Source organism: Phasianus colchicus, chromosome 1 (assembly GCF_987193195.1).
Source record: "Phasianus colchicus chromosome 1, bPhaCol1.hap1.1, whole genome shotgun sequence".
NCBI classification, from domain to species: Eukaryota; Metazoa; Chordata; class Aves; order Galliformes; family Phasianidae; genus Phasianus; species Phasianus colchicus.
Window position 1 is genome coordinate 153,451,812 of NC_143436.1, and position 72,089 is coordinate 153,523,900.

The 72,089-nt window shown below is 37.1% G+C and overlaps 1 long non-coding RNA gene across 1 annotated transcript; it reads right to left on the reverse strand.

Moving 5' to 3' along the window:
• Window positions 1–17,380: 17,380 nt before the first annotated feature.
• LOC149920158 (uncharacterized) lies at window positions 17,381–48,255 on the reverse strand. The gene is made up of 3 exons (XR_016468058.1): window positions 48,141–48,255; window positions 37,304–37,417; window positions 17,381–17,449 (listed from the first exon to the last, which is right to left on the reverse strand). It is a non-coding gene; the product is annotated as an uncharacterized LOC149920158 (long non-coding RNA).
• Between the last annotated feature and the right edge of the window lie 23,834 nt (window positions 48,256–72,089).

Consider the following 72,089-nt stretch of genomic DNA (forward strand, 5'->3'; position numbering starts at 1 on the left):
TATTTGTCAGTTAGAAAAATCAGCACAAGCTTTCCAAAAGCTCTAGTATATGCTCAGCATGCAGAAAACACTTCAATAACTTTTGCTTGCTTAATGTAAAGAAAAATAACAACCTCATGGGCTTGAGGGTTTTATCTGCATTGACTGACTTTCATTATCTACTTCTCTTTTTAGCTACAAATTTTGTGCTTGTTTTTTTTTTTTTTTTTTTTTTAAGGGAAAAGCAGAGGTTTTCAGCCCCTCCTTTAGCCATGGAGCTGTGTGTTTGACTGTGTACACCGTTATAATAACTGAAGCCTACAATTAATTTTTGGACAGTCTTACAAGACAAGGCTGATTTAATATTCAAAACAGATAAACAAACAAAAACAACCTGTTTTCTTTGTTGTTCCATTGAAAGTTTTTTACACTTTTCACATTTGTCTTTCAGAACTTCTGAACATGGAAAAATAAGAATGCATTTTTATTCTCCTCCTTACAATCTCTATTTCAGGGTAATATACAACACATGTTAATGACATAGGTATCACTTGATGTTCATACTGAATTATTGTTTCTATTACTGTACTGATGTCTGAAATGGTGGCCTACAAACACTTTAATATTCTGTGATATTCCAGTGTACACTTCACTAATGATTAAGCAGCAGCATCACACAACAATATATAATTAAAATAATGCTAATTTAGATGTCATATATAGTTACTGCTACTCACACTTTATCACAAACCTGAAATGCAAAGTCATTATTTCTGCATTTTTGTATCACTCAAAGCCACATAACTATTAGAGTCATTTTGTTACAGACAATAAAATGGTAAATAAAACCAGATGTAACAGAGTGATTGAATATAAATTTAAGAGAGGGTGATCGTTACATTGAAGGACTAGTGTTTTTCTATTTCCATTCTACACCAGCTAATTTGTACTCATTTTGTGAATAAATTTATTACATAGTTTTTATCCTGATAAGCTCGCTCCTAGCAAGTGAGGAGCTTTTAATGGGAGACATAATCCCATACTGACAAGATATATTGTTGAATGTAGAAGTTAAAGACAAGTTTTGGCTTATTTGCTTGTTCAGTACCCATGGTGGGTGTGGACAATTAAAGTAGAGAAATTCCTCATGTGAATTGCTGTGTAATTACTTTCACATGGGGATAATTCAAGTGTTACTGAAATATAGCACCATAAGGACATTATGATATTAGAAAAAAATAGTTGTGAAATGCATTTAAATTAGTTTAAAATTAACTCTCATAATATTGAGGTGAGTGAATGCCGTAACATATCTTTTTGTCATCTGGACTGAGACATCAGGATACACTGCAGTACCCTCTAGTCCAAATATAAAGATTTTCTTCCAAATGACTCCTACTACACTGTGTTATCAATACAGTTTCATATATTGCCTATTAGCTGTTGTGACACAGCTAATAGATTCACTGAAATCTGGGAGCAAGAATGCATCTTTCTGTTCCATGCCTGGGTGCACCAGACAGTTTCTACTTAGCATCCTAGTAGTCCTCCTGATAGGGTTTTTGTTTTGTTTTGTTTTGTGGTGGTGATAGCTGACAGATTGGTTGTTTGGTTGTTTTGTTGGTTAGATGGTTGGTGTTGCTAGCTTTTTTTTTCCCCAAGCTTTTTGTTTTATAGATTTATTCAACAGTTTTCAAATCTGAAAGAACCATTACAAACCTGACATTTAAGCTATTCGGTAAATCCACTATCATAGAAGGAAAACTGTCATCCAGTAATTTTTGTATGAAGCCATAAATTCTGCATAAGTGAATGCACATTATTATGATGGTGCACAGCACTGCACATAATAATAAACTGTTCCCTACAGATTACGTGGATAGTCTAAGTCTTGTTTTGAAGAGGTTACACCAGATTAAGATAATGAGTTCTCCTAGGCTGGGAATATATGGAACTGTGAAATGGCCATCTCAAATATTCAGGGGAAGCAGACAAATACTTTAAGAGTACCAAAGAAGATTAGAGATAGCATGTTTATATATATATAATTAATATTTTCTACTGTTTTGCATTCCACTTACCATTTTTACTATCTTAGGAAACATGGAAGAAATATTAAACATTGTCTTAGTAGAAAACTTTACAGGAAACTATGGTTAGGAGAAGTACATTTCTTTCTCTGCTGCTCCAGTACATCCCTATAGCAGCCAAAAATGTGAGGTAAGGTATTTAATTTTTTGTTGAATTAATGTATGTGTACAACAAAGGAATCTCACTGCAGCTTCTGATTCTGAAAGGAAAGGTAGATTTCCTTTGCAAGCTCATCTCCTTTTTACACATGTTCAAGAAACAAAACTTCTGTCCCTTTTATTTGTACTCAACAATCCAATGTTTGTGGGTTTTTTTTTTGTTTGTTTGTTTGTTTGTTTTTTTGTACCCACTGGGAAAAATATTGAATGAAATAATGAGATGAAATTAGAGGGAAAAAATATGAAGAAGCTACATAGCTTGCAATGACATTTTTACTAAACATTCATGATGGTGAGGAACTTTACCATCTGTGTCCTATAATTACAATGAAAAAACAACAACACATAACTCACAATTGCATAGTAAAAATAGAGTAATAAGTAATAAGTAATTAGAATGCATGCATATTTTTTGTTATTCATTGCCGCATTCATCTGTTACATTTTGGACAAAAAAGGAAGCCATCAAGAAGATGTTTTGGTTTCTTTCTTTTTCCTTTTTTTTTTTTTTTTTTCACACTACCATCAGACCAAGTCTTCAGTTGGGTCAGTACAATGAAGTCAATGGCGTTAAAACAGTTAACATCAAATAACAACCTGATCTATTTATTTTTTAACTAAAATAGTATAAATTTTTTTTGGGGAAAAAAAAAAAAAGTGTAATAGCTTGATGGCTCCTCACTAAGAGTTTATTCTGAAGCAATCTAGGATTTTAAAACATTTATTAGCACTTTAGCACTTGAAAAGTTGTTTCTCTCATCTTTCATTTTAAAAAACACAGCATCAAGCAATGCTTTATTTCAGTGAAATAACTGTGAGAGTACTGTAAGTTCTTACTCTGTCAGTCAACCAAGAGATGGACACAGTACCTCAGACAGATGCTGGGTTTCCGAAGTTAATCTGCTATTTCTGAATGCTGCTTGTTAGATGATATCTTTTCTTTTTCTTTAACCCTAAACTTCTTTGCATATAGGTATTTAAAATTTATTTGTTTTCCTTTAATGAGGAAATTATATACTTCAAGTGCTCGAAGAACCTGTGATATTTAGAAACGTTTCTGCAACAGGCCCTAAAGAAATCCTAATTCTGATAATTCAAACAGCCTTCTGTCTCCAAGCGCTAGTAATATAAACATAAATGCTCTTCACAGCATGAGTTCCCAAACTCATGCGATTCTGTTCTCATTTTTGCAATGTTATTGTTCCAAAACTAGGAATGGGGTTGGGGGGGGAGGGGAGGACTCTATGATGTGATTTGCATCTGAGCTACAGTTCATCCTTTATGATGTCTGATAAGGCACATCCTGCAAAACATGCTATGGCTTTCACTTGTTCTGACTACTGTTAGTTTTTCTTCTGTTGTGTGTTGGTCTATAATACAAAATACATAAACCTTATTCCTAACGAGTTTGTATACTGTTGATTCTCAAAGGCCTTTCCCAGGACTTGGGAATTTTGTCATAAAATTAGAACAAAGCAGAGAAGCATCCTAGTATGTAGGCATTTCATAAAAAAAAAAAATCTAGCAATGGACCCAAGCAGTGGATGCCAAGAAAATAGTGTGCCTTACACAGACAAAATATAAGACAACATAAATCTAAAGAAAGAGTGAGTTTCAGAAGAATGAATCAATCACAGAACCATCTAAAATGTTCAAGTATATGTTTTGTCTTACAAAAAGGCACTCCGGTAAACAAAAAAAAAAAAAAAAAAAAAAAAAAAAAAAGGAACAACCACCCAAAAAGAAAGTTTTAATTTTTAGCATGATCATATCTTGGAAATAGCTGGGGAGAAAATAATGACTTGAAAATGTTTCTGGAAAACTCTGATCTGAAAAGAATTCAGAGGGATGTCTTGAGGAAGATTTCAGGGAGGGCTGAAGAACTGTGCAGGACTGAAGAAATCAGTGCACTCATACCCACATGGCATTTTGAGAACAATTCCTGAACAAGACAGCATCCAAATTTACAAGCAGGTTTTATTTCAAAGGAAATTGATTCCCAAAGAGAGGGTAGAAAAAATTATGGGGTTTTTTTGGTTGGTTTATTTGTCCTTTCAAAATGAAGGTGACAGAAAGTTACAACCCAGAAACAAGCTGGACAGCTAATTAATTGATATCAGAGAAATACTCTTGGGTATGTACGTACATTGCTTTTTACATGTAAGTACATCTGTACACAGATTAATGCTTCCAAATGCTCTGAGGATAATAAATAATAATATATTGAAAGATGATTTTCACTTAAATGGCAAACATTGAAAAATAGAAAGCAGATGAATTTCTTTACAGAATGTTACTCATTTCAAACTTTATATTTAGAAAATTTTAAATAAGCTTACTTTTGGTATATTTTTTACTATTTCTTTTATGTTACTTCCTTTTTCCCTTAGAGTACTATTTCATTCCGCTTCCTATATTTCCTATATTTTCTTCATTTTTCCCTAGTTTAGCTTGTTTTCCACTGTCTTCAAAGCTTCAGACTGAACTGTTCTTACTGTAGACTAACAAAGTTGGTGCATACGTTCCACCTGTGAAAAGCCAGGAAGGGTGCATTAGCACGCTGCAGACTAGACACCAGAAAGAGGCTGTTCTGCCACTAAACTTATCTATGTTTGTCAAAGTACTACACCTTCTCATGTACAAAAAAAAAAAAAAAAAAAAAAAGTTTCTTTCTTTCTCTTCCAGGAAATGACTCTGTGACATCGTTCTAAGTTTGGTAAAATGTCCATGAAGAAATAATAGTTTTTCTATGATGAGAAATAAAGAAAAAAATTATAATAATAAAAATCAATGTTTAAAATGTAGATACAATAATACGCATATGCAGAAAACATTATGAGAGATTTTCTTTCTTTAAATTTTATTGGAAGTTTTTTTTTTTAAAATTATTTTTAATGGCTTGGTGTATCAGAAGTTTTATGTATATAATACTGAAATATGTACTCACTGGTACATAAGGATAATCTATATCAATTTCAAGATGAAAAACATTTTCATTTGTATGAAGTTTTTCTCATTTCCTCTTGAAAATAAAAGAAATCTTTCCTTTTTTAGATTTTTATTCTGAGGATATTTCCTATGTTCCTTATGAAAGTAAGGGCTCTGCAGAATATTTATCAAAACAACAACAAAATTGTTGTTTTAATAAATGAATGGTTAATAACCTTGGACTTCCAGAATGTTTAAAATTCTCTCCTTATGATTTTCTATGAAGTGTTTTATATATGAGTATAGTAGATAAGACATATGAAATATCTCCTATGAAGAAAGGTTGAGGGAACTGGGCTTGTTTAGCTTGGAGAAGAGAAGGCTCTGGGGCAACCTCATTGTATCCTTCCAATACTTGAAGGGAGCATATAAACAGGAGGGAGAATGGCTGTTTACAAAGGTGAATATTGATAGGACAAGGGGGAATGATTTTAAACTAAGACAGGGGAGGTTTAGGTTAGATATTAGGAGGAAGTTTTTCACTCAGAGGGTGGTGACACAGTGGAACAGGTTGCCCAGAGAGGTTGAGGATGCCCCATCCCTGGAGGCATTCAAGGCCAGGCTGGATGTGGCTCTAGGCAGCCTGGTCTAGTCATTGGCAACCCTGCACATAGGAGGGGAGTTGAATCTAGATGATCATTGTGGTCCTTTTCAACTATTATATGATTCTATGATTCTGTGTAGAAACAACATGTTTTCCGCCTTTTTTTCTGATGATATATATGCCTAGTTCAACTAAATGTTCTTTGATCTTTTTTTTTTTTTTTTATATATATATCATTATCTTCATTTTAAATAATCATTTTGAAAAACAAGGAGTACTGAAAATGACTGAAATAATTAATCTTAAAATACAACAGCATTATTTGGTGTATATATATGCATACACGTATACATTTCTACTTTAGAAATTAAGGCAGTTTTAATTCCTTCTTCTTCTTCTTGTGCCTTATTTCAGTTTTTATCTTGAAGTCCAGATATGTGTAATATTTCCTCTTCCATGAAGTGCTGTAGCTCTATCTGCATTTGTCTAAACATTTGCAATACATCACTCTAATAGCTTATATTGCTAGAGGTGGAAGTGGGGAGGAGTAGTCTAATGATGCAGTGAGATCTTTTTTCCCCTGAATTGATATGTCTGCATGTTTACAGAAACATAAGAAACAAAAAATACAATAATACATAAAATATGTTAAAATGCAGGGGAAAAAATGAAAAACTACTCCACATTTCATAAATAAAATTCCCAAGGGCAATTTACCCTTTCAGTTTTCTTCCTTCAGTTTTGTTTCTGTAATGCTTCCATGGTCTGCTGCCATTTCTCATTATGTTTGCTGTCTAATTTAGATGTAAGATTCTTTGAGTAGGGACATTACTTCTAGTTCTATTTTTAAAGCACTCCATATTCCTACTGTGTTACATAAAAAGGGAGCCATATTTTCAATAACACCAATACAATGCATTTGAAGAAAGATGTAATACAAACTTAATTAGTGTATGTTGTTTGAAACATGGAAATTTTATACTTTAAATAGCAAATTTGAGCAGGAAGTCTCTCTCAAATAAATAGGGGAAAATCTGAAAACCTTCCGTAATGCACAGCAACAGAAATTTTAATTTAAGTCAAAAAGAGTGATTTTTGAAAATCCTTCTTTACTATATAAAGACAGGTATATACAAACATAATTGAAGTCATTACTGATTATGTTGTCAAACTACAATTGTCATGGTTTTATGGTTATTGGTTATCGGTATTTCACATCATAACGTCATGTAGTGCACTGGGAGTTTAACTGTTAATGGTCAAGTTCTGGGTACCTGCCTGGAAGAGAAGAACTACATTCCCCAGGGGGCTTTGTGGGCAGAGAGGAGATATAACTCCTGGCAAGGTCACCTGATACGCTCTTCTTTGTCGACTCTTCTTTATCCTCTCTTCTTCGTCTCCCTGCTGCTCAACCAGACTGCACATCTCACCTCAGTGTTGTGGTGAGGCCTATCCACCTTTCGGACACTCTCTCTCATTATATTTGATTTATTAACTTCAATTTTAATTATATTGTATTATAGTGTGTTATCTTGCATTCTGATACTATATTTAGTAAATTTGTTTCTCCTCAGATCGTTGCTGCTGTTTTTAATTATTTTGGGGTCCCCTGTTCCCTTTTTCCGGAGGCGCAGATTTTGCAAAATCCCTCCGCCCCACTAGTCACAGAACTGGGCCAAACCAGCCCATAAACCATTGACAACAATTTACAGGCAACTAGGCAGCTCTGAACAATTAGGTAAATTTATGTTTTTCATTTCTAATCCCTTCCAAATTGGTGATAATGAAGTTATTGAATCTTGTCAGCCTTTACTGTTTTGGTTGCTCCAATTACTAATGAACTTTCCCACCTAGGCAGAAGAGTGTCTCTTGCTGACATTGTTTCATCAATCTGTTTTTAAACATGACCTTGACTATGTTCTACTATACCAGTGAAACTAATTGTCCAGAGCTTCAAGAATTTGGGACTGTTTGTTATTTGAGGACAATCATTTTCTAGTTTACATTGCGGAGCTAAAGATGTACATTTATGCAAGTGAAAAACTACAGTAATCCAACTCAACACTATATATCATAAGGTATGCCAACACATCATCATGATTCTGCATTTTAGTATATGAAACAACATTTCCAGGAGAGAACCTATGAATATTAATATATTCCAGTTAGCTTTAGGTGAGAAACCACACTTAAAAAAATGGCCCAGGTGTGCTCCTGTTCAGATGCTAGGACCCAACCCAGTGCTCCAGTAGCTGACACTCTGGACCCAAAGTCTACTGGACACATTCAGATCCAAAGAGGTAATAGCCCTTTGCTGCAGTATTTGGCACCACAGTGGTTGGCACATATTCCACGGGCCTATAACCTTGGCCTGACCAACATACACAGGCCTCACCAGAAGGCGGTATGCCATTCTTGCAGCACACATGCACACTGGAGAGGGTGTGAATACTCAGAATGTTAAGAAAAAAGTTAATGAGGAAGCATAAGACACTGCAGTGATTAGGAATTAGCCACACAAACATACTGACCAATTCAATTTTACATGTGATGGGTCCTTTTACATCCTTTCATACCCAAGTCTTTGTTCCTCCTGCTCCCCATTCCCCTGCACACCCTCTATGGGTTTGTACAGCCCTGAAGTTTCCTGCATCCTCCCAGCCGGGTCCACTGTTCACAATATTACCAGTTGCAAGGTTAATCCTTCCTGGAAGTGGCACACATAGTTTGATAGCCCACCAATTAATGAGACTAAGAGGTTTGTAGCTGGTCATTGTCTTCAATCAGATAACCTTTCTGGAATCAACATTCCCACAGGGTAATGAAGTGTTGATACAGGCTGCCCAGGTGGCTAGTGAAGTCACCATCCATGGAGGTTCTTAAGAAAAGGCTAGATACCACACTGGATGATTTACTGGCATGGTAGTGATAGGTTGATGGTTGGACTAGATGATCTTAGCGGTCTTTCCAACCTTTGTGAGGCTATGACTCTATGATTACATTCTAATATGTGCTCATAAATAAAATAAATGACTGACCAGACTTAGCTCCTATCACTGCTTCCCGTTCTTATTATCCCTTGTTTCTTTGCAAAAGGTCCTTGAACAAATATCTTCAAAGTAGGAAGTACATTCCTTTCATAACTCTTACATTTTTAATTATAGAAATCATATTTCCTTAATTCCTAAGTACATTAGTATAACTAGATGTCAATATAAACAGATAAGACAAGAATGAGAGAAAATACCATATTATTTGGTATAAAACAGACGAACTTGAAGGAATTTAAATCTCAAAATCAGTTTGACTCTATAGTAGTCTATGCTGATAAATACTATGGGTGCTTTAAATATCTTAGTAAAATATTCAGAAAAATCAGAAAGTACATTCTTGAAAATATTTCAACTAAATCTTGTAATATTCCATTGCAGAGAATATTACAATGTAATCTCCTGAAAGAAGTATATTTTCAGTCTATTGGCAATGTTCAATCAATTGATTGATTGGGGGTTGTTTCTTTGGTACCATTTTTTTATTATTATTATTATTTTTTTTTCTCCACAAACTCTTCTAAATTTGTCAGTTTTTGTTCCAGCTTTCCTTGCTCACTGTCCTGGAAAGTTCTAAGAGAGTTAAAGGAAATTTATGGGTTGGTAATTGATAAAAATGTGAATATGTTCAGAGTTAAAGATAAGACTTTTTAAAGCATGTGGCAGTGATCCTCTGAGATAAAATGTGATCACCTACTACTGTAAGTAGTTCTTATTTTGACAGTTTTCAACAGCCTTGACAAATTACTTAGTCTCTGAGTCAAAAGTTTTGGTGAGGACCAGGCATATTCACCATGATGAAATAAAATAATTTCAAAGAAGATAAAAAATCATAGAATCATAGAATGGCCTGGGTTGAAAAGGACATTAATGATCACCTAGTTTCAGCCTCCCTGCTATTTGCATGGTTGCCAGCCACTAGACCAGGCTGCCCAGAGCCACATCCAGACTGGCCTTGAATGTATCCAGGGATGGGGCATCCACAATCTAAGCACAGGAGCTTAACAGTTAAATGATCAGAGGAAACTATTGTGTCTTGTTCCTAGAGATCAGATATATGTTCTTAGAGTGCTGTTGTATCACTGACAAAAAAAAAAAAATAGCAATTTTATTGTGATTTATAACACACCCTCAGCAAAATGTTTCAAGCACACTTGAATTCTTTTTTTCTGTTAATAATCTTACTGTTAATAAGCTCCATAAAATAAGAAACTAATGCTACAGTTAAATATTCGTTGAAGCGCATAATGAATCTGCACTCTACCAAATAAAGTTGTTGAACTTAGAATTCGATAAGCATCACCATAATAATGGTCTTAATTATTGAAAAGTAATTTAATAGCAAGATATTGCATTGTTATAAGTGGATTATGTGGAATGTGATTTTTACAATATATCATTATTCCTATTTTCTTTTTTATAATTTATAATCCTTTTTATCTACAGCAAATTTTCACCAATAATTTGTTTTCATACTCTCTAGTCTTAGGTCTTAATTCTGTGAGAAATGGTTAATACAAATTGCTTAAACCACAGAGAATATGCAAATAAACTTTAGTGTACAGAACAGCAGAGTGTCTACTTCTTAGAACAGAATTACAATTGCATATTTAACTAAAGAATACAGATTCAGCTCTTCTTTGATTCTTATTAGAAAAATGTTACATTACATTTAGTTTGATATTGACAAGACCTTTTAGGTCAATTTAAGACAGTGTTTGCATGCAAGTTTAGCATGCACCGATGTATTTACTATACATCCAGTGCAGTGTCCACTATGGAGAAGCATGCCATCATTACTCCTAAATTTCGCTAAAAATCTTTTCAATGCTGCAGTCATTTTTCTGAAGCTTTTGCATTTTTTTCTTCAAAATAGATAGAGCTTAGAAAAATAAATAAAACTTCTAAAAATCCAATCTGCTTATAGACATATTGTGTATTCATGTTAACATAAACCAAGTTCACTATTTTCAATAAGCAACTGTTCAGAAAACCATTGTCTGCAGCAGAATTATACTTTAACTTTGCTTTACTAACCTCTGTAAAACAGTCTCTGTGGTTTATCAGAGGTTCCAAAACTGTGTATCAATAAGCTTGATATTCTTGAATGATAGCTTGAAATGCATCTGAGTTTTAGTAGCATTTAGAAGTTCATATAATCCAAACTGAGCACCAACTATTAGATGGCAAAAGCAGAATATTAGTTGAATGAGTATATTTGTGTAGAAAGCAAGCTGGATAATGTACTATCAGAGTTGCAAGCAGTTGCCTAACTGTGATAGCATTGTAAACTGGAATATATTGAAAATCATTGCATTGCAGCTTTGTTCACAGCTACTCATTTCAGTGACATATTAAATCGTCCAGTAAGCAAGTACTGCCTGTACTCAAGGAACTCTGATCTACATGCTGACACTGACAAACATGCCATTAGAAAATGTCATTTCTTACTATATAAATATACTATATAGTAAGAATATAGGTATACTATACTATGATAGATTGATAAATGTGTTTTTGTTTTGGTTTGGTTTGGTTTGGTTTTGTTTTTGTTTAGTTTAAAGGAAGTTTAACAAAATCTTCTGTTATATTAAAGATGTTTTGGAATAGTATGAAGACTCATATCTCCTTCTTATTTCCTTCCACTAGATTTCATTTTGAGGGTGCTTTTTTCTCCCTATTCACTCCAAATGGAACTGCTTATTTACATGGTTTTAGTTATCTCCTCCAACCTGGAAAATAATTCCTTACTAGTTTAATTCTTTTCTCACATATCACTTATGCCAGCTCCTCTACAGAGGCAAAGGAGAGCTGCTGACTTAAAATTTTATAGGAGGGCAGATCCTGATCTCCATAGTCATGTTGTCCTGCTGTGTGAATTTCAGAAGAGTTAGGTGACAACAAGCTTTCAAGAAGATAGATAATTTCTGAATGTGAAACACAATCCTTATATAATTACCATCTTACTTAACAAAATATATATATGTACAATTCTTTAATTAAGTTGACAGATATTGACTGTGACAATTCAGTAGAATTATGACATCTTATATTGATTATATTTTTAAATGACTGTCCTTACATATGGCAATACTTCTTTCTTGACATAACAAGTCTTTTTTCATCCCAGGTACATCAAAGAACCCAGAAGCTATCTTTAGAGACAAAATACAGACTGCTTAGAAATGTCTCTGTATCCCTTCAGTGGCAGGGAGGGATACTGAGAGGATCAGGAAAACAAATTTGATAAATACGTGGCTAAGAGGCTGGTGTCACCTCAGAAATTTATGCTTTTTTCAACTACAGGGTAGTTAACACGTGGTTTGATGGCTTTGGATGGGGTCCACCTAGGTTATTGGGGGAAAAGAATTCTGGCCCAGGAGCTGTCTAGGCTAACTGACAGGGCTTTAATCTAGCTTTGAGGGGAGAAGGGGATCATGGTGAGCCTGCCCACAACAAGGTGCAGGATAGTATATCTAAGTTAGAGACACAAAATGTTAGTGGGGACCTCAACCTGCTTCATCGTATGATGATGACAGCAACATGGAGAGTAAAGGTAGTTTGGATCAGCTATCCTGGTTCTCTCCTATCACAGCTCCTTGAACCCTCCCAGCTCCTTGCTGGCAGTGTTGCACAAGAAGCTGAGAAGTCCTGAGTTGGTGTAAGCACTGCTCAGCAGTAACTAAGACTCACTTCTCCTTTCAGTTAGTTTCAGTTCCTGTGTCCCTAACATTATTTTCATCCTAAATCCATTCCATCTACCTAAATCCAATCCAACCATTTAAAATGAAGGAAGATATTTTTATTCAGAATCAACTAATCCACTGATTATAGCCATATTTTGTAATATGCTAAGAGTCAGCATTTGGAACCATTCTGCTGACAACAAACTCTCTTCCTTTTTTCTAAGGAGAAAGCTGAATTTGGTTGGTTTGCATTCTGATTTGTATTCTGATTTCCTGCTTAAGCTTCTAAAGGGCTAGCAGCTAAAATGGGTGGGGGAAAAAAGTGGAAAAAGAAAAGGAGCTGCTGGATATTATCTTCAAAGTGCCTTCCTATAATTTTGTCATAATTTTACTGTAAATGCAATTTTTCATGATTTACTACATCAGCTATTTTTGAAACAGACTTGGCCTGAAATTGTCAGTCCTGAAATAACTGCTGAAAGCTAATTAAAGACAAAACAGAAGAACTACAACAAATAGTTTGTATGATGCATAACTATATTATCAAAACATTTGAAACAGGAAAAAAAAAAAAAAAAAAAAAAAGTGCAACAATCATCATGAATTTGCCAAGAAAGCTTATAGAGAAGTGATCATCTAGATATTTAAGTGATCTTCTCTTCTCTTCTCTTCTCTTCTCTTCTCTTCTCTTCTCTTCTCTTCTCTTCTCTTCTCTTCTCTTCTCTTCTCTTCTCTTCTCTTCTCTTCTCTTCTCTTCTCTTCTCTATTCGTTTCTTTTTTTCTTTTCTTTTCTTTTCTTTTCTTTTCTTTTCTTTTCTTTTCTTTTCTTTTCTTTTCTTTTCTTTTCTTTTCTTTTCTTTTCTTTTCTTTTCTTTTCTTTTCTTTTCTTTTCTTTTCTTTTCTTTTCTTTTCTTTTCTTTTCTTTTCTTTTCTTTTCTTTTCTTTTCTTTTCTTTTCTTTTTTTTCACATTTTTATAGGGTTTATGTGCCTAGATTTTTGTAGCAGGTGGAGTTGCAGGCATGGACTCAGTAAGCAGAGCCCAGTGCTGCCACATGTCACGTCGGAGCCAGCTTTAGCTGCCCCAAAGGGACCCAGTGGTGCCAGAGGTGACCCAGTGAGCAATGCTGGATGTGCCTCTGGGAGAGCAGATTTGAAAAAAGGAAAATCTGATGTGCAAGAGCAGCTGGGAGTGGAGTGAGAAATGTGAGACAAATAGCCCCATAGACACACAAGTCAGTGCAGAAGGAGGGAAGGAGGTGCTCCGGATGCAGAGCAGCATATCCCTGCGACCCAGGAGAGGCCCATGGAGAAGCAGGCTGTCCCCCTGCAGCCCATGGGCACCACATGGAGCAGATCTCCCCATGTAGCCATGGAGGAGCCCACGGGGCAGCAGATGTGGTCTGAAGGAGGTACAGGCCGTGGAGAGACCCCGCAGGAGCACTCCAGGCCAGACCTGCAGCCCATGCAAAGCAGCCTGTGGTAGAGCAGTGCAGTCATTCACAAAGGTTTGACCCCATGGTACAAAGCTATGCTTGCAGTAGCAGTAGCAGTGCTTGAGAAGCACAGTGGGAAACCCAGGAGGGATCAGTTTGGGAAGGACTCCATACTGTGGAAGGAAACCTATGCTGGAGCAGAAGAGTGAGACAATGAAGGGGTAACAGAGATGAAGCATTTTGGACTACTACAGCATCCACTCTCTATTCCCCTGTGCTGCTTGGGAGAAGATAAAAGGTGACTTTGAGGGAGGCATTTTTCATTTGATTTTAGTTTCACACTGTTCAGGTCTACTAGAAATAGGGAATACACTATATTAATCTCCCCACATTTAGTCTGTTTTGCCTGTGACAGTAATTGACGATTGATCTCCCTGTCCTTATCTCAACTCTTGAGCCCTTTTTCATTGTATTTTCTCCCCCAGATCCTTTGAGGGGGAGTGAGAGCAGCAGTGGTGGAGTTTAGCTGCCCACCGATATGAAAACACCACATCCTTTATTACTGGCCTTGATATTATCTGAGTGAATATTTTATGGAAGTTTATATTTCTTTATTTTAAATCATATTTTCACAACTCCCACTACAAATATGCAGCAGTGCCAACAGCAGAGGAAAATAAACCTGGACTCAGCTCCACAGCAAGACATAATAATGTTAACTTCCTTCACAATCAAGAGAGTGATTGTAAAACCTATATTAGAAAGAATATTGGGGTTACACTCTCACTTCCTCGTTGGCTTATCACTTGGTGCAAATAACGTCCTGAGAAGATAATGTCAGAGAAGGAGGCATTGCTGTCCTGCTGTAATCTGCAAAGTGAGATGAGAACACGAGAAATAGCTGCGTGTGTTTCATTTCAGGATGTCTGCATCTGATGAATAGCTAGTTCAAACACAGCTTGTGGTTACAAATGAAGCAGAATAGACAGTTTCAGCAAAGCACATAAAATATATTCTCAAATGCAAATAACAACTTTATTGACATAATCATTGATTCACAGACATACATTAGTAGATTAATTACAATATATTTCACGCTCTCTGTCTGCAAGCACTTTACCTAGTAGGATTTGATAGTAACTTTTTAGAGTTACACATTAGCATGCAAATCATTGCTCAGTACTGGTAAATGTGGAGCCAAAACTGAACCCAACCCAATCTGAAATGTTGGATGTACAGCCGTTAGGCTTGCCTGGACTGTACTGAGTGAAAAGGAACTGTCTTGGATGCATATAAAATATATAAAATCTTTAACATATATACATTACAAAGCTTAATATATTAGTGGGTTGGACATGAGCACTCTACCTGCTTTCTATGAGGGTGGAAACAAAAAATAACTTTTTTTTTTTTTCTTAACAGAAAATTTATAATCCAACTCCACAAATTAATTTACATGTGCAAGGACATGTAAATCTAGCTATGGGATCAAGAATGAGAGCAGACCATATGCGTATGAATACTGAAAATGTTGAAATTACATGAGTTTTGTATTTCTATTTATGTACAGTTTTGATATGAAATCAGAACTAATTTAAGATATAATTAAGAGAAAATAGTTGTCTATAATTTTTACTGGAAAAAAAAAAAAAAAAAAAAAGATAATTCCAGGGTTTATAATATACCTGTTAAGTCTTTTAAAGATACTGCAGAAAAAGAAAATTGAAAAAGTCTTAAGCATATATCCAAAATATCTAACTAAGGAATGGTGTCACTCTATACTTTTTTTTTTTTTTTTTTTTCCAGAAAGTTATTCAAATTTCAAATTTTAATTCTTCTCTGGAGATGCCTCTCTTTTTTGAGTATAGGAAAGCACAAATGAGCTAGGTAGTAAATTAAGACCATCAATTGACGCTCCATTAAGGCAGGATGGATGAAATGCCTAGCTTATTTTTCCCTTCTTGCTGATCAGTGTGTCTAGGTTTCACAAAGGACATGTCCTCTTTGATTCAGTGAGGATTGTCCTGGACTTAATTCACTGTGCTCTTTCCAGCTCAGACAGTTTTAACATTATGTTAGCTGTTCAATGTTCTACACGAGTGTGAGTTGAAAGATAAGGGAAACTGTAAAAGAATTTCAGGTAATAGCTCTTCACTTTTTAAGAACTGATCCCAAATTCTAGTATTTTATGTTGTTTTCTATTCCACGTTATTATGTAGATTTCCGCTGACTTTGCAGATTATTTTCTTTTTCTATTTCTAGTGATTTCCCTAAACATGCTCTCCCGACAAGTGTTTAAACCAAATATTAAAATATTTCTGATTAAATCATAACTTATGAAAAAGTCATGACTATGAAGAGCAACCAACATTTAATTTTATATTTAAAACTGCTTATAAATAAACTCTGGAATGAATTTCTTCAGAGCTTACTACATAATTCTTGTTCTTATAACAAGAATTATAACAAGAATTCACCGAGAGCATAGTACTTTCAATTTGTGCAACATCCAGACAAGCAGCCATGTAAATAAATGTATAAATAAATATCATCAAAATTTCCTATTTGTTATTAGTAATAATAAAAATCCTTGGGAAAACATTTGGTAGACCAAGTCCCTTCTTACTATAAGGGTGTACATGAACTGACATTGGCTGCCAGACCCCCATCCAGCAACTCTCACTCTCTCTACTCATCAAGACAAAGAGTTTCTCTTAAAAGAGCAGATAAAAGTGATTGTATATCCAAATAAAGACAAGGAGATCACATATTATTTAGCATAAGGAACAAAACAGACTTGAGCTGGAGAGCACTCATTTATTGTCAAGTAAAACAGATTTGGAAAGTGAGAAACAAACATGCACACACACTCCAAAATCATCTACCCACCTCACATTTATTTATTTATTTGTTAGTTAGTTAGTTTATAGTTTATTTATATATAAGCTCAGCTTTACTCCTTCATTCTCCACCTGCTCTCCATGACACCTAAGCATCAAAGGAGAGACAGGGGTTGGGGCTTTGCGGCGAGTGCCTCTCAGTTCCTCTCTGCTTCTCCTCTCTCCTCATGTTTTTACCCTACTGCAGTGTAAGTGTTCTCCACAGGCTGCAGTCCTTCAGGACAAACTGGCTCCAGCATGGGCTCTCTTCAGGACGCAGTTCTTCTGGAGTGGTCCCTCTCCTCTTTTGTTAGATTGCAGCAGCTATTATTTCTAGTTACTCTTTGAAATAATTTATAAATTCTGTTAAAAAATGATGAAACTCATAATAAAACTGCTTTTACATTCTGTTACGTGCAGTATGGTGATATTACTTTTCTAGAAAGCAGAGAAATTAGATCTTCTGAGATAGTTGATTTTTGAATACACATAGGGCAATCACAAAGTGTTACTTGGAGATTTGGAAACACCAGCCATGTTCTCAGTATGTAGGTGCCAGAATGATTACAGACCCTGATGCTGCTTGAGAGCAAGGAGGTATTTTTCCCAAATGTCTTGACTTATTGTTATCCAGGGCCCCCTGGAGTAGAGGAAGAGAAGGAGAAACAATTTTTAATCCATGAGTTCCATTTATTCCTCAGTAGTAAGACAACAGAACACAACAGAACTAGAAGTAATGGTTTTAAGTTGTGTCAAGAGATGTTCAGGTTGGATATTAGGAAAAATTTCTTCTCAGAAGGTGTGGTAATGCACTGAAAGACTGCCCAGGGAGGTGGGGGAGGCACTGTCTCTGGAGGTGTACAAGAATTCTGTATATCTGGCACTGAGGGATGAGATTAGAGTGCATGGAGGGGATAGGCTGGTGGTCTGACTAGATGATGTTAGTGTTCTTTTCCAACCTTAATGATTCTGTGATTCTCTGATAACAATTTGGGCACAGACAGATGTAAGAGTAAGTTCATTAATGGTGAGATTCAGTAGCTTATTAAATAAATAAATAAATAGAAAGATAAATAAATCTCAGTTTATAATAATTACATTATTACGTCTGTGTCTGGGTTTACCAATCCAGATTTCCTTCATACTCAGGGAAAAGGGAAAATGTGGAAGGGGGGAAGAGAAATGAAAGAGAAAGGGAGAAAGACTGGAATTACTGTTGGAAATGTCCTGATCGCACTGTCTCTGTAATTATCCTGTTAAGAATTTTCACAATTTCTCAGATTTATCAAATCAGTTTTAAGCAGTAGTTGTCACATTTATTTTCTTCAGTCTAGGCTAGCATAGGATGAGCAAGAGACTGTGTTTTATACCACACAACAAGCCTCAGTTTTCAGAGGAAAACCTCACTTTCGCACATACTGTGGAAAGGTGGACAAGAATGTGAATGCAACAAGGTCCAGTGAGCTTTGGGTGAAGTATAAAGGTGTTTAGACAAGCTTATCTTCATAGAGTGGTGCTCAGGTGTCTGAGCAAACCAAGCTAATAAGGAAATTTTGTAACTATTGTAGGCACTTCATGTGTGGATAAGAAGAATCACTCAGATTTAACATTGTCAAGCATAGAAGGTTATGAGATTAAAATGAATTAATCTTGACTCTCATTCTTGCTTCTCTTTTTCTGTTTTTATGTTGTTCCAGTTTTTTGTGTTGGCTAAAATGTTGAATATGTTTAAAGGTAGTAGATGGACAATAAACAACTCGTAATACATCTCTATTACCTCTACTTTAAAAAGCAAATTAAAATTTATGTAGTAAAGAAACAATGTCAGAAATAGCTAAACTCATGTTTTCAGGTAAGGCTTGCACATTTACTTTTTGAGAAAAGCTCCTCAATGACGACATAGCAATTAGGTTAGTATTTGATCAATGATAACACAGTGTGAGCATTATTGCTCTGCAGAAGATGCCTCCTTCTCTGTATAATGGTTTCTGCAGAACTTTTGCATCATTCTACTTCTATATGACTTCTTTCTCTATGATTACATCAGTTTAATTTACACAAATGACTTGGTATGAACATCCATCCCTTCCTCCACCTCCCACTCACAGAAAACAACACAGAATCCCACATTTCAAAGACTTTCTGTGAATGTCAGGGTATCCTCAGTCTTGCAATGTCACCTATCCTATAATGCTGTATCTTTACTAACTGGTAACAATTCAGGGTTTTCAGGTTGTATTTTACTTAAATGTAAGAATTTAATGTCCAAAAATAATATTTAAATCTACCTTGCAATATAGATCCTTGTATATATCAAAGAGGTAAAGTCAGAGCATAGTATTCTTTTTATTATTATTATTATTATTATTATTAATTATTTATTTATTTATTTATTTATTTTAACAGATATTCTTAAATGTTTCTGTTCATAAAAAAGGTTCACTTGGAATTTGAAGTAATATGCCAAACAATTTATAATTTCTCTTGAATCTGTTCTGTATAAATGCTGAACCCAGTTTTGAACTTTTGGTGTCTCTCTGAAGAAAAGTGAATTGTAAAGCATCACTGCTTTGCAACCGAATTTTGGTTGAAAGCAGCTAAGATGTAAGGGAACATATACTTCAAAACAGAGTAATACTGGCCAAGAACTAGATGCCAGGCTTGTCTAGGAAAATACCATGAATTCAGTACAGTCTAGATTTGCTGTCTATCAAAATAACCACATTGGAATGTCATGTAATCACTGTATAGTTCTATGGCAAAGAAACCTCCCTTCCCAAACTCCCTTTGCTACCCTAAGTGTAATTTAAGATTTCTGGAAATTTAATTGGATTTTAACATTAGATGTAAGATTTAACTGCTTACTGTGTCCATGTTGATTATCAGAATTATCAGAATCCAGGCCACTAGAGACCTAAGAGGTATACACTACAAGTTTATAAAATCAGTATGAACTGGGTTGGATCAATCCCAGCCACAGATACAGGTAGGATGGAGAATGGCTTCAGAGCATTCCTGAGGAGAAGGATTTGGGAGTGTCAGTTGATGAAAGACTCAACATGAGCCAGCAGTGTTCGCTTGCAGCCCAGAAGGCCAACCATATCCTGAATTGCATCAAGAGAAGTGTGATAAGCAGGTCAAGGGAGGTGATTCTGCCCCAATACTCTGCTCTCATGAGACCCCACCTGGAGTACTGCATCCAGTTGTGGGACCCCCAGCACAAGAAGGACACTGAGCTGTTGGAGCAGGTCCAGAGGAGGGCCACAAAGATGATCAGAGGGCTGGAGTACCTTACGTATGAGAACAGGCTGAGAGATCTAGGGCTGCTCAGCCGGGAGAAGGGGTGATCTTATAGCAGCCTTTCAGTACCTGAAGGGAGCCTACAAGAAAGCTGAGGAGGGACTTTTTACAAGAGCATGTAGCAACAGGACAAGGGGAAATGATTTTAAACTGGAAGAGGGTAGATTTAGACTAGATATTAGGAAGAAGTTCTTTTCTGTGAGAGTGATGAGGCCCTGGAACATGTCCAGCAAGGCTGTGAATGCTCCCTCTTGGAAGCACTCAGAGCCAGGCTGGATGGAGCGTTAAGCAACTGGGTCTAGAAGGAGGAGTCCCTGCCTATAAGAGGGGGTTGAATCTAGGTGATCTTAAATGTATCTATCAAACCAAACCATTCTATATGAGTCTACAATTCTATGGAAAGATATTAAATCAGGGTATACCACTGATTTTGGAGCATTTGTACTCATTTTTCCTCATTACATCCCACATTTCACTAATCATCCAGACTGCAATTCCATCCATACAACAAATTTTCTACTATTACAAGGGCTTACTTTGCTATGTCTGTCACTGGATCATTAACACTAAACTAGGCCAAGCAGAAGTATATATTTCAGCAGAATGACTAGGCAGTGCAAGCACCATAGTTGCTGTGAAGTCAGGATGTATCAAGGGAGTACATATTTGTACATGACTATACATGTATATGTATTGTGAATATATACATGCCACTTTTGAATAAAACTACGTGTTTTAAAAAAATATTTTAAAACTAGTATCAGGACACTCAATTAGAATAATAATGATTTTATACTATCAATAAAGTGAAAGAGGCAAATAAATGCCTATGAGGCTGAAATCAAACCCACAACAATGGGAAAGTGCAAAATTTCTGAAAGTACTGAATGAACTTTCAAATTGTTTTACTGCCAGCAGTAAAGCTCAGTGTATTCAAACTTGTCTTTGAGGTAGTTTCATAGCTCATTATACTTCAGGCTAATTTATGGAATGTAAAATGCAAACTAAGTTTCATACCTTTTTGTTCTCTTATTCTTAACAAGGATCACAATTATTATTGTGGGCAGACTAAATAGATTTCGTATGTGCAGGCTTATTAAATGTTTCTTCAAAAAAGAGGATTAATCTCAAGTATGGCTTTGTTATTTGCTTAATGTTATTCAAAACTGATTCCCTGGGGCATTTTAATGAGAACAAAATGGGCAGGGAGCCACAGACAAAAGCTGATGCACAAATATTTTAAAATTAGATGCAATTACTGTTAGACAGTTTTACTTGGCTTAGTCTTTTCATATCATTCAAAAGAAGAAAAGTCAGAAAGCAGTGTTTATCAGTATTTTTTTTTCCCCCTCTGGAAAATCTTCCTGAGATGACCTTAAAAACTTACAGTCTAAGTAACTGACAACAATTTTTAAATCTTGAAAATAGCATTCTTGCAAAGGACCAAAAATAAATAATTTTAACATTTCTGATTCGTATTTATCTTCCTTCCATTTTGTTTTTATTTTTACCACGTAGATTAGATCCAAGTGAACTCTATTCCCATAAGCCAAGAGCAGTTTCTAGCAACTGCACAGTTGTCCCTAAGTGTTACCAGGGTTAAATGATTCTAGCTAGGAGTTCACAAGTGATTTAACAATACAAAAATGGACAAAGAGATGGACTGAATGTTACTCAAACCACTAGGCTTAGAGGATAATTATCAGTAGCATCAAGTCTACTGGACACCAGTCACTAGTGAAGGGTCCAAGGCACCAGTACTGGATTCAGCATTATTTAGCATCTTCATTAGTGACTTCAGTTACAGGATTAACTGTAATCTTAGCAAGTTCACAGACAATACAAACTCAGAGTAGGGATTGATATAGCTGATGGGTTTGTTGCCATTCAGAGGAAAATCAGCAGGCTGCAGAAATGTGACAACAGCCATCTTATGAAGTTCAACAAAGAGAAATGCCAAGTCCTGCCCGGGGATAAGAATAAAATGAGAGTGTGTCCAAAAACCAAAGGTCTTGCTCTAATACTGAAAGCAAAATGTCTAGCTGGGACAAGCAGAGAGGAAAAAAAAAAAAAAAAAAAAAAAAAAGAGACATCTCTTGATTTGCAAACAGCTTTATCTTTCCCTCTGAAAGGAGAATAGAAACAGAATAACGTGAGAACCTATGGTGTATATAGTATGTAGTTCTTCTTCTCTTCTGAGAATCAGGTACCTGGAACTATCCACGATCTACCAAACTGGAGCATTAACTCTTTAACTCCCAGTGCACTACATGATGTTGTGATATGGAATATTGATAACCAAAAATCATAAAACCATGACATTTAGGAGATGAACTTGATTTGAAGCAGTTTTCATTTACTGAAAAGTGAAAACCCTGAGGTCCTGCATCCACCATGATACCTATGACCTATCAGTGGATCTTCATGGAAAAGAGTTCCAACAGCCTACTGGGTTTTGTTAGGTAGACTGTTGCTAGTAAGCTGAGGAAGGTGATCCTTTTTCTTTATTCAGCACTGGTGTCTTAAGTGCTGAATGCATTTCTGGAATACACAGTAACGTAGAGACACAGCCATACTGGGGATGAGGTTAGTGCTGGGTGTGACAATGTGCTTCCCTCTTACGCTTCTCTTTCCATCCTGACCATTTCACCATCAATCTTTCTTGTGTTGGACATAACCACAAAAATGGTTACTTTCCAGCCCAGGCTAGCTGATGGAGAAACCAGCATCTTGCTCTGCAGCAATACTAGCTGTGAGAAATGGGGGGGGGGGGGGGGGGGGGGGGAAGATTTATCTGAATGCTCTTTTCTCTCTGATTTTATTTATTTATTTATTTATTTATTTATTTGCAATATATAGAAGATAAAATGCAGTAACTGAATGTGATATAACTTAAGAAAGGTTATATGTATTCAAATAGCACACAAGCTACCTTCATAACTATTTTATCATTATTTTCAACAATAGTTTGAAAAGAATAATCTGGCTTGAAGACTGTGAAGGAAATAATGGAAATATGTTAGCCAGTTTATTATCTACGGACACTGGAAAAAGTGATTTTAAGAATTATATTATAACTCTAAAAGAAAATGAATATCATATTGAAATATGTGGGGTTGGACTGGAAAAACATGTTTGTTTGTATTGTGTAACATTGAGTTGTTAACATTGCACTGTTGCTGGAAGTATTTGCTATTTGTTGACAAGTCTATGCTATTAGAATAGATTACCTTGATTCTAATATTCATTAACTTCAATAGTCTTTGCATCAGAGCTTTTGATGACAACAATTTTGTCATTCTAAAAAGCCACACTTCCCACAATTGGATAAGAATCTTTGTTTGCTACTTAATACCACAATTTAATTTCCTCAAAAGGAAAATGCCAACAGAAAGGTAAAAACACATTACAATAATCTTTAGTAAATGACAAATAGGGTATGGATGGGAAAAGTTTTCTGTTGCTAATACACACTGTTAAAAAAAGAATAACTAGATAGATAATCACCTGCAGGAATACAGATCACATATTATTTGCACTTGATCTCTTAAAAGAGAGGAGACAGATCAAAGAACTGCAAAGTGCCAAACAATCAAAGTGAATTCTCTGTCCTTCAGAAATATAGTCTCTTCAAATCTTTATAAATGCATGTGAAATACATAAGTTCAGGAAACAAATGTTTATGAGCTCTAGAGCTTGACAAGTTCAATCAGCAAAGCCCTAAAACACAAAACATGATGAATGTCTGGAATAAAGAACTTGATATGTATATCCTTAATTAAAAACTAGACCTATATTTGATGAGTACTATGTTTTTTGAAAACATGTTCATTTTCCGTCATTTTTGAATACTGAAAGGAAACCCACGTTTGTCTGTTAAAAAAAAAAAAAGAAAAAGTCATAAGAAGCCTGGCATAAGAATACCTGGCAGTGTTCAAGAGGAGTCTGGATGAGGAGCTACAATATATGGTTTAGTAGCTTGTGGTATCAATGGTAGTGAGAGAACGGTTGGACTAGATGATCTTGTAGGTCCTTTCCAATCTTGTAATTGGGCTTTTGCCTTCCTAGCTTCCATCCTGAGTACCTTAGCAACTGCCTTGTAATCTCCCCAAATAGCCTGTCCCTTCTGGATGAAACCCCTCCCAGAAATCAAACCAAAAATAACCCTGGTAACTGGTTGATCAGACAAGAAAGGGGGAAGAAGAAAAAAAAAAGTTACTACAAAGTAACTGTAAAGCATTTTACATTTGATTTTGTTTGTTTGTTTTACTTCAAATTACTATTTGCTTAAAAGAAATCTGAAGAAAATGTACAAGTGCCAAAACTTTTCAAGGTAACCAAATTACAACTAGAAGTTACCTAATTCCAGATTAAGTGAACAATTCTAAAATATTTAAAATATATTTGTCATTCTAAAATAGAAAAATAGCCAATAACCAATTTTGACTTTTAGCTTTTCATCATTTATATGTGATGTACACAACATACATGTATTGCATTTTGTGTGTATGGACATAAAACAGAATCTATGAATCTAGTAAGATGAAAATGTGGCAGTGTTGTGGTCCTCACAAAAGTAGCAGCATAACAATGAAGAAAGGCATTTATCGCTGAAGGTGTACTAAACTTAGCAGGACTACATTTGATTTTTTTAATTATTATTATTTTTTTATTTTTTTTTTTAATTTATAAGAATATTTTTTAGAATGCAAGTACAATAGCTCTCCTTTTCCACTCCTCCAATATATTTTTATTTTATTTTCTGTGATTCTACTGGTAACTGTAAATAAGTGCATTGCTTTTTAAATAGTATATCTAGTGAAGGATTCTGGTTACTCTTGAATGGAAATTAAATATGAACATACTATGTTGTAAAACTGTTGCTTAAATTTTAGTAAATTATATCCATCAGAAGAAACTTCATTTTAAAAGCCTTAAAGAAACTACACAAGATTAGAGAGTAAATCTGGTAAGTGACTTAGTGATATGCATAAGTGAAGATAAAATTCCCTAAGGATCTAATAAAGGCATCTTGTAGCATCTTTTCACAGTTATGCTGTGGGGGGAGGGGGGAAAAGATAACTTATGAATCATTTATATTATAAATGTGCTCTTCAGAAAAACTCTTCTACTTCCACTCCAAACATCAGTTAGGCCATATTGGGTTCTTGCATTCCTATACATGGCATTCAGGAATAAAACTTTCAATTCCATGCTACCAATGTCTATAAAAAATGTTTGAGGAGAGGAGAGGAAAAATGTAAAGGAAATGAAAAGAGAAGAAAAAGGAAAAAGGGGAAAGGGGGAGGAGAAAGGGAAAGGGGAAGAGACAGAAATCTTGACGTGTTTGAAGTGTCCTTTTTGGCTTCACCTTGACAATTTTGCACATACAAAATCTAATTCAGCTTCAACTCTACAATTAGATCTATATATTTTCTAGATAATTACAACTTTTTTGAAAAGTAGAAGCAGAAAAGTAGAGCAGAATATCATCTGAAACTTCTTCCACAGTTAGCCTTATTGACTCCAACTTCTATGATCCTCTGTAAATCATATCAGTCTTTGATTCTATCTCATTAATAAATCAAACTGTGTTAACTGGAGCCGGTAGTTATTGAAGTAAGATGCCTCATAAATCTCAAAACTCACTCCAAATACATGACTGTCACAGAGTTATCTAGATCAATCTGTGCCCTTGACAGGGGGCAGCAGGCCTGTAGGCCTCCTGGCCCGAAAATGGAAAGGGAAAAGGGTAAGAGTAGAGAGATGGGAGTTGGGCCCAAAAACAGAACAGCGGCAATGATCTAAGGAGGAAAACTTAATTTTATAAATACAATATCAGAACACAGGATAACACAATATAATACAATATAATTGAAATTGAGGCTAATAAATCAAATAAAATAAGAGAGAGTGTCCAAAACCAACAAGCCTACTTTGAACTGAAGGTGCACTGCTGGGGAGCACACCCAAACACTGCCAGGCAGCAAGTGAGAGAGAGACAGAGAGTGAGATCCTGTGCCTTCCTCCCATGGCTTATCTTCCTCTCTGAATGTGAAGTCCCCCGGGAAATGTAGTTCTTATTCTTTTGTGAGAATCAGGTATCCAAAAAGTTGTCAGTCCATGGAAGTATTAACTCTTTAATTGCCCATACTTTACATTATGATGTGGAATACCGATAGCAAAATTATAAAACCATGAAACGTCACTATTTTATCCCTTAATCACTTGAAATGAGCAGAGAGAGACAATTAAATAATCCCTTCGTGTATGCCTGGGCTAATTGATGTGTTTATATGTTAGTACTAGATAGAAACCTGTGTAAGGGGATCTGTTTCAAACATCACAATGTGGCATTGTCTTCATCCCAGCAGTACAAAAAGTTCATCTTTATCAACCCCTGATAAAGCTAAATTAAAATTTGCTGTTGTTTTCACTTATTTAGGTACTTAACTTACCTTCTTGCTTAGTGCTGCAGATTTAGGAGAGAAGTAAGCTTGTAAGCTTCAACTGCTTTCGTTGGGCTTTTTTGGGGGCTGGCTTTTTTTGTTGTTGTTCTTTTTCTCCCTTACGTGGGATTGTTTGTACAGAGTTTGATTTGCAAAACTGTGTGATTTCAGTTTCACAATTATTTTTACGCAGTAGACTAAGTTTATATTCTGCTACTGAGATGTAACTGAAAAACTGAGAAATGTATCACTATTTTATATTGAACTATGTGAGATGCAAACAATGTTATATGCAATGATATGCTAAGAGAGATGTTTTTACAGATGTTCATGTTGTTACTATCAGAGCTGATCTTGTTAGCCATTCAGCAGATTTTTATCCTTCCTTGAAAGACACACAGCTTTAGTCTCATTTTTTGAGGACGCATATCCAAGCAGAAGTACAAAACTAGCGAGCAACATTTCTCCTACACATTGTTGAATTATTTTTACTGTCCTCCCATTTTCAAGGCTGGTCCTTTCATTTTTGAAGCTTATCAGTATGGTCAAGAATGACTTCCCTTAGGTGAATTCATAGTGACTGCTCCTAATGGTTTTCTTCTCCTTTACGAGCCCAGAAACAGTTTCATCACACTTCCAGGGATGGAAGTAAGGCTTGCAGGCCTGTAGTTCTCCAGGTTCTCCTTCTTATCTTACTGAAGATAGGAATGACATTTAATTCCCTCCAGTCTTTGGACTCCTGCAGTGATCGAGCAAAGATTACAGAGAGCGAACTTGCAATTACATCTCTTTACTCCTTCAGCTCTTGTGGATGCATCTTTTCACAGTTCATGGTCTTATCTGTGTTTACTTTGCTCAAGTGTTCCCTGACCTAGTCACCTTCCACCAGAAGTACATCATCCCTGTTTCAGCCTTTCAGCATAGTCTCTAGCACCTGGGATTCCTGGGGGCCCGTCTTCCTGATGAAGATTGGGTCAAAGGAGGTACTCAGAATGTCAACCTTTTCATTATACTATAACCTGTTCTCTGACTTTCCTCTTTCAGCCTTATCCTCAGGCTCTAGCATTTTTTATTTTGATATATTCTGTTTCTGGTGCCTTCCCCTTCCTATCTTTCCTCTTCTCTTCACAGCACACATCCCTGGGGAACATGCTAAGATAGTGCGTAAAAGATGGGAGTTTGTGGGGCTTCACCCTGATGGACAACTAAACCTCACCACACTGCTCTTCACTCTACCTCCTCAAAGGTACTGGGGGAGAAAATGCAATGTGAAGGGCATCAAGAATTGGGATAAGGACAAGGAGATCACTCACCAAGTACCCTCACAGGCAAAACAGCCACAACATAGGGAGACTACTACTGATGTAATGTATGGCCTATTACTAACAGACTGGAGCAGTAGGAACTAAAGGAAAATAAAAAACACCTAGGAGAACAGGAGAGTCCCAGAATGATCCTCCATGGGTTTCAGAGGCTTTGTATCATGGGTCCACCCTTCAGGAACCATTCCACACAGGTCCCTCACAGATGGCATTTCCCCTAGCCCTCCTGCCACATTTCAGACTCTTCTCTGTGGTCTGCAGCTCTGTCCTAGGGCTACTCCTGCAGAGCATCTCCATGGGCTGTACCTCCTTTGGGCCACATGAACTACAGTACCATGGGCTCTTCCATGGCTGGCTGTGGAGATCTGGTCTGTGTTGTACCCATGAGCTGCAGGGGGTCAGCTTGGTCTTCTTCAGGCCTTTCCTGAGCTGCAGGGAGTTCTGCTCCATGTCTGGAGCACCTCCTGCCCTCCTTCTGCACTGACCTTGATGTCTGCAGAGCTGTTTGTCTCATGTTTTCTCACTCCTCTCATCTGCTGCTCTACAGCAGATCTTTCTTTCTTACATCTGGTCTCCCAGATTCACAACTAACACTGATCATCGCTCAGCTCTGGACAGCTGTCCCTTTTGGACCTTGCTGGAACTGTAAAAAGGAATCAAGCAAAATATTTTGAAGGCTGTGGATGTTGTTTACTTAGATTTTAGTAAATCTTTTGACATCCTCTCCCACAGTATTCTCCTGGAGAAACTGACTTCTCATGGCTTGATCAGGTCTACGTTTTCCTGGGAGAAGAACTGACTGGATGACTAAGATCAAAAGGTCATCGCAAATGGAATTCAGTATAGCTGGTTTTCATTCAGCAGTAGAAATTCCCAGGTTTCACTGCTGAAGCCAAATTTGTTTAAAATTTTCATCACTAAGCTTGATGAGGGGATTGAATGTCCCCTCTGCAAGTTTACAAGTAATACCAAGTTAGGCAGGACTGCTGATCTACTTGAAGGTGAGAAGGCTTTGCAGATGAATCTAGGTAGCCTCAGTGGACCAAGTCCAAACACATTACATTCAAAAAATTACATACTTGTTTTTGCATTTAGGTCATAACAACATTATGGTTGAAGTCAATTTTTCAAGGTCTCTTCCAACCTAGAAAATTCTATAACTCTGTTCTGCATTGGAATAAACTTGTCAGCTACACGTGTCACCATATATTATGCTGTTTGCTGATCTATAATGTTAAGTTACAATTCATTGCACTCAGAAGACTAAAGACAAGTCTTGGAGTTTTGGGTAGATGTACGTTACAAGCTGAAGAGCTTTTTACATTAATGCTTCCTATAGTTATTGTGGAATACATTGTCTTACACAGGGAAACAGCTCTTAAAGCAGAGGCCAAAATTCAGAAATCAGCCATTCTGAACAGGTGATGTGATAACTAGAGTCAAGAAACATTAAGATTCTTTCTTCATATAGAGATAACTTCCACAACAGGAGATAAATGCTCTCTCATAAAAAAAACAGCATTCAATTAGAGGTTGTGCCTGCACACACCAGAAGATGTGATTAAACCTGGCAGTCAAAAGAGAAAGCAAAATTTCTTACTACTTTATCCTAATTCTTATATAATTCTGTGAGAGAAAGAAAGTAAAAGAAGGGGCATATAACATGTTTTCAGAGAAAGGATCTCACATATAGATCATAAATGACTAGATATTCTTCACTAAAACTCATGACATATCAAGAGACAGTATTTAATATTACAAAGAGAGCTGTTGTTATTTCAATATGTCCAGTGCACTGTTTGATTTGGATGTCACTCAAAGATGTTAGGTTTTAGCATTCAGAAATAATAGGACTCCATAACCTGACGGTGGACTTATTAGTATTCCATTCTGTATTGTCCAACATTAAGTTAAATATATCTATCCAATTAAGGAATGGTTTTCCCATAAGTTAGGTAGACCAAATTCTTTCTATAAAGCAAGTGTCATGGTTTTGTGATTTTTGGTTTTCGGTATTCCACATCATAACATCATGTGGGGCAGTGGGAATTTAACTGTTAATGCTCAAGCTCAGGGTACCTGCCTGGAAGAGAAGAAGAACTACATTCCCCAGGGGACTTTGCGGTCACAGAGAGTCTCGAGATACAACTCCTGGCAAGGTCACCTGATGCGTTCTTCTTAGCCTGCTCTTCGTCAGCTCTCCTCCCTTTTTTCTCCCTGCTGCTCAACTGGACTGCGCATCTCACCTCAGCTCTCTGCGTTGTGGTGAGGCCTACCCACCTTTCGGACATTCTCTCTCTCATTATATTTGATTTATTAGCTTCAAATTTAATTATACTGTATTATAGTGTGTTATCTTGCATTCTGATAGTATATTTAGTAAATTAGTTTGTTTCTCCTCAGATCATTGCCACTGTTTTTAATTATTTTGAGGTCCCCTGTTCCCTTTTTCCGGAGGCGCGGATTTGCGGATCCCTCCGCCCCGCTAGTCACGGAACTGGGCCGAACCAGCCCATAAACCATTGACAGCAAGTTATCCCTAAAGTGGAATCCCAATCACCATGTGGTTTCTTTTAACAGTGTAGAATAGGATTGATTCTTTAGAGTAACAAAGGAAAAAAAAGAAAAGAAAAAAAAAAAAAAAGAAAAAAAAAAAACAGCTGAAGTGCTTGGAAAGAAATCAACCTAAAGTTACTTAAAAAAAAAAAAAAATCCTAAACACAAAGACTTGTAAAAATACGTACTCAGTGCTGTAAGCAGAGGCTTAAGTTCATCTTGGATGCTGAGAGAAAATACTGTTAAGCATAGTCCATAGTTTGGGTGGACCACTCGGTGGATAAGAAACTGGTTGAAAGGCCGCAGACAGAGGGTGGTCATCAATGGCTCTATGTCCAGGTGGAGGCTGGTAACGAGCGGCGTCCCCCAGGGGTCTGTCTTGGGACCAGTGCTCTTTAACATCTTTATCAATGACATCGATGACGGAATCGAGTGCACCCTCAGCAAGTTTGCTGACGACACCAAGCTGAGTGGTGTGGTTGACACGGTTGAAGGACGGGATGCCATTCAGAGGGACCTTGAGAGGCTAGAAAGGTGGGCCCGGGTGAACCTGATGAGGTTCAACACAGCAAAGTGCAGAGTTTTGCACTTGGGCCGGAGGAATCCCAAGCATCCCTACAGATTGGAAGGAGAGGTCCTTGAGAGCAGCCCTGTGGAGAAGGACCTGGGGGTCTTGATAGACGAAAAACTTAATATGAGCCAGCAGTGTGCCCTTGCGGCTCGGAAGGCAAATGGGATCCTGGGCTCCATCAGAAGAGGGGTGGCAAGCAGGGACAGAGAGGTGATTGTTCCCCTCTACTCTGCTCTTGTGAGGCCCCATCTGGAGTACTGCGTCCAGGTCTGGAGCCCCCAGTACAACAAAGACAGGGAGCTGTTGGAGAGGGTCCAGAGGAGGGCCACGAAGATGATCAGGGGACTGGAGCACCTCCCCTATGAGGACAGGCTGAAAGAGCTGGGCTTGTTCAGCCTGGAGAAAAGAAGGCTGTGGGGTGACTTCATTGCAGCCTTTCAGTACCTAAAGGGAGCCTACAAAGAGGAGGGGAATCAACTCTTTGAAAGGGTGAGTGACAGCAGGACAAGGGGAAATGGTTTTAAGCTGAGGGAAGGGAGATTTAGGTTGGACGTCAGGGGGAAATTCTTTACGGAGAGAGTGGTGAGGTACTGGAACAGGCTGCCCAGGGAGGTTGTGGATGCCCCGTCCCTGGAGGTGTTCAAAGCCAGATTGGATGGGGCCCTGGGCAGTCTGGTCTAGCATTAGGTGGAATGGTTGGTGGCCCTGCATGTGGCAGGGGGGTTGGAGATTCATGATCCTTGATGTCCCTTCCAACCCTGGCAATTCTGTGATTCTGTGTCCAAGGATAGCCACATCTCAAAAGTATGTGGAAAAATGACTAAACTGCTTGAAATTATATAAACTGCCTGCAGTATGCTCAGATATGATTTCTTGCTGTTCTTTGGTGCCCTAAATTGGCCCTAAAGGCCAATTTTATCTTGGGCTACATCAAAATAAGGGTCCCAGCAAGGCAATGGAGGTGATTCTGCTCTCATGAGGTCCCACCTGGAGTACTGCATCCAGGTCTGGAGACAGACACACAAGACAGAACAAGAAAAGGCAGGTGTGCTGGAGCTGCCCAGTGGCAGTACACTTGTACTTTAACCAGACAGGCTGATTAACACTACATAGCTCTTCGCTCACTCTCCAGTCCCCATGGGTTGAGATATAGGCAGTTTAATAGGAAAGAAAAGGAAGGAAAAACAATAAGAAAATATAATGAAAACAAATGATGCACAATAACACTGATCATCACTCGCTGACCAATGCTCAGCTAATCCCAGAGCAGTGGCATCCCTCCCACCAACTCCCCCCAGTTTTATTGATCAGCATAACACTATATGGTGTGGAATATCCTTTTGGCCAGTTTGGGTCAACTGTCCTCATTCTGCTTCCTCCAACACAAGAAGCTGAAAAGTCCTTGACTCTGTGTAAGCACTGCTCAGCAAGAACTGTAACATTGGTGTATTATTAACATTATTGTCATCCTAAATCCACAGCACCATACTAGCTACCAGGAAGAAAATTAACTTTATCCCAACTGAAATCAGCTACTAAAATGATCAGAGGGCTGGTACCACTCTCCTATAAAGAGAACTTGGATGTTATTTAGATAGTTTTGAGTTATACTAGAGACAAGAAGGCTCTGGGGAGACTTTATAGCAATTACCAGTACTTAAAGGGGGCCTCGAGGAAAAATGGGGAGGAAAAGTCTATTAGAAAGGGATATGACAAGGTCTAACAGCTGTAAACTTAAGGTAGGTTTAGATTAGATATTAGAAAGAAATAATTTCTTATGAGAGTGGTGAGGCACCGGAACAGCATGCCTAGAGAATCTGTGGATGCCCCATCATTGGAAGCATTCAAAGCAGTTGGATGGAACCCTGGTGCAGGAATGCCACATTGGCAGAAGAAGGATAAAAAAGGGACCAAAAACTATGAGGATAGGTTTTTGACATCAGATTCTTCATGACAAGATGCCTGCCTGCTGTTGGATTTTCCTGGGCCTGCGACCTGAGACCTGCTGCTTCCTCTTGGACTTGCCCTGTCGCTGTACCTGCTTGCTACCTAAGGCCGGCCACACTGCTGCTGCTCTCCCCTGTGTTTTTGCCTCAGACCATCGGAATGGTGTGCAACTGGACACTGCTGGATCTTAGTGGCAACTATCCCCATTTTACACAATTCTTTCTTCTTTCCTATTTTTTTCTATTGCCCGCTTTCCCTCCCCCATCACCCTAATTCGTAATAGTCGCTGGCCTCCCCTTCCCCATCTCTCCGATTAAGATTTAAAATAAACTGGTTGAACCAACATTTGAACCACTGTTTCTTAATCTCGTGTTGGGTATACATATATCAAAGAACCTCCTCTCCCTCTGATAAATTTGAGTGAGACACCATGGTATGGGGATTAGAACTAAATGATCTTTAAAGATCCTTTCCAACCCAAACCAGTTCATAATTCTATGATTCTAAAACATGGTAAAAGGTACAGATACAGTTTCAAAGCCTGTCTTCCTTATCATGAAATCATAGTATCCTTAGAGTTAGAAGGCGTCTCTGTAGGCCATCTAGTCCAACTCCCCTGCAATGAACAGGGATATCCAGAGCTAAATCAGGTTGCCCAGGGCCTTATCCAGCCTCATCTTGAACGTCTCCAGGGACAAGGCATCAATCACATCTCTGGGAAACCTGTTCCAGTGCCTTACTGCCATCACTGTAGAAGATCTTTTCCTTATATCCAACCTAAATCTACCCCCTTTGAGCTTGAAACCATTTCCCCTTGTTCTATCACCACAGACCTTGCTAAAGAGTCTTTCTCCTTCTTTCCTGTCACCTCCCTTTAGATACTGAAAGGCCAATATCAGGTCACCTTGGAGCCTCCTCTTCTTCAGGCTGAACGACCTCAGTTCTCTCAGCTTGTCCTCATAGATCATAATCACATTAAGTCATCTCCCAGCATGTTGTCATCTACTCAGGATCGTAGTCTGCATACTGGCTATACACTGATTTTATGCTGACCAGGAAGCATCTCTGGATATTGACAGTGACAGAATTGTAACAGCCCAGTGAATATTTGGGTTCAACAGAAATTTAATGTACTATGCATCTCCTGAGCAAAATCTTTCATTTTTCTTCCCTGTAACATATAAATTTGTGACTTCTGAATAGCAACTCCACCTAAAATTTGCACGAAGTGCACTAACATTATTGTACTGCTATTTTTGTTCCTTTTATCTTTTTACTTTCCTGACAATGAAAAAGACTGACTCAAGTCTTCTTAGATAATCAAGTGAAGGTATCCAGATACTTTTGATCAAACTATTGGGAAAGTGTAATAATAAGTGTAAAACTTATGATGTAGAAAATTAATTTGCAGCAGTATTCTTTCAGAAACTGCATACTTCATATTTCTTGTGAAATGGCTGTTTCATTGTTAATGGCTGTTGGACCTCCAAAACAATTAATATTAAAGAATTACAGCTTCCACAGACTTGTAACAAATGACTAGATTCCTTTGCAAGTGTGGAGAAAGAAAGAGAAAAAAAAAAGAAAAAAGAAAGAAAAAAAAAAAAAAAAAGAAGAAGAAGAAGTCACTTCATTTTATGCTTTATTATTTAGATAGCATCTGCTCCTGATTTTCAGCAAACCTTCACTAGTTTTATATGTGTGCTCAGAGCTATTCCCGATTTGCATCATTTATCAGTGAGAACAGAATCAGGTCAACTGAGTTCATTTACTACATGCTGTATCAGTTTCATCACTCTTTCTATAACCCAAAACAACTATTCATGCCATAGTGTATCTATTAACTACACAAAGAAGCACTTCCTCCATATTCCCCTTCAGGTCTGCAATATCTAGACAAATTACCATAATATAACCCAATAGCAAGTGAGCAGATAAAGCAGAGGAAGAGAGAGAAAGAAACAAAGAAAGAAAGAAAGGGTAGATAGTTTTGCTTCCATGTTAGATTAATCAGATTCTCTAAACAGATCTTAAAAGCCAGTGATACATTTTTCATTTTCAGGGTAATGAAGTTCTATCATACAGCTTGCAGAAAACATCACTCACGTCTGGCAAAAATGCAGCTAGCATAAAACAGCTAATGTGAGATACTTAAAGTTAACTCTTATGCTCTTTATATAATCTAGTCCAATGAGTAAGAAATTTGAACTTCAACAGGATAAATGCAGATTCCACTGTAAAAACTATATAGGAAAAAACAATGGAATGACCATAATTTAGCATATAAAGCGGGTATCTATAAATGAAAATTGTCTTCAAATATAGGGGAGAAAGAAAGAAACAAACAAAACTAACTACATTGAAGTCATCTGTCTGATGACTCTTTTTACAACCTAGTGATTCAACTTAATGAACACATTTATTGCAAACTCATTCTAATTGCAGCACGCCCAGGGAGCAGACATCCCGTTATTTAAAATGTTATAGTTGTGATGATAAATTGCCCCCATATTATTCTAGTAAATTTGCTTTATGCTGTTTTATTGCAGTTAAATTTCTTTTTACTGCTGTTGTTATGGGGATTTTGCAGGCTTTCCATTTAGAAAAACTATTTTCAGCCATTTGTACAGGAGATATTAAAAGGTAAAATGTACAAACTACAACTGTCACTTCAGTTCCTTCACTGCTAAATGAGATTCTTGACAGTATGTGATAGAAACCAGTATCTACTGACAAATTAATTTGTGGTAAGAAGTACTTCATATTTGCAGATCAATTTAATTTTGTGGGTTGTTTGCCTTCTTAAATTTCTCCTCACTGGTTTATGGTGAGTTTGAACCACAAAATTTGGAGCTAGGCTCTCAACTGCTATAAATTGACTTAGTTCTATGGAAGTCAATGAAAAAGTATTGATTTACATGAGTTGAATTTCTTGTCATTCTTTAAACTGTATGTTTAAAAGACATTTCTATAGTGTTTTTAGTTAAGAAGCTAAATTACAGTCACTACAACTTTCCTACAGTTCTTGCTAAAAAGGCCTATATATCAGGTAAACTACTATATCCCACTCTGACTAGGTCTGCTGACCATTTATTTCTGTGAAATGTGTATCAGTAAAGGTCTTTTAAAATATGTAAGACAAAACCATTAACAAGGCTATATCTTGTATTTTGTATATTATTGGAATTCAGCAAGTTCATTAAAATTCTTCCATACTTATCTTTCTGTGATTCTTTGTGCATAGAAATACTCAAAGTCATAATCTCTCAAACCTGATTACACTAATCACATCCTCCACTTTTACTTACAAGTTTTCCTGATTTCTAAAATGACATGCTTACCACTTCTCACTCACAGCTGCCCCCTCCATACATTGTTAAAACTGGTTTGAAAACTGTTATCATATGTCAAGACATTCCATAATTTCTTACTGCATACAGAAAACAGTCCCCACCTCCTTAGGAGATAAAATAAAATTAAACCAATCAACCAAAACAACTAACCAAACAAAAACAGAAAAAAAAACCTCTTTTTTTTTTTTTTTTTTCTCTTTCCGTCTTTTTTTCCCCCTCATTCTCTTTACCTTACCATTTAGCAGGAAGAATCAAGCAATATTCCAACCTTAAGATATGCAAAGAAACTAAGGAAAGTGTGATTTATGAACAATCTTCTAGTCAGTACTGATTCAGTATTTAGACAACATATTCTCAAAATAATAAGGGAGGACCAAGCAACAGCTGGAGTCAATTTACTGCTGGGATCACACTTCATTTTTTCCTTTCCTTCCCTTCCCCCTCCCCCTCCTCCTCCCCTTTTCTCTTCTTTAATTTAATTTAATTTAATATTGATTAGAAATCAACAGCTGCTGACAAAGCTAAAAGTTAAGAAAGAGGATCCAGGATCACTCCTACTTGACTCGCAGTGAAGGAAATAATCCTGAGAAAGTTTCCAAGCATATCAAGAACAAGACAGTAATTGGGAGTAATCAGCATTGACAAAGAGGAAATCATGCATAATCAAACTGGTCTCTTTCTGCAACAAAATGACTTGCTCAGTGGATGAGTGACTATGATGAGTTAAGCCCAGCAGGCACTATGGAGCACTGTGGAGAATTTTCTCACTTCTTCCCATCCTCTTCAGTTGTATGGGATTTGGAAAAGAGAATCGTAAGGGCCATAATGAGAAAACTTGTGGTGGAAAGAAGAATAAATAAATAAATAAATAAAAGAAACAACCACCAAACCAAACAACAACCAAACCAACAAGTTATAAAAAAGCCATTGAATACTATCAGCAAACCAATACTCATACAGTTCTTGAGCAGCAGTTACTGCAGAAATGCTCTCCACCTCTCTCAAAGTTGTATCATTGAGCATGATGTTCTAGAACATTTCTTTGGTCATTTTGGGTCATCTGTCCCAACTGTGTCCTCTCCCGAGCCTCTTGAGCACTCCTAGCCCGTCCTGTAAGAGACATTAAGAAAAAGAAAGCTGTGACACTCTGCAAACACTGCTCAACAGTACTTCAAGCACTGATGTGTTATCAACACTGTCATTCACTGTGTGCTTCTCTGAAGAAAATTAGCTTCATCTCATCCAGAATCGCTACACTACATTGGATGTTGTTATTCTTGGCTTGAGCAAGGCTTTTGATAATTGGCCCCATTAAATCCTCATAGACAAATAGGGAAAATGTGCGTTAGATGAATGGGCACTGAAATTATAGACTGAACACTGTCCAAACTGCTAGACTCAGAGGACTATGATCAGCAGGTTGAACTCCACATGGACACTAGTCACTGGTGATGCACCCCAGGTGTCAGCACTGTATAAAACACTATTTATCATCTTTATTAATGACCTGGATGACAAGATAGAGTACACTCTTAGCAAGATCACAGACAATACAAAATTTTATGTAGTGGCTGATAGCCCAAAAATGGAAGCAATGTCAAGATAATATATCTGGAGATAGGTGTATTAAGCAGTCCTTTGATACAGTTTGACCCTATCCAACAGGCACAAAGTTTGCTCTTCAAGAGTAATTGTATTAAAACTCTAGAAATAGATAATCTCTGGAAGAGGTGGTTCATTTTTTGTACACTGAGAGGGAATTTTCCAGAGACCCTTTAGGAAACATATAGAATCATAGAATCACGGAATGGCTTGTGTTAGGAGGGTCACTTAGTATCCACACCCCTGATAACAGGCAATAGGCACCAGGCACACTGCATACAAGTACTACAGCAAAATTTTTGGTCTGCTTTTATACCTACATGAATAAAACAAATTCTCAATTAATACCCATTTTCTATATTTAAATATTATCCATAATAGCTAGATATTTTAAGCAAAAACAAGTGAGTTCTGTAGTTTCTTCTGGATTTGCAATATTAACAGGTGCAAGGGAGCCCTCTTAATACACATGTTGAAAAGGGCTGGCCAGGTTTATAAAAAAAAAAAAAATTCTATTAACTGAAGATCATTAATATTTATTTAAAATACTAACATCAAATAATTTTTCAAAATACACCTACAGCATATGCATATTGCTAAGAATGGTGTTGTAATTACCCTGTTTAGTGAACAGTATAATGCTAAGTCCTGTAAGGAAAGAGATAACAAATTAGTCTACATACTTCTTCACAGGCAAGTTCAAGCTTGCACCAACAGTTTGGAAAATGACTCTATGAATTATACCCATGTATAAGCAACATTTGCTGTCTTTTGATTCTCTTTAAATCATATTGGTGTGGCTCTGCATAGGCTATGTTTTCTTAAGGAATAGGTTAACTGAAGAAAAAGAATAGTTTACACTTAAGGTTCTTTTAATAAATAATTGGCTTCCAAAAAAGCCAACAAAGTTTCACTGAATTAAAAAAAAAAAAAAAGAGCAGTGTGAAACTTGAAAAGTCTGATTTCTGTTACATTGCTTCACATATATGTATATATATTTATTTAATACTAGTAATTTCATTTAATACTAGAAAAGTTTTATTTTATTATGGCATCTCAAACGGAGTTCTTGGGCATCCATGCTCAAAATTGATTGAAGAAGTCAATCAATCAGTTTTGAGGTGATGAAGAGAATTTCTTATAGAGTAAGCAGGAGAGACCAGAGCTTCATGCAAGATGAATAGGTGCATGAACACATGAAATTTGTACCAAGCTAGTCAGAGAAGAGCTACTAATTGGTCCAGAAGATACAGTATTTAATAGCACAGCAATATGTTTCCTCTCTACAAATAGCTCACTCACAATCTGAAAATGAAGTTTGGGGTAAATGATCTTGAGTTTGTCTGCATCTTTCTTTGTAGACATGCACCAAGACAGTCAGACTTCTTCAGACACAATGAGTGAAGGCAAAGCTGGAAGAAGATGCCCAAACCTTGCTTATTTTCCCATATTTCCCCTCCAAAGTAGAGAGAGAGAGAGAGAGAGAGAGAGAGAGAGAGAGAGAGATCTGTATGGAAAGAAGTGACTAGCTCCCCTTGTTCATCTCTCATTGAGTTTCAGGATTTTCAAGCACTAGTTAGCTTTGTAGAAAGCAAAAACAAACAAACAAACAAACAAACAAACAAACAAAAAAAAAACTGAAAATCCCTGGAAGGATTCTGAGAGGTAGAAACAAGAGCAAGGGTAAATGAATAAAAAATTTGAGATGGATAAGAAGGATAGAAGAGGATATTGTTCATGAAAATCAGACTATTTTAATCAAGAACACCTTGATTTTAATTAAAAAGTCAGCAGTACATGTTAACAGGCAGCATTTCTTTCAATCATTTGAATAAACTTTAGAGTCTAAGTCCTCATTTTACTCTCTTATTCTTTAAAGTTAAATTGTGATCTTCAGTTTTAATAAACTTAATCTTTTATGACATGGCTAACTTCATGGAGTCATTCAAGACTGATATTGAGCTATCTGTTTCGACATAATTTCATCACTTTTATGATGCTTACATTGGAACACCACAAAAGCTGTTAACAGTCTTAAATCTGTAATGACTAAAGAAAGATGCTTCCTTTTTGATGTCTTTTAGACTTTTACTGAAAGATGGGGTCTGAATCTAATTATAACGTATTGGCTGCAATAGCTGCAATAGAAACTGCAGAAAGGCACTTATCCATGCAACACCTTTGTAAATATTAGTGTGTGTAATCTGTAAAGATATCATTTTCATAGATCCAGAAGAAAAACATCTTTAGATCAAAAGCTTTATGCTGTTTGTACTGTTGTTCAATTAACAAAAACACACAGTTGAAACAGAAACTTCTAATATCAGCTACCTCAACTATTAACACTGTCATCTGCATAGTAATAGACTGTACTATTTGTAGCAGTTAAATAGAGAATGAGTCTTGATTAAGGTTTTAGTAATCTCCATTTCAGCCATTTATTTCCATTCATGTATACAACACAAGAAGCAGGATTAAAAAAAAATAAGAAAGAGAAGACCATATTCAGCATTCTGGATTCTAGTGGCCTCAGGTATGTGTTTTTTATTGATTAATATAATCTCTTCTATAGATAGAATACGTATTTAAAAGCCATAAAAATCATAAAATTGTAAATTGTAAAAATTTTGTTTTATGGCTTGTTATCCTTCTTTCTACTTAAGTATCTAAGGAATTATACCAGTATTTACAAGGTCACTCTTTCCCTTTAGGAGAAAGCAAACAACAAACAAAAACAGAACAGCAACAACAGTGTTGTTAATTGTTGTTATTAATTGTTGTTATTAATTTATTTTTAATCACTTTTATCCAGTTATTTGTCCTAGACTTAGAGCATTCTTTGTCAATTATATATAAAGTTCACAATGGAGAGAGACTGAGGACAATTTAAAATGCAATCTAGTGTCTCCAATTATTGGAAAATTTGGAGTTGATTAGCAAATCCACTGTCAAAGTCACTTCAAAAGAAAGTTGACATGAAAAATGTGAGTATAGGAATGTATAAATCTGTCTGCAGTAGGTTAAATCCAGCCAGTTGGTTTTCTATTATCCCATTCAGAAGAATAACCCTTCTCTCAACTCGTAGCTGAATAGTCAGTTTTCAAAGTCAACACTATTCATGCAGAAAACATAGCATGGATTAAACTGGAAACCCCTTACACAGTGCAACTAATTACTTGGCTATATTAATATAAGCAATCAACAGACTGTGAAACAAACTATTTAAATTCCAGCTGTGATGGGTGGACTTCAAAGACTTTGGTAGCTGAATTACCACAGGGTTCCAAAAATTCAGTGTTCATCTATACCTTATATGAATTATCCAAGTTTTCTGATTACACAAGAAAGCACTTTAAGTGCAATGAAAGCAGGCTCCATGAGCAATGACACAGTCTTTTCTGTTAAGCCTGCTAACATCAGTAGAAAATTTGAGCACTAACACTATTATAGATAATTAGGGCTAGGAAATGTAGTAGTAGCTAAAACTGAAAATCAGTCTTTGAATTACTATTATTTATTCATTCTATTTAAGTGACTCCGAAGTAGAAAATGGAACTCTAGGTATAGTGCATTATGTAACTTGTAAATAATTAGAGAGAGATTTTTATAATTTTTATCATTAAAATCCCAAATGAGATTATAGATTGGTTGGTGTTAGGTGTTACAGCAAAGGCTTCACTAAAAAAAAAAAAAAAGTAAACAAACAGAAGAAGTAAGAGGTACTTTTAGGATGCTGACATCCTAAAAATACGTATTCTAACTGTACAAATTAGTTTTGTTATTATTATTAATTAGTACTCAATCACAACAGAACAAGAGTTCCAGGTAACACTTTGCTTAGTGACACTTAATACTACAGCAACCAGAATTATGTTTGCTCTTGTATTTCTACAGTAGAAATGCATTCAATTTAGCCTAGAAAAGAATAAACTTGTTTTAGTAATACTCCCAGGCATACATGGAAGTAAATGAAGTCAGAACTTTCAAACAAACTTGAGCTTTTTTCCCCAAGTTGTTGTTGAGCGTATAAGCAGACTGTGCAATTAACCCCAGATGGGAGTGACAATAATTAGTCTTTGGCAGGGCTGCATCCATTCTGGTGAGTTATACTCATATGTTTCGCATTAGGCTACATTTAAGCATCTAAGTGGATATTAAAAAAAAAAAAAAAAAAAAAAGCATTAACAAAGCATTAACAGTAAAATTCCATACAGTTAATGAAAAGAGGAAGGCATTTCCTAGGGTGCCAGTTTCAGTCCTATGTACAAGCCTTCTCCTTTCTGTAGCAAGTTAAATTACAAAGTGAAGGAAACCAGACTGATTTTGTCCAATTACTGGCAGATCATCAATTAAACAAAAGTTGTTTTTTATCATATTTGATAGCTGTACTTATACAGTATCATAATGATGCAAGTTTGAAATATTAATGATCAGTTTATTAAAAATACATAAACTTTGCACATACAGAATTTTACTCAGTTTCAGGTGCAACTTTAATTGAATAACTTTGCTATGAAATAACTTTTTCTAGAAGATTTTATTTACAAATATTAAAGATAGTCATCTTACTCCCTCAAAATATTGTTTCTTTAGAACCTTTGATTTGAGAGGAGATGGACTGTGAGTGTATGCATTAACACTATTGAAGGTGACTTAAATATGGCACTGATATAGTAATAAGGGTTTAATGTTTCTGTTATCTTTTTTGACACTTTTCAAGTTCTCAGTGGACAGTGAACATTTCAAGATCTAAAGCTGCTTCCTTTATTATCCATAATTTGTTATTTAAACTATAGATAAAGGAAATCTAGAAAATTGTATTGCTGGTACAGAAAATGGTAGAAGTTCACACATCCTCCATAAAAGATAATTGGAGTCTTCTTTAATTTATGAAACAAACTCAGGGGCAAGAATATCATAGGGTATTCTTTTGAAATTTTAGTCCAAAAGATCTGATATTGTATGCTTTCAGTATTCCATAGCATTACATGTAGGGAAATTTTACCTAGCTCGTTACAGTATAGATAGTATCTTTAAAAGCTGTTAGACTTCCATCTTTTTTTTTTTTTTTTTTTTTTTTCAATGTTTTCAGTCTTTTGACCTGCTAGGGGTTCAAAATAGAAGGAATTTGGTTTAGAAATATCAGAATATGAAGTAATCATATAGGGTTCTACAAATCTAAAGGAGGGTTCTGTCAGACTACTAGGTCATGTTGTGATTGTGATGTTGAATGTTGGCATTTTGTCACTGTGGAAACAGTTTATGTGTCTCCTTGATTAAGTCAGAATAGAAAATAGGATTAAAGGAAAACATTCTTTACAAAAATAGGGCTACAATTTGTTTGTTGTAAAAAGATTTACTTTTTCTTATGTTATTTGACCCACTCTATCTCTCTTAATCTAAATAAATATATACAATAATAGTTCTAACTTTCCTCTGTTACTAGACAAAGAATTGTTTGGTTCTTGTTTGTCTGTTTTTGTTGCTGTTGTTGTGGTTTCTTTTTCACCTATATCTAAATGATATTTTTTTATGGTTAAAAAAGGTTTGATTTTCATTTTCCTACTGAAAAAAATACCAGCAAGTCAGTTTTAATTCTGTTTTCAATTGGACTTTGAAAGCTGAGAAATTTTCTTCTATAATTTGATGAAAATACTAGCTATGGAATAATATGGAACTTTCTTACACCTGCAGATAAGCATGCTATATCTATGAACACAAGAAAAAACAGACAAAATCAGATTTTGTAGTATAATCTGAGAGGAAAGTGGTTCTTCATAATAAACATTTACTTAGTCTGTCAAATAAGTATCAGAGAGTGACAGAGACTAACCTGTACAGAAATGTGGATGTGCAGTAGATATTAAAAAATAAATAAATAAATAAATAAATAAAATCTGTTCATCTGTTCTATTAGTCTCCTGCCTGATATCTGAAGAGACATAAATTTTCTTCAAAATAAAATGTGGGGAAAACATATGGATAGTGTGGTATTCTACATGTCTCTACAAGGAACACTGTTTCTTTGGTTTTAATCATACTTCACCTACTAAATGGCTTGAATTTGTATCTCCTTTGTTGGTAGACAAGATATGCTAGTATGGTAAGCCAAAGATTTTGATTGGAAGTGATAGGGATGCATATCACTATGAATCATATCTGATTCTAAAAATCAGCAAGTAGTTATAAGTTGCTAACTTCAGTAAACATTCAAAGAAAATAATCATGTCTGTGTTTGGACAATAATGAAAGTTTAAGTAAGTACCAACAATGTTTTGCAATATTTGTGATTCATAATGAAAAATAACATTCTTATCCAAAAATCCTTGAAAATTGGGCAAAAGTGGAAGCACCTATGTGTTAAGAACCAGAAATAAATTTTACTGTACTAGTTTGTTGTTGTTGTTGTTGTTGTTTCTTTCTTTATGTAGGCATTTCCTATTTAAAATGTAAGAAACAGGTTATATGTTGGTAACTGAAATTATTACATAATTCTAAATAAGTTGTTTCCTTTCAATGTGAAAATTGTTGCATAACTGTTAAAAGAAAGAGAAAACTTCACTGTTTAGCTTTGTCATAGTTTAGAGGTTTAAGGATTAAGGTAGTAACCACACAGTTGAGAAATATCAAATATTTTACTTTAAAATATGAAATAAATGCCCAATTTCTACAAAGTTTGTTCATGTATAATCTTGTTGAACTGGGGCAATGAGGCAAAGAATTTGAATGCCTGTATATCAAAGGCTGGTTTGGTGATTTTTATTATTGTTACCCACAAAATGCATTCCTAACAAGTAGTTACAGGAGTTAAGAATATTATTATCTGCAGGAAATTCAAAAAGGGTCTTACTATGTAGACATAAAATTCATTGACTACATTTCTACCTCCTCTATCTGTTAACATATTATTTCTTTCATTGTACAGGAGATTACGTTTTAAAAAGATTTTCAAATTGAGTTTAAGAAACAAGGATCATTTACTGCTTTTCATGTTTAGGAAGTACAGGAAAGGTAAATGTGGTATTACCAACAGTAGGGACTTTTAGAATAATTTCCTATGAGTGTGACTATGAACCTTATTATTTGTGTTGTTTAGTTTGAATGTAAAGTGTAGTTTCTATTGTTTTGATGTTACTTCATATCCTCTTTAAGTCAAGAAGATGACTAAATGGATGATATTACTTGATCTTATTTTGTATTGCGTTTTATATATTAATAAATATCAAAAGAACATCTGACCCTCTATTCAGATATTTTTGTCCTCAGAAAAGGCAATTGATCTTCAAAGTCTGTATTCATATTTTTTGTCTCTGCAAATGCCTCTTTTTCCCTCTGAATTCTTACACTAAAGTGGATCTTATTATGTTCCACATCCTCTCCTCATTAACTGTTAGGTGTTTGTGTTTCTGTGGCTTAGTTACATGCATAGACACAGATATGATACTTACAATACTATTTTTAACCTTAAATAAAAGATTTAATAGATACATAATTTACTATAAACAAGTGGAGATTTTATTGATTTATTTTTATTTTTTTACTACTGCAAGATTTAATTATGCTTTGGAATAGTAGGTGATAATATTAGATTCATCACTTGATGAAATACTCATAAGATAAGAAAGGGAAAAGAGGTAAAAATACATCTGGAAGAGGACCACAAAAAGAATCTCTCTTTAACCTGAATAAAACAGGGTGTCAGGTGCCTGTTTCAAGTTCCTGGACACAATGCACAGTCTGGGAAGCAAATGGTAGATCTCGCTGTAGATTTCCATTTTGTAATGCAGGATATTGGGTCAGATTATTTTCAGAGGTTAACACTAAATGAAGAAGAGAAGAGTGTCGTAGCTACAACAAGGAATGTTGTGATAGGCGTATATATAAAAAATAATTAAATAAAAGTTAGAATGAAAATCACTAGAAGCAGGTTACCCACAGATTTTCAGAAATGAACAAGACATGGCTTTCAGAAACATTATGCAGCTTTGATTTAGCCAGTCTTCAAGCAGGAGTTTGGTCTAGTCTCTTTATGAAGGTACTTTCCAATCTCAGTTTTTCTGTGAGTGTTGATAGCTAAGAAATACATTTTATCTTGGTGATATTTCGGTACTTACTTTGTTTGCTTATCTATGGTAGTAGAGCATGTAAGAGTTCACTGTATCAAACAGGAGGATAATTTTATAGCTTTTCCCTAAAACAATTTGTAAAGTATTATTAATATTTTATGCAATAGCTATAAATATTTTTTATTTATGAGATTATTATAAAAAGGGGACACTTTGACTATATAAATATGATACTCATGCAGATATGAGGTAAAACTTGTACTAATAGAACAATTTCTTTTGGTTCTGACTGATAACATCAGTAAAATTATGCACAACTAAATGCTGGGTTTCAACAGTATTGAATTCCTTGACAGTACAGTGCTTCAATTTGCTTGAAAATAATTGATCTGGAATTCTTTAGGCCTTTATCAATAGAAAACCATAAATCTTTTTTTCCATATATTTTTTTTCTTGCTCAGTAAATTTTTGTCTCCAGCTGTTTTTTATCTGTATAGAAGAGAATCAAATTTTCCTAGCCAGAACTTTGCTTGTAATTTATTCTCTTTAACCTAGCCTTAATTGGTCTCTGAAAAAATGTCCAATAAGGATTCAGAAGACAGTCAATACATTCTATTCATTTGACTTAATTTATCAGTATGTATTTGTAAAGTTCTAAAAGGACAGATTTTACAACTATCGTTTTTAACTTGACCTGCATTTTGAGAAAAAAAAAAAAATGTGAAAAGGAAAGCAATTCTCTGTTGATAAATCACTAATTTTCCCATCAGAGTTCCTTTTTCATTAAATAAATTAAACTTATTTCTTAATTATTTATCCCAGATTGTGTAACAAGGTAGTCCAGTACAGGTTCTTGTGGTTTTTGTTTGTTTGTTTGTTTGTTTGTTTGTTTTTAAGTATGTTATTCACCATAGAATTAATTTCACAGTTTTGTATACAAATATATATTAAAATGATGTCTAAATGATATCCTTACACTCTTTAGCTCTCTTTCAACAGGCCTGAATTTCTTCTCTTTCACAAAAAGAAAGGAATGCAGAATAATTTTAATAGGGAATAGATCACACTAATTTCATTAAAATTCAATCTATGATCAATTACAAAGAGAAGCAAGCAATTAAAATATAGATAAAACTGAATAAAATAAGATTCTGGGAGGCAGATTAAAAATCAGTTGAGAAAATGGATTCTCTATAAAAAACAAGCAAAAATCCCCTACCCTGATGAAGTTGAAACCATGGTTGATAAAAGTAAATATAATATAATAAAAATATATATAATAAAAAATTTAAAAATTTTAAATTTTTATGTGTACGAACATCCTAATTATCCCAAACAAAAGAAGACCATTACTAGTTAGACACAAAATGTTACTAAAACAAAAGAAAGAGGAGGAAGAGGAAGAGAAAAGGCAAGTGTGGGAATGAATGGTTCTATACGATCATGTCCTTGCTGACTAAATATGCTCACCCAAATCATCCTGAGCAAGTTGAAAATACTGAAATCTCAAATTCCCACAACTTTCAATAGAGAAAATAATATTTTTCAGAAATTAAGTTTTGACTGAATAAAACAAAATAGCTGGCTGCAGTGCCCTGCACTAAAATTTATGTTGACATAGGTAATAAAGTATTCCTTCTGGAGATAAAATTATAATGCTAGAAGAAGTTTTGTGAGACTAGAAAAAATGATTTATCTACTGTCTATATGACACCAGGCAGAGCTTATGTTAGCAGATTTGTAAAACCATGATAGGAGATATCAGTAATACTGCAGAATAGTTGATAGGGTAGCTTTTTATTGATGCATTATTTTGGAACATGCTCTTTCAGCTACTGTATTTTATTTTTTCATTGTCAAAAATCCTATTGTGGGTTTCATTTGTGTAAGACTTTTCACCAGTCTTTTATTCTTTTGTAATTCTAGATTAGATTATTGCAATGGAAGGTGAAAGCACCAGGCAGATGCCACATGTCCAGGTCAGCACAGAACATTAACACACACACTGATTAAGCTAGAACAAGACGACATCACACTTTGGCAAGATCATGGGCTGTTCCTGCTAGCCCATTAGGTCTACAGAGCATGTCATGGGTGTAATTTGTGGCTCACATCCCAACTGAACTTTATAACATTGTCACATAAACTCATACAAGATCACTTACCAGATTTTCTGTAGAAAGCATATGTACCAAATGGAGAGAAGAAGCACTCCTCTTAATGTCTGATGAAAATTGTACAGAGCACTGCATAGATGAAAGACATGATCTGTGACCGCTGTGAAGTTCTTATGAATTTTAATAAATGGCATGTGTGCTCTGAAGTATATGACACTTTTACTGGTAATTTGTCGGCTAGTTTTCAAAAGAAGAAATTATAGTTGGTACGTAGAGAAAGTGTAGAATTTAAATTTGTTGTTCAAAAAGAAAAAAAAAAAGCTTTATAAGGAAATCACATACAAGATTACAATTCTAATTTTACGTGCTCATCAGGATGCCATTTTGGGGTGAGTATCTTGTTTTGCAAGTTAAATTGCATAATCTGGTTAAAAGTAGATAGTGTAAAGGGCAGTCCAAATGTGAAATTGGCAGAGTAGAGTGCAGTGTATGTACAGATCTGCTTCATAGATACTCAGTTCCATGACCATCTAGAAAGTCTGCATGATAACGTGTAAATATCTGTACAGAAAAAAAAACATTAGAAATTTTGTCAATATACTCTGAAAATCAAAAGAGACAGTAAGAGACCAAGTTTTATTTTAGCCTTTAAAAAGCTACTTATTACATTGAATCAACATTTCATACAATTTTAAATGAACATCTAATGCAGAGAGAAAGAAAACATTTTACTTTTCTGTGATGTTTAGAGAATGCTAAACAGATTTCTGTTTTCTATAGAAGATCTAGAGACTTACTGTATTTTCATCTGGGGCATATTTGTAGCAGTGCAAATTGGAATTCCTATTTCCCAAGTGTTTCTATGTCTGTCAGACAGGATTTCTGAAAAGTCTGTCACTTCATTATCTGTACACTGGAGAAATTGTAGAGAGGTAGATCCAACAAGTAGACATAATATTCAGTGATTTAGGATTCTCTTGGTGTTTGAAATTACTTTACCAGTCCCCAGAGGGAGGTGGCACTTGTTAGGAATAAAGAATTTTATGTTCTTAAACTCAAACCAACAAGAAACATATTGGTGTCTAAGAGAAAAATTCACAAGCTATAAAACAGGCTTGTTATGCATCTGAGGAGCCTTCACAGCTCAATGTTGTACTTGTAAAGTTTATTAAAGAGCCTTCTGCTGAGTGCCCAATAACTGAAGAGGCAATCACCAGCACGTGTTGGGTGGAGGTGTCGAGGCACCTGCCGCAGGGCAGCTTCTGCAAGGCAAAGCCAGGCTGCAATATGCCAGATGAAGTCAGATCTAATTGGAAGCACTATGGACCCACTACTGGGCAAGGCTGGGCTCAGCAGTAATGCAAAGACTTGTTCTACTTGAGATCATAATTTATAAAATGAAGATCAGCCTAGCAAAAGAAAAAAAGATTCTCTATGAAGGTAGTTTTTACATGTTTTCCACCATTGATTTCACTGCCAATCTGCAAGTCCATTGCCATAGAAACAAGACCACTTAAAAATGCTTTCAGTGTATTTTAAGCTAAAATGATTCACACTAATAAACATTTTTCCTGTAAGCTGATGTCAAATAAAGATATAAATCTGATTAAAATTGCAGTGTCTGAAATAGATAATGGAAAAGCCAAGACCTCTTTCAGAGTTCCATTAAAAAGACTTTCAGGAGAGATGAGGAGGAGAGGAAATAAATCTGTTCTAGGAAATAGAAATATGTAAACTACAACCAAAAATGCATAGTGAACAAGCATGAAAGAATTTATTTATCATGACATATTCTGCATTTTTAAATATACAATTTGGAAGCATAAATTGATTCTGATACTTTAAAAAAAAAAAAAAAATTCATTCAATGTGTTTTTTCTTCCCTCTTTTCAATAGAATAGAAAATCAATTACACTGAATGAATCTTCATTGTTCCAAATCCTTAATAAATGAGTGAAGACTTCTTCAAAGTAAAAACTGTTGACTTCTGTCTGGATTGGACTTTCAAAAACAATGAGTAAAACATCATGTTCTCATATTTCATATCTGTTTATTCAACTCGTGTTCTGGGTAGAAGTATTTTATTAATCATTACAATTTTTTTTCTTATTCTCCCCACTCTAGTTTCCAGAAATAGTCCTTGGTGTTGTATGAAATGTCACCCAAATTTAGACTATTTATAATTGTCTGAGGGATCCTAACACTAGGAAAAATGAATAGTGAGATATGGTGAGTACATGCTCCATAGCATCTGACATCTAGACTAATGACATTCTTCAGAATATATCTGACTATCCTATGTGTTGTACAACTGCTTTGAAACTGTATTGCCATATGGATCTGGAGTTATGCATGGAGCAGTTATTAATGAAAATAGCATATCAAGCAGAAGATCAGGTGTGTAGACACAGCACTGCTTTAGGTAAGACTGAGGAACCCTGAGAATATTTGCAGTAACTGTAAATACCAAGACCCTCACTCTGAAGTAGTTGTTAAAAATGCATTTTAGTAGTATATGTAGTAATAATGTGAATTTCACAGTCAACTCCTTAAACAACACTTAAAGTAAACTCATAATATGCTCTGACCCACTGGGCCACTTACAGTTAACAAATATGTTGTTCCAGCACAACAGAAACTGCTTCTTGTTCACAGTAGCAGCATTTTTTGTACATGTATTCATCTCAAGATGTATATACATCCATCTTGAGAAGTGCCCAAAGGCAGACCAATCACTCCAGTCTTGTGGATGTTAGAAGAGAATAATGGCTTCCTCTAACCTGCTAGATACTGCTTTTCTATTTGTTAAGGCATAGTTGGCCTTCTTTATTGTGAAGGCACATTCCATTTTGTTGACCCCAGAAGTTCTTCAGGAAGGCTGCTTTCCAGCTAGCCAATCCTCAGTATACTCTGTCACATGGGATTCTTCCTTGCCTTGTGCAGGACTTTGCATTTACATTTGATTTTCAGGATTCTTCTGTCAGTTCATTTCTCTTAGTTAGCAGCAATCCCAGTGCATCAGCATCTTCTCCTAGCTTGATATTTTTCAGTAAGTTCATTGAGGTTGCATGCTACCTAGTTACTGAATAATTAATAAAATATATAATATATATTATATAATATATAATATATAATATATAATATATATATTATATAAAATAAAATATAATAATGTTTAATGGTACTGGTCCTATGAATTCTGAGAGGCACCACTGACCACCAGCTGGACTCTGCACTTCCAACCCTTTGAATTTAGTCCATTTTCCACTCACTTCATTATCCACTTATGTCCTATACCAAATTTATAATGTCTTGGATAACAGAGAATGAAGTGAACTGTTAAAAGTGTTAAAAGTGAACTGTTTTTCAAATAGGAAGCCTGTTGATGCACAGAATTCAATGAAAGCAAAAATAATTAGTTTCAAAGCACATTACTTTATTCTTCTAAATCTTGTAATAATCTAGTATGTCGTGGTAGTTCCTGTATACTTTGTAATAAGCTGTTTGAAGTGAAGAAATTATTTTATGGGTGAGGATGAGTACACTGGCATAGAGATGGAGAATGGTAGTTTCAGCTATTTGCCTTTTGACAAAAGACATCACACAACAGTGTGGCAAATATAAGATTGCTCTCCTATATCAATCTGTTTAATAAAAGGGTTTACAGTTGTCTCTAGACAACTAACAAAACCTCATTTTTTTTTCTGCTTAATTTAATAAAATAATGTTATAATTTAATACTGCTGGTACTTGATCTCTGTGAATAAAACAGTTTTGATTGTTTTAAATATCAATATTTTGAAGTGAGAAGAAAAACTGAGGCTAATTCCTCAATAGAGACTGCAAATGAAAATTGCTTTTGTACAGTTTCCTCCCACTCCATTTTTTTTCTTCTTCAACACTCTCTTTTTCTCTGTATTTCTCCTTATTGTCAAATACTGAGTGACTTGTCAGATTCTCATTACCTTTGTTCCACATCTCTAATTATAAAAAAAAAAAAAAAAAAAAAAAAGTCTGGACTGGGGAGAGGAACATGATTTCGATTGTTCACTTTCAGACTCCATTATTTTGTTACATCATGTTGTCATTAGCTCTAAAGTTATGATGCTGATGAGGACTGAATTAACATTGTAAACACCTGTTTTCCAAGACAGATATTAGTGCATTAATTCCACTATGAAACTTGCAATGGAGAGGAAGTTTCTTCTCAGCATTTCCAACAATAGCAAGGTACTGGAAAAAATCACATGAGCCTTTTGAACTAAGGGTTAAAGAGAGAAACTGTTAAGCCCATATTTATTTGATTATATCCTGAATGAATAAAGTGGAATAGGTTTTGATCCCAATGGGTGTTTTTATTCTCATAAAACATACAAAGTTCACTTTGACCTTCTTTGAAATTCCATCAGATTCAAACTGTGAACATGATATGAACAGAAGTATTTGTGAATTTCTGAGTTGTTGTTTTTTTTTTTTTTTTTTTTTTTTTTAATTTATACTGGGCTCTGGATATTTTGCCAGTGTAAAACTATGAAAAACAAACAAAACATTAAAGTACAAAGATGACAATGTCCTCCCACAAAGTGTTAATATCACAGTGGTATTTTATTACTCCTTTTCAGTCCTGCATCAACAGTTTTGTCAAAAAAATAGAATACATATTTATTATTCCTATGTCATAAATGCTATTGTTTTTATAACCTCGATGCTGATAGAGAATCAAAGGTAATACTGTACTGAATTAATCCAGAAAATTGCTAGAACTCTCTACAGCCTACCAATTGCTTGATAAAAGGGGAAAAAAAGAAAAAAAGAAAAAAAGAAAAGAAAAGAAAAGAAAAGAAAAGAAAAGAAAAGAAAAGAAAAGAAAAGAAAAGAAAAGAAAAGAAAAGAAAAGAAAAGAAAAGAAAAGAAAAGAAAAGAAAAGAAAAGAAAAGAAAAGAAAAGAAAAGAAAAGAAAAGAAAAAAAGAAAAGAAAAGAAAAGAAAAGAAAAGAAAAGAAAAGAAAAGAAAAGAAAAGAAAAGAAAAGAAAAGAAAAGAAAAGAAAAGAAAAGAAAAGAAAAGAAAAGAAAAGAAAAGAAAAGAAAAGAAAAGAGAAAAGAAAAAAGAAAAGAAAAGAGAAAAGAAAAGAAAAGAGAAAAGAAAAGAAAAAAGAAAAGAAAAAAGAAAAGAGAAAAAAAGATTAAATTGCAGAGTACTGAAATGCTTTATGCTTGCAGTGAATAAATCTCAGCTTTTTTTGAAGTCTATTGTGCAGTCTTTGGCACTCAATAAGCTAGGATTATTTATTTATTATTTATGAAGGAATGTTCTGGTTTAGCTTTAATGTAAAGGGAGCACATAAAAGAATAAAGAATTACAAGTGATGAAAAAAATGTTAGAATGGAGAAGTTGTCAGTAATATATATTCATTTCTGAATGTGTTAAAAGAGATGACTCTCCTGCAGCCAAGGCAGATACAAAATGCTGTGACTAAAGTGGCTGTCCTTGGCAAAAGGACTGTCTGTAAAGGAGATGTAGTTTAAGCTGGTGATGTCAGAAGCTAGCTGGATACCACTGAAGCATCAATCCATGCATATTTGTATTTACCCCAGAGTAAAAAGCAATTGCAGTTTGATCAACTGATTGTAGTCCTCACCTGGGAAATCTGAAATCACCACCTGTTGTTTTCTTTGGATGCCAATGTGATACACTTCAATTGATTTCAACAGAATATAAAACATCAGTGTACTCTGTAGGGGGAGAGCGGACACTTACTGAGTTGAATTCATAGCTGTATACAAATTTGAACCATGGTATCTGAATTTCTTAATGCCAGCACCCCACAGTAAATGCAACTACTATGCTATGTAGTGGTTCCTAATATTGATCAACTAGAAATCAACTATCATAATAATATCTGCAAGTTATCATGTCTATTTATATATAATGTACATATCTATGCACACACACATGCACCTCTTAATCAGTCTTCCTGTTTTCACTGTTAACTATATCTTTCAAAATTTTATGGTGCTGTTCAGAATCAGTGCCCTGACCCTAATCACTTCCTATGGAAATAATGCCCTGTTGGGTCAAAGTTATTTCAGAGCTGATTGTTCCTCTGTGGCTTCCATAAACACCCCTGTATTTACAACTAAATGCCAAAAACTTCTCTTTAATTTTGCATTTCTCTTTTTTTTTTTTTTTTTTTTGTTTGATCTTACATGATGTTATTTCAGTGTTATGCTGTGAAAAAAATTATTACGCAAGAACACTTAAGATTGTTACAAAATTCTTGCACATCTGTACTACTGAATGGGAAGCAGAAAAAGGGCAATTTTATTTCACAGAAAAAGGACCATGAAGTTAAATAAAAATATCTTAGGTCTTATTGGTAAACAAACACATAGCTTAAACAAATAGAGTCAAAAAGAGAAATACAGAGTAGATTTCAAATTTTATATATATATTACAGTTAAATAAGCTTGCAAATTTAGAGAAAACTAAATATACATTTCTAAATATATGTAGATGGTGAGCTGGAAAGTAAAATCCACATTATTATTCTATTTTCTCTCTTTTTTTTTTTTTTTTAAGTATACTTTTACAGTTTTTATTGCTGAGTGCATGTTAGAAAAATACATGAATTCATACCTTTCCCAAGTGAATAAAGAGAACATCCTTTGTACACTGTGATTTTTCAAAAAAGCAACGCAGGATAGAGAATAGAGCTGTTCAAAATGGATCCTGCAGTACAATGCAGCATTACTCCACTGTTGTGATATCATTTCAGCTTAAAACACAGGCACACAGCAGTGAAAGTCATAGAATAAAGACAAGTGAGCTGAGACAGTCTTATTTAAGCTGCACCGTTAGCAGTATCTTTCCCTTTGTAAATAATGTAATGATGCTTTAAACATTTAGAGTCAAACATTAAAATTACAGCTTCACAGTCAAGGTGACAGATGGACTGGGTGGTCATACAACAAGTCTAGGAATAAACAGATTGCACCCCAATCTCAGCCTACAACAAAAATAAAACCAAAAATATAATGGCAAAAATTTAAGCCGATTACATTTATAGTTATTTATAAGCTTTTTCTTGGACCTGTGGCAATCAAATATATCTAACCACTGTAATCCAGTGGTGAATAAAGATTGATTGTGGTAAAGCAGGGTCGTTGTCAGCTTGTACTTTGTGGAATTTGCTATATGTATGATTAATGTGTAGGTCTGTGACACTATGCTTCAGGCTTCTTACTAGCTCTTACTGCCATCTACTGATTAAAAAATCTCTGTTCTTATTTTCTCTTTCTCTCTCTCTCTCTCTCTCTCTTTTTTTCCCTTTTTTTTTTTGTGGGGGGGGGGTGGGGGGGCAAGGGAGCAGAAAGTGGAGAGGACAAACTAAAAGCATCCACTAACAGATAGTGGACTCTAAAATAAAGTAAGGCAAGCAAGACCCATGAAAACTGCAGGAGCATACCAAATAGCAGCTGAAGAGCTGTATCATGTAAGCATTTGGTCTAGTACACTCCATACTCCAGTCAAACTTGTCATCATATCAGATTCTTCCAGTCCTGTGTTGGGTGCAGGACTGCTGTGGTTTAACTCCGGCAGGCAGGTCAGCACCACACAGCTCATTTGGTCTCTGCACTTGAGTGGGGGAGAGAACCAGAAAGGTAGAAGTGCAATAACTCATGAGTTGAAATACAGTTTGATAAAGAAAATACTAAGTATGCAAACAAAACAAAACAAGGAATTTATTCACTACTTGCCATCATCAGACAGATCGTAGAATCATAGAATCATAGAATGGCCTGGGTTGAAAAGGACCACAATGATCATCGAGTTTCAACACCCCTGCTATGTGCAGGGTCGCCAACTACCAGACCAGGCTGCCCAGAGCCACATCCAGCCTGGCCTTGAATGCCTCCAGGGATGGGGCATCCACAGCCTCCTTGGGCAACCTGTTCCAGTGTGTCACCACGCTCTATGTGAAAAACTTCCTCCTTATATCTAAACGAAATCTCCCATGTCTCAGTATAAAACCATTCCCCCTTGTCCTATCACTATCCATCCTCATAAACAGCCGTTCCCCTTCCTGTTTATATGCTCCCTTCAAGTACTAGAAGGCTGCAACGAGGTCTCCCCGGAGCCTTCTTTTCTCCAAGCTAAACAAGACCAGTTCTCTTAACCTTTCCTCATAGCAGAGGTGCTCCAACCCTCTGATCATCTTAGTGTCTCTCCTCTGGACCTGCTCCAAGAGCTCCACGTCCTTCCTGTACTGGAGGCTCCAAGCCTGGATGCAGTACTCCAGATGGGGCCTCACAAGAGCTGAGTATAGGGGGACAATCACCTCCCTCTCTCTGCTGGTCACCCCTTTTTTAATACAGCCAAGAACACAGTTGGCCTTCCAGGCTGCAAGCACACTGCTGGTTCATTTCCAGCTTCTCATCTACCAGGACCCCCAAGTCCTTCTCCACAGGGCTGCTCTCAAGGAGAGCTTTCCCCCACCACCCCCAGTTTGTATAAATACCTGGGATTGCCCCAACTCAAGAGCAGCACCCTACACTTGGTCTTACTGAATCTCATTAGGTTTTTATGGGCCCATTTCTCCACCTGTCCAGGTCCCTCTGGATGTCTTCCCTTCCTTCCAGTGTATGGACTGCCATATGTTCAGCCATTCCCAGGATAGTCATGCTCATCACATGTAACAATTTCTTGAGAAGACAAACACTCCAAATATCCTTCCTTTCCACCTACTTTACCCCAGTTTTATTGTTCAGCGCTACATTATATTGTACGGGATATTCCATTGGCCATTTTTGGTCAGCTGTTCTGATTCTGTTCCACCTCAGCTCCTTTGCACTCCCCATCTCCTCACTGGCAGGGCAGCACAAGAAGCTGAAATGTCCTTTCTCTGGTAGAACTTCTCTGCAACAAGTAAGACATCAGTTTATTATCAACATTATTCTCGTCAAAAATCCAAAACACAGCATTATCCAAACCTCTATGAAAAAAAAATTAATGCTATGCCATCGAAAACCATGACAGTGCCTCTGCAAGCTGTCCTGTCTCATGAATATTATCCCAACCTTTCTCTAGAGATTTGAAGCTCAACTGTAATGACAAATTAACAGTACTGTAGTACATCTAGTACTGTAATCTCCCTGTCTGGAAAATATATCTGTGAACTAAAGCTTTATGTACTATGATTAGCAACGAGATACATTTCAATCAAGTAACTTTAATTTACCAGAGGAAAGTGTTGAATTAAAACCCTGACTGGCTCACAAATGATTACTTCATAAACAAAAAACATGGTTAGAGATCTCAAAATCAGTAGAGAGCATCTTTCAGAAGCTCAGCTCTACAATGGGTCAAAATACAACTGCAAAAAAATGAAAGTGGCTTCAGCAGCTATTTCTGAAGGATTAATTGGATATGGAAGTGGATTGTCACCTTATTCCATAAAGGCATCTCTGCAGAACCTCATCAGACACTCTCCACAAAAGGTTAAAAGCTCTGTGAGCCACGGTTTCAAAACTTCTTTCCTATGAATTGATGCAGAGTTAAAGAAAGTCTTAGAGGCTATCTCTTCATCAAAGGGCATCAGCTTCCCAGGTGATTTGTCTGCTCCATGTGAAACAGAACTTGGAACTTTGTACCTGAAAAGTTGTGAAAACAGCAGAAATAGTTGATCACTTCAAAATCTTTTCTGAGATTGCTTAATGAGCTCTTTATCAGGTTTGCCTCCTATCTACTCATGCTGATTTCAAGGCATTGGAATCATTTGAATATCTAGAGTAAGTGACATGGCGTGCGATAGAAGAAGCTCTCTATGCTTTATCACAAAAGAAAGGATCATTTTAAAATTATTTTATTCCGAACCTCATTTTTCTTCTTTCAGGGAAGAAAAAAGGAAGAAAATATAGGTTTTGTGAATTATCAGATGTGCTCATTACAAATCCTCCTTTTTTTTATTTTTTACCTAGTATTTACTTCATACCAAAGTTACTTAAAGTGTTCTCTGCTCCTACATAGATATTTTTACATAATAGTTACTGCCCTGTCAAGAAAAAAGACTGTCAAGAAAGACTGTGAATGTTGTGATGTAATCAGTGTAAATTCTTTTAAAAATGATACATGCAGAAATTGGCCAGCAGTAACTCATGTACTGCAAAACATAGAATCACAGAATGGCCTAGGTTGAAAAGAACCTCAAAGATTATCTAGTATCAACCCCCCTGCCATAGGCAGGGTTGCCAACAACTAGACCAGAGGCACTTCCATCCTTGCCTTGAATGCCTACAGAGATGGGGTGTCCACAACCTCCTTGGGCAACATACTCCAGTTTGTCACCACCCTCTGAGTGAAAAACTTCCTCCTCATATCTAACCTAAATCTCCCCTGTCTCAGGTTAAAACCATTACCTTTGTCCTATTACTATCAGTCCATGTAAACAGTTGTACCCCTCCTGTTTATACTCTCCCTTCAAGTACTGGAAGGCCATGATGAAGTCTCCCCAGAGCCTTCTCTTCTCCAAGCTAAACAAGCCCAGTTCCCTCAACCTTTCTTCATAGCAGAGGTGCTCCAGCCCTCCAAACATCCTAGTGGCCCTCCTCTGGACCTGCTCCAAGAGCTCTGCGTCTTTCTTGTGCTGGGGGCCCCACACCTGGATGGACTACTCCAGATGGGGCCACTGTCTTGCTATAATTTACAGGAAGGAGAAGAGGTTTTTTTAATATATGTATACCCAACGATGAGATTAAAACACAGCAGGTCAAATGTTAGCCCCACCAGTTTATTACAAATCCAAAGTCATTTAGGGAGATGGAGAAAGGAAAGTGGGTGATAGAAAAGATAAAAAATAAAAGCAAGGGGTCTTTGTAGAAAGCAAGAGAAATAGTCACCACCACGGACTCCAGCATTGCTTGCAGTTCAGACACTGATCTTCGGTAGTGATGGGACATCAGGTTGTTGTTGTTCGGTTGACGACAATGATCACAACTCTTTCCAATGGCAGTACAAACTTATTTATAGGTCCAAAGTGGTTGAGTCAGCTCCTTTTGGAGTGACATCTTCTGGCTTTTGGATCTCAGCAGAAACTCCTTTTGTTCTCATCTTCTGGGCCTTGCCAGCAGACAAGAGGGAGCAGGGAGGCATCCACTTATATCTTGCTTTCACAGGATACAGTGGTATCATCTCCCCAGTCTCCCATAGCAAGCTGGAGTTACTTGGTCACAGGCCAGATCTTCTGCCAGTGAACCGTCCTGAGCACTCTCTCATGGAGGCAAACAGCTCCAAAGAAATGTTTTCAAATGTAAAATAGTTCACATGGTGATACCAACTGCCACACAGAACCTCTCATCTCCTAGATAAGTCAGAGTCATATCACAGGAAATGCCTCGGAAAGCAAGTTTTGAGCCAAAAATAAAGAAGGGTTCAGACAGCCTCACAAGAGCTGAGCAGAGGGGGACAATCACCTCCTTCTCCCTGCTAGCCACTCCTTTTTTAATGCAGCCTGAACATAGTTGGCCTTCTGGGCTTCATGCACATACTACTGGCTCATGTCCAGCTTCTCATCCAGCAGGACCCCCCCAGGTCCTTCTCTGTGGGGATGCTCTCTAAGAGGTCTTCCCTCAGTCTATATGAATACCTGGGATTGCCCTGGCCCAAGTGCAACACCTTACACTTGGCCTTGTTGAACCTCACTGGGTTTACCTGGGCCCACTTCTCCAATCTGCCCAGCTCATTATTTCACAATTAACAAATTCTCATGTGAATTCTAACTCCATTAATTCTATTTCAAAACTTATACTTTGACACAAGAGAGTGAGAATGCAAAAAATGATCATGTAAGATTTGTATTACCAAACTGCAGGTAACTGTATAGTCATAAAAGAATAAGAACTTCTACTTCCTAACTCATTTTATTCAAAAATAGACCAAGTGAACCATACTTAAAAGATTACTACTTCATTCATTCTCCACTTTGTTCTGATTAGTACCTCCTATTTGTTTCCAGTACTTCAGAAAGAAAAGTGAATGTTGAAAAATAGTGCTTGTATGCATCATGAGAATGATGCTAGTATTGTGACTGAATTAATAGATGTCATTCCTAATTTCAACCTAACTACTGCTCTTCCGCTTCCTAAGTATGCATCTGTCTCAGCAACAATCCAGCTGTTCTGTGTGTGCTTCAGTTTAGTCCTGTGAATAGGTCATATGAAATCAGCAAGACTGCTCAATAGCACACAAATGAAAGTGTAAGCGCTTTTTTGGAAAGGGGCCTAGAACATCTCATATTTTCTCCTTCCAAATGGTAACACAGCATTTTTGGACCTTCTGTTAACAAAAGAAAAAAAAAAAAATCTTCTCCTTCCTGTGACCTCTCACTTGTCCTTTGTAGGACAACTCTTATTATTCATTATTTGACAAATAGTGATAGTCACTGCTGTTTCTGTTCTTGGAATATCTCCCAAAATCATCCTATCCTGCATGTAAGTACATCACATTTAGACAAACTTTGCATTCAAAGTAGCACTGAGGAACCTTTTTTAATTGTCTGGTTAAAGTTGAATATCTAGCTTAATTTCTAGTGCCACTAGAGGAAAATTTAAGTTTTATCTTATGTTCCCTTAAGCTTTGGAGACATATTGAGCAAATAACTCATTTAGAATGTGACTGAACTAGTGATCTTCTCTTACTGAGTTATAAATGCTTAAATTATTTATAATAGCAATGCTGACACCATCTCAAGTACAGTGGCATGAACAGATTACTATAAAAAGAACAATTCTTTTAACTTGCTAAATTCATTATGTTTCCCTTGCCGTAGGTTTTTTAACATTCAGGTAACAATATTAATGAGATGCTATTATTCTTAGCTGTTATAGGCAACTTAATTGCATTTTATTTGCTCAAGTAAGAAGACAAAATATTCCAAATCAGATGCACATTTCCATCAGACCAAAGCAAAACATATTTTGCATGTGCTACATCAAATGCATCAGAAATGGTAATTCTTAGACAGATATTAATTTTAGTACTAATTATGATTTTTATTCCATTTTATACATGACAAGAGCTCAAGTGTGTCACAAAAGGAAGAGGAGAAAATGGGTTGAAGTGTCTCTGATATTTCTAAATCCTGACAAAATCTTCTAGGCAAGCGTAGAGCATAGCCAAGCCTATCTACTGTATAAAAGTACCTTTGAGTTTAAATTTTCAAGATCTCTTAGAACATACTTACACTTACTTACAATATTAGTTGTTCTTTGCAGGATCATTTACATGTCTAAGGTGGAAACTGGATCTCTTCATGTGTTGTATTTTCAAGAAGGTTCATAGTTTCACTGTTTCTACATTTGGTTACTTTTTTTTTTTTTTTTTTTTTTATTTTCTTTTTTTTTTAATGATAATAGTAAATATGTGATGACTAAATATTTAGAAGGCAAAAACAAGGAAGAAGGCAAAAACTTAGAGCAACAACATGGGTTAGCCTTGGCTAACAGCCAAATGCTTACTTAGCTGCTTGCTCAATCCCTCCCTCAGTAGGATGGTATTAGTAAACAGAAAGTACAAGAAGGATCAAGATTAGGACAGGTAGATTGCTTACCAACTACCCTTGCAGGCAAAATATCTTGGCTTTGGGAAAATTAATTTGTTGCCAAGTAAAATAAGAATGTAATCACTAATTTTCATAGAATCACAGAATGGTTTGTGTTGGAAGGAACCTTAGAGATCGTCTTGTTCCAACCCTTGCTCTGGACAAGGACACCTCCCGCTAGACCAGGTTGCTCAAAGCCCCATCTAGCCTGGCCTTGAACATCTCCTGGGAGGAGACACCCACATCTCTAAGCAACCGTTTCCAGTGTTTCATCACCCTCACAATGAAGGATTTCTTCCTTATAACTAGTCTAAATCCACCCTCTTCCAGTTTACAGCCATTTCCCTTCATCCTGTTGCTACATGCCCTTATAAAATGTCTCACCCCAGCATTTCTGTAGCTCCCCTTCTCATTTCCAATTTTTCCTCTTAACCTCAATTCTTTCAGGGGGAGAGAGTTACAAGGGAAGTGCTCCAGTCCTCTGATCAACTTTGTGACCTTTCCCTTGTAGCAGGAAAAACAGACAAACAAATAAATAAACAAACAAAATTGAACAAGAGCTATTTCCTATTTCCTCACACATTTTCCCTGTTCCAATGTGGGTTAGTCAGTTCCATAAGCTCCTCAGGAAAAAAAAAAAAAAAAAAAATCCCTCCTGAGTTTTTGCAAGGATTTCAGCTCTTGTCAGGAAAAATTTGTACAAGTGTGGGCTCTCTCTGGACTACAGTTGGTATATCCTTTGCCATGGACTGCCTCTTCCTGCTTCTTCCCCTTTGAAACTGGTTTTCCCTCTGCAACCCATACAAAGCACACCCCACTACCAAAGACTTTCATATATACAATAGTAAATAAATTCACAGTTTTATAAAAACAAATGAAGGACACCTTATCTCCCTCAAAACCATTCTTTGCTAATGTCAAAGCCTTTTCATTCCAGTACCTAAAACTGTGTCACTTCTCACAAGCCTAAACAAGAAGAGTTTTGTAGTTATACATCTTGTTACCTTATGCTCAGAAATGCCTAACATTTCTTTTGATTGATATCATTTTTTGATTGATATCATTGATTGCCGAGGATCACTGCTTCGGAGCTGGTCCAGCCAGAAGCGCAGCGACTGACCACGAGGTACAGGGGGGTTTCGGTCGGTTCCCTCACTCAGGGATCCCTGAAAGAGCAGAGCAGCCGGGCAGCTCTCGACCGGGCAGTTCTCACGAGAGTGGCCATCACGGTGGGGGCATTGCCAGGGCAACGGCTCTGCACCCACCCCCCTTGCCTTAAAAAAGCCTCAGGAAGGGCAGCGACAGTGACACCAAAGTAGGTGGTGTGAGAAACGCCTTATTTGTCAAGAAGAATCAGTAAGCCACTCCTGCACGGGACTCCCCAGCAAGGAGGAGAGAAGGCTGAGGTGCTGAACGATTCTTTGGCTCGGTCTTCACTGGCGGCCAGGATTCCAGTACTTCTCCTGTCCCTGAGCCCTGCATCCCTACACCTCTGGGTGGGGACTGGGGTGGTAAATCCCCTCCCCTGTGAGGACAGAGCAGGTCCGAGACTGCCTCATGAGACTGAATGTGTACAAGTCTATGGGGCTGGATGGCGTGCATCCCAGGGTTCTGAAGGAGCTGGCTGAGGTGGTTGCCAAGCCGCTCTCCATCATATTTGAGAAGTCATTGCTGTCAGGTGTGGTCCTGGATGACTGGAGGAAGGGTCACATCACTCCCATTTACAAGAAAGGGAGCAAGGAGGACCCCGCGAACTACAGGCTCATGAATCTTACCTCTGTGCCTGGGAAGATCATGGAACAGATCATCCTGGATGATATGCTTGATCACATGAGGAAAGGCCATATGATCCGTGACAGCCAGCATGGCTTCACCAGAGGAAGGTCATGCTTGACCAATCTGGTGGCCTTTTATGATGGAGTGACGGCATCGGTGGACAAGGGAAAGGTGACTGATGTCATTTACCTGGACTTGAGCAAGGCCTTTGACATGGTCCCCCACCACATCCTCATCTCCAAATTGGAGGGAGTGGATTTGATGGGTGGCCAACTCAATGGATAAGAAACTTGTTGAAAGGCTGCAGACAGAGGGTGGTCATCAATGGCTCTATGTCCAGGTGGAGGCCGGTAATGAGTGGCATCCCCCAAGGGTCTGTCTTGGGACCAGTCCTCTTTAACATCTTTATCAATGACATCGATGACAGAATTGAGTGCATCCTCAGCAAGTTTGCTGATGACACCAAGCTGAGTGGTGCGGTCGACACGGTTGAAGGAAGGGATGCCATTCAGAGGGACCTTGAGAGGCTAGAAAGGTGGGCCCAGGTGAACTTGATGAGGTTCAGCGCAGCAAAGTGCAGAGTTTTGCACTTGGGCCGGAGGAATCCCAGGCATCCCTACAGACTGGAAGGAGCGGTCCTTGAGAGCAGCCCTGTGGAGAAGGACCTGGGGGTCTTGATAGATGAAAAACTTAATATGAGCCAGCAATGTGCCCTTGCGGCTCGGAAGGCAAGTGGTATCCTGGGCTCCACCAAAAGAGGGGTGGCCAGCAGGGACAAGGAGGTGATTGTTCCTCCTCTACTGTGCTCTTGTGAGGCCCTATCTGGAATACTGCATCCAAGTGTGGAGCCCCCAATACAAGAAAGACAGGGAGCTGTTGGAGAGGGTCCAGAGGAGGGCCACGAAGATGATCAGGGGACTGGAGCACCTCCCCTATGAGGACAGGCTGAGGGAGCTGGGCTTGTTCAGCGTGGAGAAAAGAAGGCTGCACGGGGACCTCATTGCAGCCTTTCAGTACCTAAAGGGAGCCTACAAACAGGAGAGGAATCAACTCTTTGAAAGGGTAGATAACAGCAGGACAAGGGGAAACAGTTTTAAGTTGAGGGAGGGGAGATTTAGGTTGGATGTCAGGGGGAAATTCTTTACAGAGATAGTGGTGAGGTACTGGACCAGGCTGCCCAGAGAGGTTGTGGATGCCCCATCCCTGGAGGTGTTCAAGGCCAGATTGGATGGGGCCCTAGGCAGCCTGGTCTAGCATTAGGTGGGAAGGTTGGTGGCCCTGCATGTGGCAGGGGGGTTGGAGATTCATGATCCTTGAGGTCCCTTCCAACCCTGGCACTTCTGTGATTCCGTGATTTATTTATGTATTTTGATGATCTTGCAGACCAGCAGACCAGAATGTTATGAGGGTGGTTAAACAAATCATCATTGCTGTCTCTCAGCCATACAGAATTTCCTGAAGTTATTATTTCTGATGCAGGGATAATCAAAGAATGATGTTGCTCTAGATTTGTATTTGCAGCTGATGGTGTTAATTCTGTACATCAGCCTTTGAGCTAGAATATATGATGGGGGAATTATACCTCCAATTGTGTTGTCCCTACTGTGTGGGAAATAGCACAGTTAGTCATATTTATTTAAATCACTGTACAGTGACTGTCATGCAATGCTTTAAAAGATAAGGGACATCTATTTTATACGAAAATACATTCTCAGTAATTTGCTTCAGTTTTCCAGAATTCTCACTATGAAAATTTATCTTTCACTATTAGTACTTTGCCTACACCTAAAAATCTCAGAATCACAGAACCATAAGGGTTAGAAGGGATCTTTGGAAATAATCTAGACCAACTCCTCCGCTAAAGCATGTTGCCTAGAGGTGATTAAACAGGAAAGCATCTGGGAGAATTCTGAATATCTCTATAGAAGGAGGCTCCAAAACTTCTCTGGGCAGCTTTTCCAGTGCTTTGTCACCCTCAAATAAAAGATGTTATTTCTCATGTTCATATGGAACTTCATGTGTTCTAGTTTGTGCCCACTGCCCATTGCCCTGTCACTGGGCATCACCAAAAGGAGCCTGGCTCCTTCAGCATTGATAAGATCCTCCCTCAGTCTTCTCTTATTCAGGCTGAACAGTCCAAGGTCTCTCAGCCTTTCATAGGATCATAGAATCATAGACTGGCTTAGGTTGGAGGGCTTAGGTTGGCAACTTTGCCAACCATCAGATAATGTTACCCAGGGCAGCAGCCAATCTAGCCTTGAATGGCTCCAGGGATGGGACATCCACAACCTTTCTGGGCAACATGTTCCAACACCTCACAGTCCTCTGAGTAAAAAAATTTCTTCCTACAAGCTAACATAAATCTGCCCTCATTTAGTTTCAAGGCATTCCCTCTTGTCTTGTCACTATCAGACTGTGAAAGAAGTCTACTTGTTAGCTCCCTTCAGGTACTGAAAGATTATAATGATGTGTCCCCATAGGGACTGACAGGGATCTCTTGGAAAGAGTCCAATGGAGGGCCACAAAGATGGTGAAAGGCCTGGAGCATCCCCCCTGTGAAGAAAGGCTAAGTGAACTGGGTCTGTTTAGCCTTGAGAAAAGAAGACTGAGAGGGGACCTGATCCAGGTCTAGAAATATCTAAGGTGTGAGGGGCAGAGTGGTGAGGCCAGACTCTTTTCAGCAGTGTGCGGAGACAGGACAAGGGGAAATGGCCAGAAACTGGAGCACAGGAAGTTCCACACAAATGTGCGCAAGAACTTCTTTAGGGTGAGAGTGATGGAGTACTGGAATAGGCTGCCCAGGGGGGTTGTGGAGTCTCCTTCTCTGGAAATATTCAAGACCCACCTGGACACCTACTTGTGTGACCTGGTGCCGGAAACCTGCTTTGGCAGGGGGGTTGGACTCGTTGATCTCTGGAGGTCCCTTCCAACGCCTATGATTCTGTGATTCTGTGATAGCTCTCTCTTCCCCAAGCTAAACAAGCCCAACTCCCTCTACCTTGCTTCATAGGAGAGGTACTCCAGACTTCAGATCATCTTCCTGGCCATCCTCTGAACCTGTGCCAACAGCTCCACCTTGTTCTTGTACTAGGGGCCCCAGGCATGCACACAGTACTACAGATGGGACATCACAATCCCCCTTCTTGCTCTGCTGGCTCATCCCTCTTTTGATACAGCCCAGGGTATAGTTGGCCTTCTGGGCTGCAAGCTCACAAGTCCTTCTCCACAGAGCTGCTCTCAGTGAGATCTTATGTCAGTCTGTACTCCTATATGCAATTCCTTCAGTCTAATTGCAGTAACTTTCCTCACAAGAGAGATGCTCCAGGCCACTAAACATCTTTATGGCCCTCTGCTGGACTCTGTCTATACGTTCACTGTCTTTCGTGAACTAAGGAGCCCAGAAATGGACACAGTAGTCCAGGTGTGGCCTCTACAGGGCAGAGCAGATCATGAAGATCATTTCTCTCAACCTTCTGGCCATGCTTCTTTTATTGCACCCCAGGATATCGTTGGCCTTCTTGGCCACAAGGGCACACTGCTGGCTCATGGTCAACCTGCTGTCCACTAGGACATCAATGTCCTTCTCCACAGAGCTCTTCTCTAGCAGATCAGCCTCTAACCTGTAATGATTCATACAGTTATTCCTTTTTAGATGTAGAACTCTACAATTGCCCTGGTTGAACCTCATAAGATTCCTCACAACCCAGCTCTCCAGTCTCTGCAGGTCTCGCTGAATGGTGGCACAGCCTTCTGGTGTATCAGCCTCTACTCTCAGCTTTGTATTATCAACAAACTTGCTGAGGGTGCACTCTATCCCTTTGTCCAGGTCATCGCTGATATTGAACAAAACCAGACTCATCACTGGAACACTGCTAGCTACAGGCCTCCCAACTATTTTGTGCACCATCGATCATAACAATCTGAGCTTTGCAAGTCAGCTAGTTTACACCTCACTGTCCGCTCATCTATCTCACACATATTAACCTTACTTAGGAGGATGTTATGAGAGACATTGTCAAAAGTCTTGCAGAAGTCAAGGCCCACAGCATTCACTGCTTTCTCCTCATCTACCCAGCCAGTCATGACATCACAGGGAATAGGTGGAGAATATGCATTTATAACTCTCTTAAAGGGTACTATACACAATCTCATAGCATATCTTGCTGATTAAAATAAGGTTTGAATATATCCCAATAAATTCTGTAATCAAAGAGGCAAACTTTCAGGAACTTACTAGGCCATCCTTATCCTTCTATGAAGAAGTCATCTTTTCAGTATGAGTTGTGAAAGCAGACTGATCACAACTAGGATTCTGAGTACGTGAGGTTGGGTGGGATGAATCTGGCTCCAGAGCTACTCAGATCTCTCAGAAAGGCTAAGACCAAACTTGGAATTGATTTAGATAATGCAACTATAATTAAGTTTGAAAGTATTGTTGGCAATCAAGCATGACTAGAAGTGCCACTTGTTTTTATGCCTGTAGGTGATCACTGTCTCCTTTCTTTACACACAAGAATATCTTATATCTCTATGTATAATAAATTTTGTAGGAAGTATACACAGAAAACAATTTTCTCTGTTTTGTGCTACTTCTGCATCATACTGTCAATGAAAGACTTTTTTGTTTGTTTTGTTTGTTTGTTTGTTTGTTTGTTTGTTTGGATTTTAAGTTGAAAATGTTAGACAAAGCTATAGTGAGACCATCCACTCTGTGGGTTGGAAGAAGGGTGGAGGAGGGAGGTAGACTGTTGAGTTAACTTTATTACAAAAAAAAAAAAAAAAAAAAAAAAAAAGTAACTAGGGTAAATGACAGTGAAGTAAGTGGGTCATAACAGGACTGAGATGGTATTGGTGGGGGGGTGATAAGGAGATGAGGATGGTGCACCTTACAGTGATATTAACTGAGAGTCCTGTTGGCATTTCTCATTTTCTCACAGCAGCTTTCCTATGTCAATCATTATATTTAAAGGACTTCAATGATGAGTCTTAATCAGACTAACAACAGAAACATTGTGAAGAGCTTCCTACTTACAGATTATATAATTATATAGCAGGATGATAATTTAATCATCCTTGTAAATAAATGACACTAAGTGTTATTTCACAGGATTGCTCTGAACAAGGAGGATATGGCACGGTGCTTCAAAAATTCAGCAGTGGCAGAGATCCCTTTTAAATAAGGAGATGGCATTACATTATCTTTTTTCCTTTATTTCAATATATTTTAGAGAAATTGATGATATATAGAAAACCCAGTTGCTGTAATGGCAAATAGAAAAACTATGAATTCAAAAATAATTTGATCATAATAATAACAAATGCTATGAAACATTAGAAAACGAACTGATTTTAAAAGTCCGAGTGAAAGACTTTGTCCCTGGAAAACATTAATTGGGTTAAAAATTATTTTGAAAACAAAGTATTGATTTTATTAAGTGTGTTTATAAGGGCTTATCTACTTTGTTTGATGAAAGCAACATTTCCTTTTTAACACTTTTTTTTTTTTTTTCCTCCTCAGATCGTTGCTGCTGTTTTTAATTATTTTGGGGTCCCCTGTTCCCTTTTTCTGAAGGCACGGATTTTGTGAAATCCCTCCACCCCGCTAGTCATGGAACCGGGCCGAACCAGCCCGTTGACAATTGTTTATAATTATTTGGATTCCCATGTTTCTCCTTTCCGGTGGCATGGATCTGCGGATCCCTCCGCCCCACTAATCGTGGAATCAGGCTGAACCAGCACATAAACCATTGACATTCTTGGAGGAGAATGCAGGGAAAAGCTGCTTTTTAGCTATTAGAATGAATCTCTCTCTGCTCTCGGAGAGTTTTGTTAGGAGAACTTCATCTCTTCTGCAGGTGCCCACTGAAAACTTGACCTTGAAAAGTCCAGACAGACTGCCAGTATTCTTGGATATTTGTAAACTTTGAGCACTGCTGTCTTACTTCTGTAAAGAAAAAAGGAAAAAAAAAAAAAAAGAAAGAAAGAAAAAAAATCTACTTTCTGTTTTAGTCTTCTTTCTAGAGGGAGCTGATAATTCTACAGAATTTGTGATTTTTAAACAGGCTCCCATTCTCTCCCTTGAATCCTTTACACAGTTTTTGAATGCTCATCTGATCACATTGTCAATCTCCCTGAATGTACTGTTCACTATTTTAATTATTTCTCTCAGTATCTGTATTTATAATATCTTGAGGAAGCCTTCCCCAGAACCAGAGTATACTGACTGGCAGGGAGTGTGGAGAAGCCTGGGAGAGACTTTAGAGAGATGGACATCTTTGGTGTCATGGAACTTTACCCCCGAACACCTGAAAGACCCTGAGAGACTAAAGAGATATTTGAGACAGGAATGTTGTGGCTCAGGCAGATCTGAGGAGGTACAATTTTGAACAGGAGCCAGCAGTGTGCCCAGGTTGCCAAGAAGACCAATGGCATCCTGGCTTGCATCAGAAACAGTGTTGCCAGCAGGAACAGGGAAGTAATTGTCCCCCTGTACTCTGGTGAGGTTGCATCTCAACTACTATGCCCAGTTTTGGGCTCCTCACTGCAAGAAAGACATTGGGGCCTTGAGCATGTTCAAAGAATGGCAACAATGGGGTTTGGAGCACAGGCCTTATAAGGAACGGCTGAAGGAGCTGGGATTGTTCAGTCTGGAGAAAGGAGGCTCAGGGGAAACATTATTGCTCTCTATAACTACCTGAAGGGAGATTCTATGAGCTGAGGATTGGCCTCTCCTTTCATGTAACTAGTGATAGGACTAGAGGGAATGGCTTCAAGCTGTGCCAGGGGAGATTTAGGCTGAACATTAGGAAATACTACTTCTCTGAAAGAGTGGTCAGGTACCAGAATGGACTGCCCAGGGAGGTGGTGGAGTCACCAACCCTGGAGGTGACAACATTTGGATGTTGTGAGGAGGGACATGGTTTAGCGAGAACTATTGGTGAAGGGTGGATGGTTGGACTGGATGATCTTGAAGGTCTTTTCCAACCTTGGTGATTCTATGATTCTATGATTCTATGAAATGATTTGGGGCCTGACTAATGCTTATCAGGCCTTATTTAATACTATCCCAGAGAGGGAGAAGGTTTCTGAAATTGAGAGAGTCTCCATGCTGAAAGAGAGTGTCTCAGAGCTGAAAGGGAGAGTCTCAGGGAGACAGTACAAAATAAGCAAGAGTCTCCAAGCTGAAAAGGAGAGTTTCCAGGAGATACTCTGAGCTGAGAGGGAGAATATCCAGGCTCTCTCCTAGTCGAGAGAGAAGATCTCCAATGCAAACAAGACACCCTCCGGTCAGAAAGAGATGCCCTCCAAATCAGGAGAGACTCCTGTGAGAGGTAGATTGTGTTTTTGCAGTGGAAATTGACGGTATTTCTGTATGTAGCATAGGATAAGTTACCTTTCACAAAGAAAATTGCTGAACAGTGCAGTTGAGACTGGGTGTTCTGACCTAGGTAAAATTGGAACAGGCAATAGGTAAGGTAATCATATAGGGTAGAGGAGAGTCTGGTACAGGATAGAACTAGTGTGCAGGTAGTTGAAAATATTGTCCTCCTATTGCTGAACATAACCAAAGACAATGGGTTGGTAACAGACATTGTATGGAAGTATAATGTAGCTATGTAAGCGTAATGTAGCTATGGAAGCGTAATGTAGCTATGGAAGTGTAATGTAGCAACAGCTTCAGAAGACTGTGAGCCTGAGACACTCTACCAATGAGTGCCAGGAAAGGCTTTACGTGCGTTGGACCCAGGGTATATAATGGAGTGGATTTTACTCCATTATATAGTTGTGCAATTTCTCCCTTGTCAGTAGAGAGTGTGCGCAATATGCAATAATGAATAAAATGCCCTTCACAGAGATCTTTGCCTGATTAGAAATTTTTGGTCTTGAGTATGTATCTCACACTCCCTGCAATCCAAACTTGACAGCCTTAAATCTCATCAAGATGCTCTCTGGTCCAAGAAAGATACCCTCCAATTCTAGAGAGACACCCTCTGAACCAAGAGAGACTCCCACAATCCAAACTCAACAATCTTCAATTTCAACAAGATACTCTCTGGTCTGAGCGAGTCCCTCCAGTCCGAATAAGACACCCTTCAGTCTGAGTGGGACATCCTCAAGTAAGAATGGGAGCATTCAACATGCAAAGTTCAGTCTCCAAATTGAACTAAACAACATTCAGACTCATGGAGTCATGCTTGAATCTGAACTAAATACCCTCATAATCAAACAAGATAGACTCCAAGCCAAAATGGAGATTGAGAGCATCAAAACTGAATAACCTGATCAACCACAGGAGGCACCAGAATTGATGTCAGTTGTCCTTGTAAGAGGATGGAAAATGAAATGAATCTCAAGTCACTTAGGACAGAAGAAAGAGAAAGAGGAGAAAGTAGAGGGAGCAGACACTGTAAGAAAAGAGGAGGAAAGAAGTTCAGAGGAGCGGCTCTGAGATCCAGAGGAACTACCCCTGAGTCTAGGGGAGGGGCCCCCAGGAAGATCATTGTCATCAATGCCCAGGAGGGCAACAAGAAGTCCTGAAAGAGTAGGAGGTGAGCAAGACATGGTTACCATTATTGATCGATCTCTGAAAATAAATAAAATTTGAGGTCTGAGAAAAGACTTCTCA